The sequence below is a fragment of the Arachis hypogaea genome, chromosome 19, assembly GCF_003086295.3.
Source record: "Arachis hypogaea cultivar Tifrunner chromosome 19, arahy.Tifrunner.gnm2.J5K5, whole genome shotgun sequence".
Lineage (NCBI taxonomy): Eukaryota > Viridiplantae > Streptophyta > Magnoliopsida > Fabales > Fabaceae > Arachis > Arachis hypogaea.
The window spans coordinates 98,139,732-98,211,820 of NC_092054.1; the positions used below are offsets into that span (position 1 = coordinate 98,139,732).

At 39.0% G+C, this 72,089-nt stretch overlaps 1 protein-coding gene, 1 long non-coding RNA gene and 1 other non-coding gene across 3 annotated transcripts; 2 read left to right on the forward strand and 1 right to left on the reverse strand.

Annotated features, from left to right (window-relative positions):
* The first annotated feature begins 19,340 nt into the window (after window positions 1-19,340).
* On the forward strand, window positions 19,341-45,641 carry LOC112778544 (uncharacterized). The gene is made up of 3 exons (XM_025822851.1): window positions 19,341-19,560; window positions 44,827-44,900; window positions 44,988-45,641. The coding sequence occupies exons 1-3, from the start codon at window positions 19,341-19,343 to the stop codon at window positions 45,639-45,641; spliced, it is 948 nt and encodes a 315-aa protein (XP_025678636.1).
* Window positions 23,666-23,773, reverse strand: LOC112781075 (small nucleolar RNA R71). Its single transcript, XR_003191871.1, has one exon. It is a non-coding gene; the product is annotated as a small nucleolar RNA R71 (small nucleolar RNA).
* Window positions 45,642-55,532: 9,891 nt separating the features above from the next.
* Window positions 55,533-57,470, forward strand: LOC140182070 (uncharacterized). The gene is made up of 2 exons (XR_011877950.1): window positions 55,533-55,663; window positions 57,168-57,470. It is a non-coding gene; the product is annotated as an uncharacterized lncRNA (long non-coding RNA).
* The last annotated feature ends 14,619 nt before the right edge of the window (window positions 57,471-72,089 follow it).

Sequence of the window (72,089 nt, forward strand, 5' to 3'; positions counted from 1 at the left end):
AAGCCCAATAGAGGTCACTCAAGATGAGGATATGGTCGAGATAGAAGAAGTTGAAGAGGAGGATGAAGCTCAAGAGGAAGTTGAAGAGGTGATTGCTCAACCAAGGGGTGGAATGCCTAAGGATGGGGATGTCTTGCAAGATGCTACTCCAATCCCATTTCCCACAATGGCAAGGAAGATCAAGAAGCGAGTTAAGTTGGATCCTAAAATGGTGGAGATGTTCAAGAAAGTTGAGATAACCATTCCTCTCTTTGATGTTATCCGCCAAGTGCCTAAATATGCAAAGTTTCTAAAGGACTTATGTATGAACAAGGAGAAAATTTGTGAATTAGAAACTATCCCATTGGGGAGCTCCATTTCCACTTTAATGGATGATGTGCCGGAGAAGTGTGGTGACCCTAGCCTTTGCCTAGTAACTTGCACAATAGATGGGGTAGAATTTGTTGATTTCATGTGCGATCTTGGCGCTTGCGTGAGCATTATGCCCTTGTCTATCTATGAGGTCTTAAAGCTTTCACCGTTGAAACAGTCGCCCGCCCGGTTTGTTTTAGCAGACAAAAACATAATCTCCGTAGTTGGTTGACGTTAGGATTTTTGCTAGTAAAAAAATTTATAAAAATAGTCGCGCTGTAGATATAGTCTCTAAACCAACAGAAATCCCTTCGTACAAACGTTTTGGTTGTCACAAGTAACAAATCCCTAAATAAATTGATAACCGAAGTATTCAAACCTCGGGTCATCTTCTCAAGGAACTACAGGGAAGTATGTTCTTATTATTGGTTATGGAGATTGTAAATTGGGGTTTTGAGAATGAGAAGTGAATAGTTGAATTAGCAAATAGAGTAAATGAAGAACAAGCAATTTAAATGGCAAGTAAAATAAATAAATGATTGTAAATAAACTTTTGGCAAGGTATGAGAAATTGGAGGTCCTATCCTAGTTATCCTTATCAATGATGATGAGAATTGAATCTTAATTCCACTTTGTTAACCTTTACTAAGATAAAGGAAGGTCAAGGGATTAATTGGTTTGATCTTCGAATCCTATTTATTTCCTAAGAAAAGATTGGGATTATTGAAGTTCAATTTAACTAACAAGATAACAATTATCAATCATGTTTGAGTTTGATAACTCCTGAGTTACAGATTTCTTAACCAAGACCAAAAGGAGAAAAGTAAATCTACTGGAATAAAAATGTCTTCAGATGGGAATAACAATAATGTAAATAAAAGAAAGCAATAATAAACTGAAATACCTCAAATAACATTAATTCAAAAGAGTAATCTGTAACATGGAAGAATTCATAAATTAAATTGCAAAAGTAAATAAAAGGGAATATTGAACCTGATAAAGAGATAATCCTGAAAGCGAATAAAATCCTAATTCTAAATCCTAATCCTAAAGAGAGAAGAGAGAATCTCCCTCTCAAAACTAAATCTAAATCATGAAAACTAACTAAAGTGGAGACTCTCTCAATGAATGCATTCCCCCACTTCATAACCTCTGGTCTATGCCTTCTGGACTTGGATTTGGGCCAAAAAGGACTTCAAAATTCGCTATGAGCATTTTCTGTAATTTCTGGTGTGTGGCCTCTGTCACGCGTCCGCGTGGGTCACGCAGTCGCGTCATTCGGAGTTTTTCTTGTCACGTGGTCGCGTCACTCATGCAACCGCATCATATGTGTTCTGCTTAAGGCGCGCGGTCGCGTCAATCATGCGACCGCGTCGCTGCTTCTTCACGCTTGGCATGCGACCGCGTCGCTCATGCGATCGCGTGGCTGCCAGTTTCTTCAAAAACTCTGTTTTGTGCTTTCCTTCTATTTTTGTATGTTTCCTTTCCATCCTTTAAGTCATTCCTGCTTTAGAAGATCTGAAACTACTCAACACACTAATCACGGCATCAAATGGAAATAAAGGTAGTTAAAATAATTAATTTTAAAGCATAGGAAATATGTTTTTCACATACATCACATAATAAGGAAGGAAAAGTAAAACCATGCAATTAATATGAATAAGTGGGTGAAGGATTGAATAAATCACTCAGATTAAGCACAAAATATATCATAAAATATGGGTTTATCATTGGTATAGCGGAGAATGTTCTAGTGAGTATAAAAGGGCTGGTCTTCCCGATTGATTTTCATATTCTCAAGATGTCCCCTAGTAATTTCGGAAGGACTTCATCTATATTGCTTGGGAGGCCATTCTTGAAGACCTCCCGGTTCATGCTGGATGCATTTTCGGGTACCTACTCGTTTGAGATCGATGGAAGAGAAGTGAGCTTTAATCTTGATGAAGCCATGAGACATCCACCGGAGGATCACTTTATTTTCTGGTGTGATTTGATTGATAATGTTGTAGCCGAAGTTCATCAAGATGGTTTTGATGGAAAGAGTATGATTGAAGACCCAAGTGTGGGGAGTTCCCATGTATGTGAAGAAGAGGTCTTATCACCTCCAATGATACCGGAAGACAAAGTGCCAAGTCATGAACAAAATGCGGATTTGAAGCCACTCCCAACCCACCTAAGATATGCCTTTCTTGAGAAGGACCAAAAGTTTCCGGTAATAATAGCAAGGGAGCTCACCTCCCACCAAGAAGAGAAGTTGCTTCATGTCTTGAGGAGGAACAAGAAGGCCATAGGATGGAGCTTGGCGAACTTAGTTGGCATTAGCCCCCAAGTAGCTTGGCGAACTTAGTTGGCATTAGCCCCCAAGTATGTGAACATTGAATTTTCTTAGAAGAAGGAGCCAAACCGGTTAGACAACCTCAAAGGCGTCTAAATCCTACCATACTAGAGGATGTGAAGAGGGAGGTCACCCGGTTATTAGAGGCGGACATCATCTATCCAAATTTGGATAGTGAGTGGGGGAGCCCCATTCAAGTGGTCCCAAAAAAATCCGGTGTTACTACAATCAAGAATGAACAAGGGGAGCTTATAGCCACAAGATTCCAAAACTCATGGAGGGTATGTATTGACTATCGGTGCCTAAACTTGGCCACTAGGAAGGATCACTTTCCGTTGCCCTTTATCGATCAAATGCTTGATTACCTATGTGGTAAATTTCATTATTGTTTTTTAGATGGCTATTCCGGATACTTTCAAATTCACATTGCTCCAAATGACCAAGAAAAAACCACCTTCACATGCCCTTTCGGAACGTATGCATATAAGAGAATGCCATTTGGCTTGTGCAACGCACCGACAACATTCCAAAGGTGTATGATGAGTATATTTGCGGATCTTTTGGAGCAATGCCTAGAGGTGTTCATGGACGATTTATCTGTTTATGGGGACTCTTTTGACCTTTGCTTGGACAATCTAGCAAAAGTATTAGTGAGGTGTACTAAATCAAACCTTGTGTTAAATTTTGAAAAATGCCATTTTATGGTTAGACAAGGTATTGTTTTAGGGCACATTATTTCTAATGATGGGATCTCTGTGGATCTGGCAAAGGCCAATGTTATTTCTAGTATGCCTTACCCCTCTTCTGTGAGGGAAGTCCATGCGTTTCTTGGACATGCAGGTTTTTACCGGCGATTCATTAAGGACTTTAGTAAGGTGGCACTACCTCTCTCTAGGTTGTTGTAAAAGGATGTGTAATTTGATTTAAGTGAAGAGTGCATGGAGGCTTTTGACAAGCTCAAAATTGCTTTGACCCAAGCTCCCCTAGTGCGAGGACTGGATTGGACTAGACCTTTCGAAATCATGTGCGATGCCTCAAACTATGCGGTGGAAGCGGCGCTAGGTCAACGCGAGGATAAGATTCCTTATGTCATTGCCTATGCCTCTAAGACTCTAGATGGAGCGTAATCCAATTATACTACTACCGAGAAAGAATTGTTAGCTATTGTCTTTGCCTTGGATAAATTCCGGGCCTATCTACTTAGTTCTAAGGTGGTGGTATACTCGGATCATGCGGCACTGAAATATTTGTTGGCTAAAAAGGAATCCAAACCAAGGTTGATACGATGGGTGTTGCTATTGCAAGAATTTGACCTTGAAATCAAAGATAGGAGTGCTTCGCAAAACTTAGTAGCGGACCACCTAAGTCATCTTGAGCATACAAATGGCAATTCCACTCCTATTAATGATACATTCCCTATTGAGGGCTTGCTAGCAATCTCCGAAGTTATCCCTTGGTATGTACCTATTGCCAATTACTTGGTTGCTCGCACCTTTCCTCCTGGTTTTTCTCAACACCAAAAGGATAAGCTTAAAAGCGAATCCAAATATTATGTATGGGATGACCCATACTTATAGAGATATGGTGCTGATCAAGTATTTCGAAGGTGCATACCACAATCAAGCTATCTTGGAGGCTTGCCACTCTTCCGAGAGTGGTGGCCATTTTGGTCCTCAAAGGACGGCTCGGAAGGTTTTGGACTGTGGCTTTTAGTGGCCTACACTTTTCAAAGATGCATATCTCTTTTGTAGCTCTTGTTCACCATGCCTTAGGTTTGAAAATATCTCTAAGAAGAATGAGATGCCCCAACAAACATTGTTGTTTTGCAAAATTTTTTATGTTTGGGGTATTGACTTTATGGAGCCGTTTCCAAATTCTAATGGGTTCATGTATATCCTACTTGCCGTTGACTATGTTTCCAAGTGGGTGAAGGCAATCCCCACTAGAATCGATGATGCTAATGTAGTGCTTTCTTTTGTCCGGAATAACATTATTTGCTACTTTGGATTACCACGAGCAATCGTGAGTGATCAAGGCTCGCATTTTTGTAACAAAAGGATGGCAGGGTTAATGAAGAAGTATGGCATCATTCATAAGGTAGCCACAGCGTACCACCCACAAACGAACGGCCAAGCCGAAGTCTCCAATCGGGAAATCAAGCGCGTATTGGAAAAGGTTCTAAAGCCTCATAGGAAAGATTGGAGTTCTAAGCTCGGTGACGCGTTTTGGGCCTACTAGACGGCGTACAAAATGCCCAGAATGATACCCATTCTGGCGTTTAACGCCCAAAATGCTCCTTACTGGCGTTTTCTAGCCTGTGAGGTCCTTTTCTCTGCTTTTTATGCTGAATCTTTCTGTAACTCTATGAATTCCTTTAGCTGGACCTTGACTGAGCTTTATTCAAGCCTCAGTTTTGAGCATTCTTGCTCAAAATTGCTTTCAAGATAATGTTTGATTCTCTGTCCATTAACAATGAACTTTTTATCAGAATCAATATCCTGAAGCTCAACATATCCATACGGTGATACACTTGTGATCACATATGGTCCCCTCCACTGGGATTTCAATTTCCCAGGGAATAGTCTGAGCCTAGAGTTAAATAACAGAACCTTCTGTCCTGGTTCAAAGACTCTAGATGACAGTTTCTTGTCATGCCACTTTTTTGCTTTCTCCTTATAAATTTTAGCATTTTCAAAAGCATTGAGTCTGAATTCCTCTAGCTCATTCAGCTGGAGCAATCTTTTCTCTCCAGCTAACTTGGCGTCCAGGTTTAGGAATCTGGTTGTCCAGTAGGCCTTATGTTCCAGTTCCACGGGCAGATGACAGGCCTTGCCAAACACAAGCTGGTATGGAGAGGTTCCTATAGGAGTCATGAATGCTGTTCTCTATGCTCACAGAGCATCATCCAAGCTTTTTGCCCAATCCTTTCTACGGGCAATTACAGTCCGTTCCAGGACTCTTTTTAGTTCTCTATTAGAGACTTCAGCCTGCCCATTTGTCTGTGGGTGATATGGAGTTGCTACTTTATGGCTAATTTCATATCGGACCATAGCAGAGTAAAGTTGTTTATTGCAGAAATGAGTGCCTCCGTCACTGATTAGTACTCTGGGGACCCCAAATCTGCTGAAAATATGTTTCTGGAGGAATTTTAGTATGGTCTTAGTATCATTAGTGGGTGTGGCAATTGCCTCTACCCATTTAGATACATAGTCTACTGCCACCAGAATGTAAGTGTTTGAGTATGATGGTGGGAAGGGACCCATGAAGTCAATACCCCATACATCAAACAACTCAATCTCTAAGATCCCTTGTTGAGGCATGGCATAACCATGGGGCAAGTTGCCAGCTCTTTGGCAACTGTCACAATTACGCACAAACTCTCGGGCATCTCTATAGAGAGTATGCCAGTAGAAGCCACATTGGAGGACCTTAGTGGCTGTTTGCTCACCTCCGAAATGTCCTCCATACTGTGATCCGTGGCAGTGCCATATGATCTTCTGTGCCTCTTCTCTGGGTACGCATCTGCGGATCATTCCGTCTGCACATCTCTTAAAGAGATATGGTTCATCCCATAAGTAGTACTTTGCATTAGAAATTAGTTTTTTCGTTTGCACTCTGCTGTACTCTTTGGATATGAACCTCACAGCTTTATAATTCGCAATGTCTGCAAACCATGGTGCTTCCTGAATGGCGAAGAGTTGCTCATCCGGAAAGGTTTCAGAGATCTCAGTAGGAGGGAGGGATGCTCCTGCTACTGGTTCTATACGGGACAGGTGATCAGCTACCTGGTTCTCTGTCCCTTTTTTGTCTCTTATTTCTATATCAAACTCTTGCAGAAGCAATACCCATCTTATGAGCCTGGGTTTTGAATCCTGCTTTGTGAGTAGGTATTTAAGAGCAGCATGGTCAGTATACACAATCACTTTTGAACCTACTAAATAGGATCTAAACTTGTCAATGGCATAAACCACTGCAAGTAACTCTTTTTCTGTGGTTGTGTAATTCTTTTGTGCATTATTTAAAACATGGCTAGCATAGTAAATGACGTGCAGAAGCTTGTTATGCCTCTGTCCCAACACTGCACCAATGGCATGGTCACTGGCATCACACATTAGTTCGAATGGTAATGTCCAGTTTGGTGCAGAGATGACTGGTGCTATGACCAACATAGCTTTCAGGGTCTCAAACGCCTGTAGACACTCTGTGTCAAACACAAATGGCGTGTCAGCAGCTAGCAGATTGCTCAGAGGTTTTGTAATTTTTGAAAAAGCCTTTATAAACCTCCTGTAGAATCTTGCATGTCCTAGAAAGCTTCTGATTGCCTTTACATTGGCAGGTGGTGGTGATTTTTCAATTACCTCTACCTTAGCTTGATCCACCTCTATTCCTTTATTCAAAATTTTATGCCCAAGGACAATTTCTTCAGTCACCATAAAGTGACATTTTTCCCAGTTTAAAACTAGGTTGGTCTCTTGGCATCTTTTCAGAACAAGTGCTAAATGGTCAAGGCAGGAGCTGAATGAGTCTCCAAATACTGAAAAGTCATCCATGAAGACTTCCAAAAATTTCTCTACCATAACAGAGAAGATAGAGAGCATGCACCTCTGAAAGGTTGCAGGTGCATTACACAGACTAAAAGGCATTCTCTTGTAAGCAAATACTCCAGAAGGACATGTGAATGCTGTTTTCTCTTGGTCCTGAGGATCTACTATAATTTGGTTGTAACCTGAATAGCCATCCAAAAAGCAGTAATATTCATGACCTGCTAGTCTCTCTAGCATCTGGTCTATGAATGGTAAAGGAAAATGATCTTTTCTGGTGGTTGTATTGAGCTTTCTGTAGTCAATACACATATGCCACCCTGTAACTGTTCTTGTAGGGACCAGTTCATTCTTTTCATTATGAACCACTGTCATGCCTCCCTTCTTGGGGACAACGTGGACAGGGCTCACCCAGGGGCTGTCAGAAATAGGATAAATAATCCCAGCCTCTAGTAACTTAGTGACCTCTTTCTGCACCACCTCCTTCATGGCTGGATTTAGCCGCCTCTGTGGTTGAACCACTGGCTTAGCATCATCCTCCAATAGGATCTTGTGCATGCATCTTGCTGGGCTAATGCCCTTAAGATCACTTATGGACCACCCAAGAGCTGTCTTGTGTGTCCTTAGCACTTGAATTAGTGCTTTCTCTTCCTGTGGATTTAAAGTAGAGCTTATGATCACTGGAAAAGTGTCACCTTCTCCCAGAAATACATATTTCAGGGATGGTGGTAGTGGTTTGAGCTCGGGTTTAGGAGGTTTCTCCTCTTCCTAAGGGATTTTCAGAGGTTCTTTTATTTTCTCTGATTCCTCCAGATCAGGCTGAACATCTTTAAAGATGTCCTCTAGCTCTGATTCGAGACTTTCAATCATATTGATCTCTTCCACTAAAGAGTCAATAATATCAGTGCTCATGCAGTCATTTGATGTGTCTGGATGCTGCATAGCTTTGACAACATTTAACTTGAACTCATCCTCATTGACTCTCAGGGTCACTTCCCCTTTTGTACATCAATAAGAGTTCGTCCAGTTGCTAGGAAAGGTCTTCCTAGAATGAGAGTTGCACTCTTGTGCTCCTCTATTTCCAGCACTACAAAGTCAGTGGGAAAGGCAAATGGCCTAAACTTGACAATCATGTCCTCAATTATGCCTAATGGATATTTAATGGAGCCATCAGCAAGTTGAAGACATATCCGGGTTGGTTTGACTTCTTCAGTCAAGCCAAGCTTTCTGATAGTGGATGCAGGTATTAGGTTGATACTTGCTCCAAGGTCACATAGAGCTGTCTTGGTACAAACACCCTCTAATGTGCATGGTATCATAAAGCTTCTTGGATCTTTAAGCTTCTCTGGTAAGCTTTTCAGAATCACTGCACTGCATTCTTCAATGAGAAAAACTTTTTCAGTTTCTCTCCAATCCTTCTTATGACTTAAGATCTCTTTCATGAACTTAGCATAAGAGGGTATTTGCTCAAGTGCCTCTGCAAACGGGATCTTTATCTCAAGAGTCCTGAGATAGTCTGCAAAGCAGGCAAATTGTTTATCCTGTTCCGCTTGGCGGAGTTTCTGAGGATAAGGCATATTGGCTTTATATTCTTTAACCTTAATTGCTATAGGTTTATTCCCTACAGAGGTGGTTGGAGAAGCCTTCTTAGAGAGGTTATGATCAGCACTTGCAGGTGTCTGATCCCTCATTGGCATTTGAACACCAGGATAGGGTGCTGGATGGGCGTTTAACGCCAGCTTCCCACCCTTTTCTGGCATTTGAACGCCAGAACTGGGCAGGGAATGGGTGTTCAATGCCAACTTTTCTCTCTTTTCTGGCGTTTGAATGCCAGAAGTGGGCATCTACTGGGCGTTTGACGCCAATCTTTCACCCTTTTCTGGCGTTTGAACGCCAGAATTTTTCCTCTCTGGGTTCTTGCTATCCTCAGAGGGATTTTGGCTAGTGGTTTAGTCATCCTCTGTCAGTTGTTCCTTTCTTGGCTTTCTGCTACTTTGAGCTGATTTATTCAATGTCTTTCCGCTCCTTAATTGAATAGCTTGGCATTCTTCTATTATCTGTTTAGATAGTTGCTATCTTGTCTGATTCAATTGTGCTTCCATATTCTTGTTAGCATTTTTATTGTCTTGGAGCATCTCTTTAAATTCTGCTAATTGTTTTGTCATAAGGAGTAATTGCTGATTAAGTTTAATGATCTGTTCTTGAGGATTAGGATCAGTAGTTACTGCCCTGGCCTCTTCCTTTATGGAGGACTCACTGCTAGAGTACAAATATTGATTTCTAGCAACCGTATCTATGAGTTCTTGAGCCTCTTCAATCGTCTTCCTCATGTGTATAGATCCACCAGCTGAGTAGTCTAGAGACATCTGAGCTTTTTCTGTAAGCCCATAGTAGAAGATGTCTAACTGTACCCACTCTGAAAATATTTCAGAGGGGCATTTCCTTAGCATCCCTCTGTACCTCTCCCAGGCATTATAAAAGGATTCATGATCCTCTTGTTTAAACCCTTGGATGTCCAGCCTTAGCTGTGTCATCCTTTTTAGAGGGTAAAATTGATTCAGAAATTTGTCTGATAACTGTCTTCATGTTTTTATGCTTGCTGTGGGTTGGTTATTTAACCACCTCTTAGCTTGATCTTTTACAGTAAATGGAAATAGTAATAATCTGTAGACATCCTGATCCACTTCTTTATCACATACTGTGTCAGCAATTTGTAAGAACTATGCCAGAAACTCAGTAGGTTCTTCCTGTGGAAGACCATAATACTGGCAATTTTGCTGCACCATGATAATGAGCTGAGGATTTAACTCAAAACTGCTTGCTTTGATGGGAGGTATACAGATGCTACTCACATATGCAGCTGTAATGGGGTTAGCATATGACCCAGAGTCCTTCTGGACTGTTCATTTCCACTTATGTCCATGATGGAGAAAAGGGAATTGATGTGAATTGCAAATAAATTATATATTTAAAATTTTTTTATTTAATTAAAATTAACCGAATAAAATAAAACAAAATAAATGGAAGATAAAATAAAAGTTTCAAAAATTAGAAGAAAATGAAATAAAAACAAATTGAAAACTAAATTAATTAATTAATTAAAAATATTTTGGAAAAAGAATGCTTAGTTAATTTCGAAATATGAAAGAGGAAAGTAGTTTAAGTGATTTTTTTTTTGAAAAAGATTTTAAAATTAGCAATCAAAAAGATATGATTGAAAATTATTTTGAAAAAGATATGATTGAGAAGATATGATTGCAATTTATAAAAAAAAGATATGATTGAAAAGATATGATTGAAGAAATTAAAAAGATTAGATTTTTGGAAAAGATTTGAAAAGATCAATTTTTGAAATTAGAATTTTGACTTGACAAAAAAAAGATATGATTTTGAAAATCTTTGACTAATTTAATGCAAAATTTCGAAATTTATGAGTAAAATAAGGAAAAGATATTTTTTTGTTTTTGAATTTTAATGAGGAAAGAGAAAAACAACAAAATGACACTAGACTTAGAAATTTTAGATCAAAACAAAGAGAACAAACAAGAAAACTTTGAATGTCAAGATGAACACCAAGAACACTTTGAAGATCAAGATGAACACCAAGAACAAATTTTTGAAAAATTTTTAAGTAAATAAAAGCATGCAATTGACACCAAACTGAAAATATAAAACTAAACTCAAATAAAAGACTCAAATTTAGTGACTCTAAACCAAAAAAATAAATTATTCCTAATCTAAGCAACAAAATAAACCGTCAGTTGTCCAAACTCGAACAATCCCCGACAACGGTACCAAAAACTTGGTGCACGAAATTACAATCACACTTTTGCAACTCCGCACAACTAACCAGCAAGCGCACTGGGTCGTCCAAGTAATACCCTACGTGAGTAAGGGTCGATCCCACGGAGATTGTCGGCTTGAAGCAAGCTATGGTTATCTTGTAACTCTTAGTCAGGATATCAATAATTCTCAGATTTAATTGTAAAAAGTAAAAGAACATGAAATAAATACTTGTTATGCAGTAATGGAGAATAGGTTGAGGTTTTGGAGATGCTCTGTCCTCTGAATCTCTGTTTTCCTACTATCTTCTTCTTCACACACGCTAGGCTCCTTCCATGGCAAGCTGTATGTTGGTGGATCACCGTTGTCAATGGCTACCATCCGTCCTCTCAGTGAAAATGGTCCAAATATGCTGTCACCGCACGACTAATCATCTGTCGGTTCTCACTCATGTTGGAATAGGATCCATTGATCCTTTTGCGTCTGTCACTACACCCAGCACTTGCGAGTTTGAAGCTCGTCACAGTCATCCCTTCCCAGATCCTACTCGGAATACCACAGACAAGGTTTAGACTTTCCGGATCTCAAGAATGGCTGCCAATAATTCTAGCTTATACCACGAAGACTCTGATCTGAATCAGGAGGCTAAGAGATATGCACTCAGTCTAAGGTAGAACGGAGGTGGTTGTCAGGCACGCGTTCATAGGTGAGAATGATGATGAGTGTCACGGATCATCATATTCATCAAGTTGAAGAACAAGTGTATATCTTAGAGAAGAGACAAGCGTGATTGAATGGAAAACAGTAGTAATTGCATTAATTCATCAAAACACAGCAGAGCTCCTCACCCCCAACCATGGGGTTTAGAGACTCATGCCGTAGAAGATACAATATGAAACGTGTAGAGTGTCATGAGGTACAAGATGAATCACTAAAAGTAGTTTTTATAATAAACTAGTGACATAGGGTTACAGAAAATGAGTAAGCTAGAATAGTTAGTGTAAAAATCCACTTCCGGGGTCCACTTGGTGTGTGCTTGGGCTGAGCATTGAAGCTTTCATGTGTAGAGACCTTTCTTGGAGTTAAACGCCAGCTTTTGTGCCAGTTTAGGCGTTTAACTCCAGCTTTCATGCCAGTTCTAGCGTTTTGACGCCAGAATTTCTATGCTGACTTGGAAAGCAAGTTTGGGCCATCAAATCTCATGAAAAGTATGGACTATTATATATTTCTGGAAAGTCCAGGATGTCTACTTTCCAACAAAATTGAGAGCGCACCAATTGGGATTCTTTAGCTCCAGAAAATCCACTTCGAGTGCAGGGAGGTCAGAATCCAATAGCATCTGCAGTCCTTTTTCAGCCTCTGAATCAGATTTTTCTCAGGTCCCTCAATTTCAGCCAAAAAATACCTGAAATCACAGAAAAATACACACACTCATAGTAAAGTCCAGAAATATGATTTTTGAATAAAAACTAATAAAAACATAATAAAAACTAACAAAAATATACTAAAAACATACTAAAAACAATGCCAAAAAGCGTATAAATTATCCGCTCATCACTTATCCTCCCAACCAACATTGCTACCTTTGTTGAGTCGCAAATTGAACGAAGACAATGGGGATTCCTACGGAGACAGTCACGGCAGGTTAATGTCTCATGGGTAGTAGAATTCTACTCCAACTTTCACATGCCAACCTTGCTGTCCGTCTATGTCCGTCAGAAACAAGTCTCCATAACTGAAGAGGCCATTCAGCGAGCTTTAGATCTTTCCCCTACTCCAGAAGGATTGGACGCATTCTAAGAAGCCTCACTCAAGCGCCAGACATACCAATTTAACTGGGACGCCGTTCTCAGAGTTATCGCACAACCTGGCAGCAGATGGATCTACGGATACCATCGATCCCGACCCAAAGGGATATCGACTTCATCACTTACCTTGGAAGCTCGAGTATGGGCACAGATCATGTCCCATTATGTCTTTCCGAGCACCCACGAGTCCTCCTTCACTGCAGACATGGTTGTTCTACTTTGGTGTATTCTTACAGACCAGCACCTAAACTTACCAAGACACATCCGAAATGCAATGGGACACGTACAAATTGCGGGCAATCTATCTTTTTCCGCCTTGGTTTCAGATCTCGTCTCAGCAGCTGGAGTCTCCTACAGAGCTGGGGACACCAAAGTCATGCTTCCACGGGATGATCAGTACGTCCCTAACGGAAAGTATATCAGACCACTAGCAGCCACTACAAGCCAGCCTACAGAACTGGCTGAAGATATTCCTTCATCAGCACCACAAGCATCTACAACAAACCAACTGCTCCATCAGATACTCGAAAGGTTGGATCGGCAGGAACACAAAGCAGAGCTAAAAGAATGTCGAAACAAGCGCCGATTCACATACCTCAAGGAGCTACTTATGGGGAACTACAAAGACCCAGACACCTCAAACTCCACTTCATTTACCAGCACAGGGAGCCATGACGGTCCCGATGGTGGAGATACTGCTACCAGCCCCCCTCTGTTCCTGACAGATGGCACCAAGGACGGTGCAAAGCCTTAAGTGTGGGGAGGTCGGTCAGTACCTGACTTCTGGAGGTAATTTCTCTTCCTTAACACCAATAAAATAGGATAGTTAGATAGTTTTTCTTTTGTAGAATATGATAGATTGCATAGAAATAGGTTAATTACATGCATGTTTTACTTGATTGAAAATATAATAAGTTTCTTCTAAGACCCTATTTTTTGAAAAATTTCACTAATTTTAAATTTGCTTGAAGTTGTATTCGGAACATAGTTTAAAAAGCCAAGAACACACAACCCGTGAGATTTTGAGCCTAAGTACATGGTTACATTATTTAACCATAAATATTTTATTCTTGTGTGTTTACTTCTCTATGATTGTAATCTATATATTTTTTTCATCCTATATGTCCAATGTTTAATATATTTATATGCTTGCATATGATTGAGGCCATTATTTGTTTAGCTCACTTATCCCAAATAAGCCTACCCTTTAAATTACCTTTGTTAGCCACTTTGAGCCTTTTAAAATCCCATTTGTTCTATATTTTACCACATTACTAGCCTTAAGCAGAAAAATAATTATATATCCCAATTGAATCTTTGGTTAGTTTAAGATAGAAATTGTGTGTTAACTGGGTATGGGAAGATTGTGGGGACAGGGGTTAATAAGGGAATGTGTCATGATAAAATAATGGGAATTTGGGTACCTACTCATGTAAAACTATAAAAATTAAAAATCTATGTGCATTGAGAAGCTAGTTTATTTTCATATTCAAAAAAAAATTCAATAAATAAATAAGGGGACAAAATTACCCCAATGCTAAGTTGAAGTTCAAAGATCAATGCATATATGATAAAATTAAAATAAAGGTTGATGCATGAGTATGGAATGTGAAAGGGAAATTTTGGGTAGCTAGGTATGAAATTTGAAGTTGTATAGAATATATATATGTGTTAGGTGAAAGCTTAGGTTAATTAAAGATTCAATTTATAAGCTTACTTAGCCATATATGTACCCTTACCCTTACCTTAGCCCCATTACAACCTTGAAAAGACCTCATGATGTTTGCATTGGTATATTAAATGTTGTTGATTGGCTAGGTATAGAAAAAAATTTAGAAAGCATGATTAGAGAAGAGTTGAGTGATTACCCTATAGACTTGAGAGACTAGAGTGCACATACATCATCAGTGAGGGTTCAATGCTTAAATTCTATGTTCCCTGCTTTCATGAGCTACCTTCTTGCATTTTAATCTGTTCTTACTGTATAAGAATTGAATTAGTGGAATTTGATTTATGATTGTCTTGAAGAACTTACTTACTTTTAACCAAGTGGACAAGAATCATATAGTTGCATTCATATATATATATATATATATATATATAGGTTGCATTGCATTGCATGAGTTTTACATGTTCCTACTCATTTACTTTATCTCCTTCACCTAAACATGAGGACATGCTAATGTTTAAGTCTGGGGAGGTTGATAAACCGTTATTTTATGATTTATATTGTGTTTAATTGTGTGGTTTTATCAAGTCTTCACCCACTTATTCATATGATTTGCATGTATTTACAATTCTTCCCAAATTTGTTCTATGGTTGAAAACTTGCTTCTTAGAGATCTTTTAATTATGTATTTTAATTCTCATCTATATCATTCGATGCCGTGATCTGTGTGTTAAGTGTCTCAGGTTTCATAGGGCAGAAATAGCTTAGAGAATGGAGAGGAAGCTTGCAAAAATGGAAGGAACACAAGAAATTAAGGAGATGACCAGCGAGAAACGACGCGGATGCATAGCTCACACGACCGCGCGAAATGGAGAAATCGAAGTGACGCGCTCACGTGCCTGATGCGAACGCGTGGATTGGAAGATGCACGAGTGACGCGAACGCGTGGACGACGCGTACGCGTGGAAAGGAAAAACGCTAAACGACGCGCATGTGTGGATGACGCGTACGCGTGACATGCGCGATCTGCAGATTTAACAGAATTCACTGGGGGTGATTTTGGGCCGTGTTTTGACCCAGTTTTCGGCCCAGAAACACAGACTAGAGCCAGGGAACATGCAGAGACTCAAGGGAGAATGCATTAGGATAGTTTTCAGTTTTTTTAGATTTGATTTTACTCCTCATCTAGGTTTTCTCTCTACACATTCATAGTTCTTAGAATTTTGCTTTATTGCTTTTTGGATTGGGATATTGAGAAGAGTTATTACCTCCGCCAAGACTTCATCATTCTAGTTTGTTTCCTTACTTTTCACTTACTATTTCATATCCTTAATTTATCCAGAGTTACAATTGGATTATTTTTATAGTTTATTAATACAAGAACCATTTTTATTTTTAATTGATCTTTTTGATTATTGATTATCATGTCTTTTTTTATTTTCCTTTTTAATTTTGTGAAGTTTACATTTATGATAATGGAGTAATTCCCTAACTTGATTGGGAGTTGATTGAAAGGAGAACCTTGAGTTGGATTACTCAAGAGTTAAATTGTAATTGGGTTTATTGTTGATTGTCTCTCTAGTCATTAACGCTAATCCTTCCCAAGGGAGAGGATTAGAACTTGTGAATAGAAGTAGACTTCTAACTTACTTGACTTTCCTTTACTTGGTAAAGGATAACTAAGTAGAAGCAACCTTCAATTATCAATTGATCTTGAGAGAAATCCAACAAGGATAGAACTTCCAATTAATCTACTCCCGGTCAAGACCTTTATTTGAATTATATAAATTCTCTTATTTATTTTTTTATTTCTCAACATAAAAAAAAAAAGAAATTTTCTAGAAAACCTCTGACCAATAAGCTGCATTCTTTCCTGCAACTCGTTGGGAGACGACTTGTGATTCATACTCCCAGTATTTTTATTCTAATTTTGTGACAACCCTTTTAAATTGATAAGTGGACTTTTGCCGGTTAAGAACTGTACTTGCAACGTATTTCTTACATTAATTTCTTAATCTGCCAATTTCCGCCACGTCAAGTCCGCCCTCACTAAGATCTTAGGGGAGATGACCACCATTCTCAAGCAAATCCATCTTAATCAACAACAACCACCTCCACAACAACAATACCAACCGATAGCTCCACAAAGAGTTTCTGGAATTTGTTCTTGCAACTTTCATTATACCGATGAATGTCCACAACTCCAAGAGGATAATACCTTAGTGGCCACCAATTCTTACTTCAACCGTTCCAATCAAGGCCCTTATCAACAAGGAGGTAATTATAACCAAGGATGGCAAAACCAAGGTTGGCAAGAGAATTCAAACCAAGGGTGGAGAGACAACTATAACCAAGGATGGAGAGATAGTGCAAGTCAAAGGTGGAATAACAACAACCATCAACCATACCCCAACCAACAAAACCAATCCTTCTAACCAAATCACCCAACCACAAGTTACTCAAATCACCTACTCTTCTTCTTCCTCCAATCAAGCTCCAATGGATGACACCCTCCTCATTATTCTTCAAGAGCAAAGAGAATTTTGCTCCACCATTCAAGAGCTTATATCCCGCTTACCTCTACCAACCAACCAAACTCAAAGTCCCTCTCAACCCTCAATCTCAAGTGCACTTCCCTCTCAACCATTATCTAATCCCAAAGGTGGCCTCAATGCCATCACCTTGAGGTCTGGCACCATACTACAAGAGAGGAGTCCCAAAGAGTCAAGTACAAGGGAGGCTACTCAAGATGAAGATGTTGTTGAAGTGGAGGATGAAGAAGAAGTTCAAGAAGTTGTAGAAGAGGAAGTTTCTCAAGCAAGAGAGAGTGGCTCTAAGGAAAAAGATGTGATGAAAGATGCCATTCCAATCGCATTCCCAAGCTTGGCGAAGAGGACCAAAAAGCAATTGGAGTTGAATCCAAAGATGGTGGATATCTTTAAAAAATTTTAGGTAACCATTCCCTTTTTTGATGCCATTCGCGAAGTTCCTAAATATTTTAAATTTTTAAAGGATTTATGCATGAACAAGGAAAGGATTAATGAATTGGAAACTATTCCTTTGGGTAGTTCAATTTCTGCTTTAATGGGTGTTATTCCTGAAAAATGTGAGGATCCAAGACCCTGCTTGGTATCTTGCACTATAAGTATTATGCCCTTGTCTATTTATGATGAACTGAACCTTTCACCATTGAAATGGTCGGCGACATGCTTTGTTTTGGCCAATAAGAGCATTATTTCTGTGGTTGGTATTGCTGAGGATGTCTTAGTGAGCATCAAGGGGTTGACCTTTCTAATTGATTTCTACATCCTTGAGATGCCTCTTAACGACTCCGGGAAACCGTCATCTATCTTATTAGGGAGGCCCTTCTTGAAGACATATCAGTTTTAACTTCATGCATTCTCAAGCACCTACTCATTCGAGATTGACGGTAGAGCGGTAAGCTTTAATTTGGATGAGGCTATGAAGCATCCACCGGAAGACCACTCTATCTTCCAGTGTGACATTGTTGATGAAGTTGTGGACGAAGTCCACCATGAGACTTGATGAGCTGAATTTGAGCAAAAGGGCAAGTGTGAGGAAGCTAAATGAATATCATGAAGACACCTTTCCACCCCCAATATTGCCAGACAACAATGTACCAAGTCTTGATTTAAGTGTGGAATTAAAACCTCTATCTCCTCACCTTAAATATGCCTTTCTTGATAACAATCTAAAACTCCCAGTGATTATTGCAAGGGAGCTCACTTCCGATCAGGAGGAGAGATTACTTGATGTGTTGCAAAGGAATAAGAAGGCTATTGGGTGGAGCTTGGCAGATATAGTGGGTATAAGTCCCCATGTTTGTGAGCATTGCATTTTTCTAGAGGAAGGATCTAAATTGGTCTGCCCACCACAACAGAGGTTAAATGCCACTATCATGGAAGTTGTTAAGAAAAAGGTGACTAGACTTCTAGAGGCCGACATTATCTACCCTATATTGGATAGAGAATGGGTTAACCCGATACAAGTTGTGCCCAAGAAGTCGGGTGTCACCATGGTCAAGAGCAAAAGTGGAAAACTCATGGCAACTAGGATGCAAAACTCTTGGAGGGTATGCATTGACTATAGGCGCTTGAACTTGGAAACCTGAAAGGACCACTACCCACTTCCATTTATTGATCAAATGCTTGACCGGTTGTCAGGTAAATCACACTATTATTTCTTAGATGGCTATACTGGTTATTTCCAAATTCATATAGCTCCGGAAGATCAAGAAAAGACTACTTTTACATGTCCATTTAGAACATATGCTTACAAGAGGATGCCTTTTGGCTTATGTAATGCACCTGCGACGTTCAAAGGGTGCATAACTAGCATCTTTTCTGATTTTCTTGAGCATTGCATGAAAATTTTTATGGATGACTTTAGTGTTTATGGAGATTCATTTGATGATTGCTTGGGTAGTTTGGCCAAAGTACTAGAAAGATGTACTAGCTCAAACCTTGTTCTCAATTTTGAAAAGTGTCATTTTGTGGTTAAACAAGGTATTGTGCTAGGCCACAACGTTTCTAGTGATGGTATCTCTGTGGATCCTGCAAAAGTTGAAGTTGTTTCTGAATTACCTTACTCCTCTTCTGTGAGGGAAGTCTGTACTTTTCTTAGTCACACAGGTTTTTACCAGCGGTTCATAAAGGACTTTAGTTAGGTGGCTTTGCCTCTTTCCCGTTTGCTCCAAAAAGATATAGAATTTGATTTCAATGAGGTGTGCATGGAAGCATTTGATACATTGAAGGAAGCCTTGACCAAAGCACCCATAGTGAGAGGGCCAAATTGGAATAGCCCGTTTGAGATCATGTGTGATGCATCTAACCATGCCGTGGTGGCCGCGCTTGTCACAGCGCGATGGTAAGGATCCTTACGTTATAGCTTATGCCTTTAAGACTCTAGATGGTGCCCAATCCAATTATACTACCACCAAAAAAGAATTGTTGGCAATTGTTTTCTCCTTGGATAAATTTCGGGCCTATTTACCTAGTTCTAAGGTGGTAGTTGTTGCACGAATCCCCGCGCTTCGTACAGCTGAACCAGCAAGTGCACTGGGTCATCCAAGTAATACCTGAGCGAGTCAGGGTCGATCCCACGAGGATTGTGGTTTGAAGCAAGCTATGGTTATCTTACAGATCTTAGTCAAGCGAATAAAAGAGTTATTGATTTGAATTTGGTTAAAAGCATAAAAGGAATGAAAAAGGGTAATCAGAACTCAGAAGTCGTGTGAACTATGATAAGAAGGTGGTTAAGGCTTGGAGATACTTTTTCCATCTGGATTAACTCTGGTATTACTGTCTTCTTCAATTGTGAATGATTTCTTCTATGGCAGGCTGTATGTGATTGACGTTGGTTTGAGCAGCTGCCAATACTCCTCCAGATTTGGACCCCAGGGTTAGTGCGGATCCATTCTGATTGAGGGTGAAGTTCCTATAGTTCATTCTCTTTGGTGATCCTACTCAAAATGACACAGACAAGGTCGAATCTTCCGAATCAGAGGATGTTGCGCCTTGGTTCTAGCCTCTACCACAGAGTCCCTAATCTCCCCATACCTCAGCTGAACTAGTCTCTCGAGAAGTCTCCAACGAAGTCGTGGATTAGCCGTCTAAGAGATGTATAGTCAAGCTGGCGGTTCAATGCTTTCCACTTAAGTATTCACACGAACCCAAGAAGAACACGGGTGGTTGTCAGGCATGCAGTCTTAGTATGAAGAACGAAGATGATTGTCACGGGTCATCCCGTTCATCATGTTGAAGAAGGAAAATACATCTTAGAATTAAATCAAACACAGATTAAAGAAAAACAGTAATACTTTTATTAATCCATAAAACTCAACAAGGCTCCTCCCCTCAACCGAGGAGGTTTAGAAACTCATACTGATAGAAAACACAATTATATCCTCATACTGATAGAAAACACAACCGAGGAGGGCATTTTGGCCAGTTTCACTGACCTTTTCTTTATTGTTTTAGGGTAGTTTCATGCATTTTCTTAGGAAATAAGCAAGTTTTGGGTAGAATTTCACTTACATCTTGATTTAAGCATACATTGAGCACTTTACATGATTTCATGAGAATTTTGCATGAATTAGATGAAAAATTGGATGATGCATGTCTCATGATGTGGATTAGAACTTTGATGCACTGTATTGCTTGATTTCAGGACAAAGGAAGAAAGAAAGAGCCACGTTGGCAGCCACGTTAGTCTAACTAAAGTAACCACCAACGTGGAATGGGAGCTAGCTTGCAACGTTAATGAGAAAAGTAATCGCCAATAACGTCCTCGAAGCCATCATAGCCCACGTTAAGAGTCACGTTAACTAAGTTAACGTGAACTCTAACGTGGAAGAAAGAAAGTGGAGCCAACGTTAGTGACACTCACCTTTGTCACTAACGTTGGACCAAGCTCATAAGTGGCCACGTTAAGAGCCACATTAACTCAGTTAATGTGGACTCTAACGTTGGGAAGCAAAAGAGAAGCCAACATTAGTGACACTCACCTTTGTCACTAACGTTGGCCAAGCTACAATGAGCCACGTTAGTTGCCACATGAACTTAGTTAACGTGGAAGCTAACGTGGAGAAAGCAAGTGATCGCCAATGTTAGTGACACTTACCTTTGTCACTAACATTGGAATGAGCCACAATGAGCCACTATGAGCCACGTTAACTCCCACGTTAACTTAGTTAACGTGGAAGCTAACGTTGAGGATAGGATGATGAGCCAACGTTAGTGACACTCACCTTTGTCGCTAACGTTGGAGATGGCTATCATTACCACGTTAGAAGCCACGTTAACTTAGTTAACGTGGACTCTAACGTGGGAAGTAGGGGCACCTTGGAATGTTAGTGACAAAGGTAAGTGTCACTAATGTTCTTGAAGAATTAGCAAGCCTACGTTAAGAGCCACGTTAACTAAGCTAACGTAGACTCTAACGTAAGGGGAAGGGAGGACTCTCAACGTTATTGGAAAAGGTGAGCCCCAATAACGTGTGCGAAGGACCAAGAGGCAACGTTAGTGGTCACGTTGGTGCCACTAACGTTGAAGTTAACGTGGATTATCCCTGGGTGAGGAACGTTAGTGGAAAAGGTGATTGCCACTAACGTTCTCGAACCCACACTCTCACTTAACGTTAACGCCACTAACATCCTGAGCTAAGCATCCTGCGTACTCCACACTTTCTCTCTGCAAGTAAAGCTAAGCCCACTGCGGAAGATAACTGCTTCAAACTCAAGATCCAAAGGCCCATATCCAAGACTTGAAGAACCAACTAGAAGATCAGAAGAGTATTATATATAGAGGTAGTTTTGAATCAGAAAGAAGCTTTTGGGGGATGGGAAATTGAGAACTACTCTCTGTATAATTTACTTTCTCTGCACTTCTAGTTCTAGTTTTCATGATGTATTCTCCATCTTTGTTTACCATTTCCAGAGCTATGAACAACTAAACCCCTTTCATTGGGTTAGGGAGCTCTGTAGTAATTTGATAGATCAATACTAATTTTCGTTACTCTTCTTCTATCTTTTCTCTTGATTTTACTAGAAAGTTTTCAATCTTCATCCCATTGGGTAATTATCTTGGAAAAGAAGCTATTCATACTTGGATCTCTTCTGAACCTTGGAAGAGAAATGAAGAGATCATGCTAGAAATACTTTCTCATGTTGGACCAAATTGGGTTTGGTTGGGTATGGTGACTATAATCCTACCAAAACTTGATTTGGGAATGCATGTGGTATAATTAGTGACCATACTTCATCTCTTCTCATGAGCAATTGACGAAGGAATTGGCTATTGATCAAGATTTGAGAGATTGAATTACCAAGGAATTGGAATTCGATCACTTAAGATTGCCAAGGAGATCAATGAATGCATTGATTGAGGAAGAGATAAAAATGAACTTGATCCGGAGAATGCAACATCTCCTAAGCCCAATGAATCCCCATTTCTGATCTTACCCATTCTCTTTAATTTCTGCAATTTACTTTCATGAGCATCTTCCCCATTCCCATTTACAATTCTGCAATTTACTTTCCGTCATTTACTTTTAGCTCTTTACTTCCAGCATTTACATTTTCTGCTATTTACTTTCCCGCCATTTAATTTCCTGCAACTCTCAAACCAAAATCTGCTTCGCTCAACTAGAACATTCCTCTAATTAAAGTTGCTTGACCAATCAATCCCTGTGGGATTCGACCTCACTCTATTGTGAGTTTTTACTTGACGACAATTCGGTATACTTGCCGAAGGAAAATTATTGAGAGACAAGTTTCTGTGATATCAAGTTTATGGCGCCGTTGTCGGGGATTGATTTTGAATCAACAATGACTAAATTGGAGGATAACTAGATTTAGCATTTTTCTTTTGTTTGATTTAAATTTCTATTTGAGTTAATTACTTTCAGTTTTAGTTATTTTCCTCCCTTCCCCCTACTCCTTTTTCTTAGTTATTTACTATTCAGTTCACTAACCCACTAACTGTTTGATATATTGCATCACTCACACTAACAACAATTTTAACAAGAGTACTATCTGCAATTATTTCCTTGCTTGTGCCTTGTTGGTTGTATGACAGGGAGAAGAAGCGGGGCTTCAACTTCCTTTGATTCTGAACCTGAGAGGACCTTCCTTAGATTAAGGAGGGAAGCAAGAGGAAAGAGAGTAGTTGGTGCTGAGGAAGAGGAGGAGTACTTTGAACCAGATATGGATGAAAACATGGAGAACCATCATGAAGAAAAGGCTCACAACCATGGCAGAGAAGGTCTAGCAAATCATGCTGGGCAAGAGAGAAGAGTTCTAGGCTCTTACATCAACCCAAACCCAGGAAACTGTGGGAGTAGCATCCAAAGGCCAACCATACATGCCAACAACTTTGAACTAAAGCCACAGCTCATCACCCTTGTTCAGAACAACTGTTCATTCGGAGGAGGTGTCCAAGAAGACCCCAATCAACATCTAACCACCTTCCTGAGGATATGTGATACTGTGAAGTCTAATGGTGTTCATCCTGACACCTATAGACTACTTCTGTTCCCTTTCTCACTTAAGGACAAGGCATCTAAATGGCTAGAATCCTTCCCAAAGGAGAGTTTAGCAACCTGGAAAGATGTGGTGAACAAATTCTTGGCAAGATTCTATCCTCCTCAATGGATCAACAGGCTGAGAGCTGAGGTGCAAACATTCAGGCAGCAGGATGGTGAGACTATATATGAAGCATGGGAGAGGTTCAAGGACCTGACAAGAAGGTGTCCACCAGATATGTTTAATGAATGGGTGCAGCTACACATTTTCTATGAAGGCCTTTCTTATGAATCAAAGAAGGCAGTAGACCATTCATCCGGGGGATCTCTGAACAAGAAGAAGACCATTGAGGAGGCCATAGATGTCATTGAAACTGTAGCAGAGAATGACTATTTCTATGCTTCTGAAAGAGGCAACACTAGAGGAGTGATGGAACTAAACAATATGGATGCACTGCTGGCCCAAAACAAGCTTATTACCAAGCAACTGGCTGACCTCACCAAGAAGATGGAGAGGAACCAAGTGGCAGCAATCACCACCTCATCAACAACCCAAGAGGGAGTGAATGCTGAGGCAGAGGAGGAGCAAGAACAAGCCAACTACATTGGAAACTCACCCAGGCAGACCCATGATCCTTACTCCAAAACGTACAACCCTGGTTGGAGGAATCACCCAAACTTTGGGTGGGGAAATCAACAAGATCAAAGCCAAGATCAGAGACGTCACAACCCCAACAACCATGCAGCTCACCAACATTCCACACAGAGATCATATCAGCACCACCCTAACAACACCTCTCCACATCCATACCAAAACCAAAATGACCCAACTCACCCATCTACTCTCAACTCACCATCATCTGAAGAAAGACTCTCCAAAATTGAGACTCTACTTGAAGGCATATGCAAAGAGATTCAAGATAATAAGGTATTCAAAGAGGAGGTGCGAGCTAGTATCAAGAACCAGGGGGACACCATCAAGAGGCTAGAATTTCAAGTGGGATACTTATCTGAAAAGATTCCCAAACCTACTGATAGCTTCCCAAGTGACACAGAAAAAAATCTGAGAGGTGAAGCAAAGAAAGTCAGATGGGAAGATTGCAAGATGGTTACTATAAGCAATAAGGAGACTGAGGAAAAGAAAAACAAGCCATTAGAACAACTTGGAGAGACATCAGCAGAGAAACAGGAAAAAGATCACCAAAAACCCAAAATTTCACAAAAAGAGCTGACACAGAAGGAGCTGCTGAAACTCTATGCACCGTTTCCCCAATTACTCAATGGTGCTGTAGAGAAGAGAATATACTCAAGATTTCTTGACCTGTTTGCATCCCTCCATGTAAACATACCATTCATCAAGGCCCTCCAACAAATGCCCTCATATATTAAGTATATGAAGGAGCTGCTGACCAGGAAAAGCTCACTCAATGGAGGACAAACAATAGTGATGAATAAGGAGTGCAGTGCTCTCATTCAACCAGAGTTGCCTATAAAAAGGAAGGACCCAGGGAGTTTTCACATCCCCTGTGCCATAGGAGAAACAATGTTTGATAAAGCACTCTGCGATTTGGGAGCAAGCATCAACTTAATGCCTTTATCCCTTATGAAAAGGTTGCAGATCAATGAGATAATACCCACAGATGTAGTTATCAGGCTGGCTGACAAAACTCAAAAACAAGCAGTAGGAGTGGTTGAAAATATGCTGGTGAAGGTGGAAAAATACTTCCTTCGCACAGACTTTGTCATCTTAGACATGGAAGAAAGTCACACTCATCCAATCATATTGGGAAGACCGTTCTTAGCTACAGCCAGAGCACTCATAGATGTGGAGTGAGGGGAGCTAATTTTGAGGATCCATGATGAACAACTCAGCTTCAATGTCTTCAAACTCTCACAAGAAACAGATCATAATGAGATACAGAGGGAGGAGGCAAGCACTGAAGCACAACCAACACCTCTGGGAAACCACTTGGTTGAAGAACAAGGCAATCAACAGCTGTCACAGCTCAAGGAAAATAAGGAGGAACCTAAACCCCCAGAGTCATATGAGACCAGTAACAAAATTCCCTTAGAAGAGGTGGTCACAAAAAGCTAGGCAACATCAAAAGGGACAAAGAAGAAGGCACCAAGGAGGTGGAGGAACAAGAAGATCCCTACAGAGGACTTTTCTCCGGGGGATAAAGTGATCTCAGCCTACTTCCCAGATATTCCACCTTATCTCCCCACTATTCCATCTCAGTTACCTAAGGTCTTCACCATCAATAGAGTTCTTTCCTTAGAACATGTGGAGATCCTTGATGAAGCCAATGGGTATAGGTCTACTGCAAGAGGGGAAGATCTGAAGCATTACCAACCACCATGACAAAGGCAAAACGTCAAGCTAGTGACGCTAAAGAAGCGCTTCATGGGAGGCAACCCATGTTTTACATGCTTTTAAAAGTAGTTAATAATGCAAGGTTTAGGGATTTCAAATCAACTTGACATGGACTTGAATGAATCCTTGTGAGCAACATATAGTGAAGAACAAGTTTGGTGTTCAAGGCACACTAAGAGAACATCAATGTAACCCATATCATGTTACTCTTAGGGGGCCTTAAACAAATCTTTTACACCACACGGCACTAAACTAAGTTTGGTGTTGCCAATGTTGCACACATGGATGTTGAGTTAGTCAGTTAGTTTACTCTATTGAATGGCAGTTAGTTAGTTAAAACAAAAACTTTAAAAAATAGTTATTCTTTTAATTTTGCCGCCACTTTCCACACATATTTTTTTAATCAAAATTCTTTTATTTTGTAGGAGAGAAGAAAGGGGTATTGAAGTGGATTGAGTGGACAATTAAATGAAGAAGTTTCGGCCACTTCATGAATGGAGAATACACACGTGTCTCAAGGGAAAATGCATTAGGAAATGTGCCATGCAACATTGAAAAAATGAGACCCTTGAAGACCGAACCAATCTCCCTCACAAAGATGATGATCCTTGTGCTCATCCCCTGCAGAGCCCCATCCGTTCATCATACACTAACCCATTCAATCCACACCTTTCATCCACACACCACTTCCCTATATAAGTGATTCGCACTAAGTACACCCTTAACATTCCAATTTCACTCCCCACACTTCTCATTTTCGAAACTAAACACTCTTCCCCTTCATCACACCTTGTCCTAACCAACCAAATTCCTCATCTATCCGTACCTTCCGCCCTCTTCACACATCAACTCAAACTCATGGCATCATCAAGCTCCAAGAGGCAAAAGAGGAAGGAACCAGTGGAGAGCATTCCTTTCGCTGAGAAGAGATTCAAAACAGCATTCCATGAACTCGAATTTGGACGGATAAAGCTCAAGAAGATACTGCCTGAGTTAACGTTCCAAATTGACGAGGATGAGTACCCACAGATTCGAGAGAAGATTGAATAAAGGGGTTGGCAAAGGCTTACGAACCCGGAGGGGAAGATAAATGCAAACCTCATCAAAGAGTTCTATGCAAATGTGGTTAGAGAAGACAAAACCAAGGCCCCAACCTTCAAAAGTTACGTAAGAGGAAGAGAGGTGGACTTTAGCCCAAATGCTATAACAAGAACTCTTCAGCTGAAATCACCACATTTTGATGAGCTTAGTTATCATGCAAGGATAAGTAAGAGCCCTGACAATGATAAACTCGAAGAAATAGTGACTGACATATGTGTCATAGGAGCTGACTGGGAAAGGTATACGGATAAGAGATCCCGGTTCATCAAGAGGCGAGACCTTAGCCCGGAAGCCAAGGGATGGTTTGAAATCGTGAGGAAGTCTATCCTCCCAGCTGCAAATAATTCAGAGGTCAATATTAATCGAGCGACTATGGTACATTGCCTAGTATAGGGTAGAGAAATCAATGTGCATGAATTCATAGCTGAGGGGATTCAAGAGTCAGCTGAGAAGGTTGATTCGGGTGCCAGGCTTTGGTACCCCAGCACCATTCTCAGATTGTGTACAAAGGCCAAGGTAGTCTTCGAGGATAGCAATCCAGAATGGGTGAACCCTGGGAGGCTAGTTACACTTCAGCGTCTGATCTATACTACGCCCGCCCAACAACAAAGGAGACCTTAAATAGGAAAGCGAAAACCAAAAGAAGGAACCCACCAAGAAGAATCTCATCAGGAAGAACACCAACAAAGAGAATATTATGACCCAACCAACATAAACCTGAAACACATTCATGGAGCCATTGAGGAACTAGCAAGGAGTTATATGGAGGGACAAGAACAACAACTGCATGTTCAAGCTCAAAGGATGGATCGTCAAGAAGAGCTCCTTTCTAATTGGATGAATCAACAAGGGGAGTGGCAGAAACAGCAAATGGAACATTATTCCCAGCTCACTCAAGCCATCAATCAAGTGTCTGAAAGGCAAGAGCATCAAGATAAGCACCTTCAAGAACTCAACCAACACCAGCTAGCTCAGACAAAGGCATTCAATGAGTTCAGTGTACTTAATGAAGGACGACAACTACATAGGGAGGAGTTCAACATAAACACTCAAGCCAAATTGAACTACATGTCTAGTCATATGCATAATCTACACTATGCCATCCCTACATATGATGAGGTCCAAAAAGATTTTGTGGAACAAGAAGAAAGCAAGGTGAAACAGCAGAAGGAAACATTGAAAAAGAAGATGGAAGATGCTGGTTTTTGGAAGAAGTTGATTGGAAAAGGCAAGGGAAGTGGGAGTACAAGCACTCAAGAGAAAAACAAAGAGGACAAGCAAGAGGAAGAGCATGGGAAACCCCATGAGTAAAAGGTGGTGGAGTTCCCTCTTTGTTCCATCTTTTTCAAGCTTTAAATAAGGAAAATCATGTATGAAATAGAACATGTTCCATGGTAGTTTAGAAATTTTCAATTCTGTCTTTAAGTTTTTCATTGCCTAGGTCTATGATTACTAGTCAAGTTGCCTGTTTTCAATTCCATCCTGCTTATTGTGTTGCTTGTCTCCTTTTGAATCAAATAAAAAGAGAATGTGTGTTATCAAAGACCAAAGTGGAGTTCACATTGTGAAGTAAGTTCCTTAGTGTGTGATGTGGTCATAAGTTAGCTAAGTTGGTTCACCAACAAGGGTGGGAAGACAACTATCTGTCCTGAATCATATGCTTGAAACACACTCCATGAGACTAGCTAAATAACAAGATCCTAATAAGAAAAAAGGGGAAAAGAACAATAAGAGTTGAAAAAGAAAGAAAAGTTAATAAAGAATAAGGCTAGGCACCAAGGGTTTGAAACTTGAGAGATGTGTCTGTGGTGCTCCTGTACCAAGGACCTGCTTGGATGAATAAGTTCGTAGGAGTGCTTCATCACTTGGTAACTTGGGTTAACTAACCCGGGATTATCAAATGAAAATCCACTATCAAGAGCAACCTTACTACAGAACATTTAGTAACCCAAAGAGGTGCTGGACACCAAGGTCTCAAGAAAGGAAATAACAAACCATGTGCCTGTGGTGTATATGTATGGGGGAAAGAGACTTGAGGGAGTAAGTCCTTAGGGGTGTCTTAAAACCTAGCACCTTGAACTAACTGGTTCGGGAGTGCTGGCTGAAAGCTTATCTTAAAGAGTCGCCCCCTCACAGAGCACTTAGCCTAAGAACACAAATAAGCCCAGAAAACAATAAAAGGATCAATGAATAAGAGTCTCATAGGGTGCAATCAAGTGAGTATTCCAGGACATGATAAAGGTCTGAAAGCCAGTAAAGGAATGAACCTAAGTTGCTATGCATGAAACCAGCATAAAACCAAGGACATGACTTCCACAATAATGACTCATTCCTTGGCATTTCATTCATCATTCTCTTGTTCCAGTACTTGCTTAGGGACAAGCAAGCTTTAAGTTTGGTGTTGTGATGTCAGGGCATTTTGGCCAGTTTCACTGACCTTTTCTTTACTGTTTTAGGGTAGTTTCATGCATTTTCTTAGGAAATAAGCAAGTTTTGGGTAGAATTTCACTTACATCTTGATTTAAGCATACATTGAGCACTTTACATGATTTCATGAGAATTTTGCATGAATTAGATGACAAATTGGATGATGCATGTCTCATGATGTGGATTAGAACTTTGATGCACTGTATTGCTTGATTTCAGGACAAAGGAAGCAAGAAAGAGCCACGTTGGCAGCCACGTTAGTCTAACTAACGTAACCACCAACGTGGAATGGGAGCTAGCTTACAACGTTAATGAGAAAAGTAATCACCAATAACGTCCTCGAAGCCATCATAACCCACGTTAAGAGTCACGTTAACTAAGTTAACGTGAACTCTTAACGTGACTCTTAACGTGGAAGAAAGAAAGTGGAGCCAACGTTAGTGACACTCACCTTTATCACTAACGTTGGACCAAGCTCATAAGTGGCCACGTTAAGAGCCACGTTAACTCAGTTAACGTGGACTCTAACGTTAGGAAGCAAATAAGAAGCCAACGTTAGTGACACTCACCTTTGTCACTAACGTTGGCCAAGTTACAATGAGCCACGTTAGTTGCCACGTTAACTTAGTTAACGTGGAAGCTAACGTGGAGAAAGAAAGTGATCGCCAACGTTAGTGACACTTACCTTTGTCACTAACATTGGAATGAGCCACAATTAGCCACTATGAGCCATGTTAACTACCACGTTAACTTAGTTAACGTGGAAGCTAACGTTGAGGATAGGATGATGAGCCAACGTTAGTGACACTCACCTTTGTCACTAACGTTGGAAATGGCTATCATTACCACGTTAGAAGCCACGTTAACTTAGTTAACATGGATTCTAATGTGGGAAGTAGGGGCACCTTGGAACGTTAGTGACAAAGGTAAATGTCACTAACGTTCTCGAAGAATTGGCAAGCCTACGTTAAGAGCCACGTTAACTAAGCTAACGTAGACTCTAACGTAAGGGGAAGGGAGGACTCTCAACGTTATTGGAAAAGGTGAGCCCCAATAATGTGTGCGAAGGACCAAGAGGCAACGTTAGTAGTCACGTTGGTGCCACTAACGTTGAAGTTAACGTGTATCATCCCTGGGTGAGGAACGTTAGTGGAAAAGGTGATTGCCACTAACTTTCTCGAACCCACACTCTCACTTAACGTTAACGCCACTAACGTCCTGAGCTAAACACCCTGCCTACTCCACACTTTCTCTCTGCAAGTAAAGCTAAGCCCACTGCGGAAGATAACTGCTTCAAACTCAAGATCCAAAGGCCCATATCCAAGACTTGAAGAACCAACTAGAAGATCAGAAGAGTAATATATATAGGGGTAGTTTTGAATCAGAAAGAAGCTTTTGGGGGATGGGAAATTGAGAACTACTCTCTGTATAATTTACTTTCTCTGCACTTCTAGTTCTAGTTTTCATAATGTATTCTCCATCTTTGTTTTTCATTTCCAGAGCTATGAACAACTAAACCCCTTTCATTGGGTTAGGGAGCTCTGTTGTAATTTTATGGATCAATACTAATTTTCGTTACTCTTCTTCTATCTTTTCTCTTGATTTTACTAGAAAGCTTTCAATCTTCATCCCATTGGGTAGTTATCTTGGAAAAGAAGCTATTCATACTTGGATCTCTTCTGAACCTTGGAAGAGGAATGAAGAGATCATGCTAGAAATGCTTTCTCATGTTGGACCAAATTGGGTTTGGTTGGGTATGGTGACTATAATCCTACCAACACTTGATTTGGGAATGCATGTGGTATAATCAGTGACCATACTTCATCTCTTCTCATGAGCAATTGACCAAGGAATTGGCTATTAATCAAGATTTGAGAGATTGAATTACCAAGGAATTGGAATTCGATCACTTAAGATTGCCAAGGAGATCAATGAATGCATTGATTGAGGAAGAGACGAAAATGAACTTGATCCGGAGAATGCAACATCTCCTAAGCCCAATGAATCCCCATTTCTGATCTTACCCATTCTCTTTAATTTTTGCAATTTACTTTCATGAGCATCTTCCCCATTCCCATTTACAATTCTGCAATTTACTTTCCGTCATTTACTTTCAGCTCTTTACTTCCAGCATTTACATTTTCTGCTATTTACTTTTCCGCCATTTAATTTCCTACAACTCTCAAACCAAATTCTACTTCGCTCAACTAGAACATTCCCCTAATTAAAATTGCTTGACCAATCAATCCCTGTGGGATTCGACCTCACTCTATTGTGAGTTTTTACTTGACGACAATTCGGTATACTTGCCGAAGGAAAATTATTGAGAGACAAGTTTCTGTGCTATCAAGAAACTCATACTGATAGAAAATACAATTATAAACGAAAATATGGCCTAATAGTCTTTTTTGATTATATAAAATATCCCTTAAATACTAAACTAATGACTAAGGATTACATAAGAAGGGTAAAACAGTCTTTTAGTGATAAAATCCACTTTTAGGGCCCACTTGGTGAGTGTTTGGGATGAGCTTAGATGAGATCCACGTGTTATGAGGCCTCTAGGGCGTTGAACGCTGGCTAGGGGGTCCTCTCTAGGCGTTTTGATGCTGGTCTCCTCCTTTGAGCGCTGGACGCCTGGAATAGGGCAGGAGGCTGAAGTTGGACGCCAGTTTTGGGCCTTTTAATCTGAAGCAAAGTATGGACTATTATACATTGTTGGAAAGCTCTGGAAGTCGGCTTTCCATATCCATTGAGAACGCGTGATTTGGACTTCTGTGGCACTAGAAAAGCTCTTTTGAGTGCAAGGAGGTCAGATTCGGACAACATCTGCAGTGCTTTCTCTATCTCTGAATTAGACTTTTGCTAACGTTTTCTCCAACTCCTCAATTTCAGCCAGATAATACCTAAAATTGCACAAAAACATACAAACTCAAAGTAGAATCCAAAAAATTTGATTTTTGCACTAAAACCTATGAAAACTTAATAAAAATTAAACAAAACATGCTAAAAACTATATGAAAATGATGCTAAAAAGCGTATAAAATATCCGCTCATCACAACACCAGACTTAAACTGTTGCTTGTCCCCAAGCAACTAAAAACACGGTAGGATACAAAGAAGAGTAAGATACAATAAATCTCAGAGTTTCCAATGAAGCTCAGTTTCAATTATATGAGCAGGACTTAGTAGCTTTTTGCTTCTGAATAGTTTTGGCATCCCACTATCCATTGAAATTCAGAATGGTTGGCATCTTTAGGAACTTAAAATCCAGATGATATTATTGACTTTCCTAGTTCAATTCTTTTTTATTCTTAAACACAACTTTTAGAGGCTTGGCCGTGACCCTAAGCACTTTGTTTTCCAATATTATCACCGGATACATAAATGCCACAGACACTTTAACTGGGTGAACCCATTCGGATTGTGATTCAGCTTTGCTAGAATCCCCAGATAGAGGTGTCCAGATTTCTTAAGCACACTCTTTTTGCTTTGGACCACGACTTTAACTGCTCAGCCTCAGGCTTTTCACTTGACACCTTCACACCACAAGCATATGGTTAGGGACAGCTTGGTTGAGCCGCTTAGGCCAAGATTTTATTCCTTATAGGCCCTCCTACCCATTGATGCTCAAGGCCTTGGATCCTTTTACCCTTGCCTTTTGGTTTAAAGGGTTATTAGTTTTTTGCTCTTGCCTTTTATTTTAAAGAGCTATTGGCTTTTTCTGATTTTTTCTATTTATTTTTTTCGCCATTTTATTATTTTTTCGCACGCATATATTATTTTTTTTCTTTTTCTTTTGCAACATGCTTTTTCTTTTTCTTTTTGCTGCTTTTTCTTGCTTCAAGAATCAATTTATTTAGATTTTTCAGATTATCAATAATACTTTTTCTTTTTCATCATTCTTTCAAGAGCCAACATTCTTAATTTCAACTTCAAATATGCACTGTTTACTGATACATTCAGAAAACAAAAGCAATTCCACCACATCAAGATAATTGAACTATTCTTATTATAAACTTGAAATTCATGTATCTCTCAATTCTTTCCAAATAAAATTTTCTTTGAAGCAATGTGAGAGATATATGGAACATTTTACAACTTTAAGACATAAATGGAAATGATCATGTAATAAGAACAAGAGAACAGACAATACAACATAACAGAAAACAGAAAAATAACATAAGAAAAAGAAGATTAAGAGAACGAATCCACCTTTAATGGTGGCGGCTAGTACTCCTTCTTGAGGACCCAATGTAGTGCTTGATCTCTTTAATGTCACTTTTTGTCTCTATTGTTCTTCCCTCATAGCCCTTTGGTCTTCTCTGATTTCATTGAGGATGGTGGAATGCTCTTGATGCTCCATCCTCTTTTTAGTGATGGACTTGTCTTCCCCAATAGAGATATCTCCTTCTATGACAATTCCAGCTGAATTGCATAGATGACAGATGAGGTGTGGGAATGCCAACCTTGCTTAGGTGGAAGGCTTCTCAGCTATCTTGTACAATTCTTGAGGAATCACCTCATGTACTTCCACCTCACTTCTAATCATGATGCAATGGATCATGATATCCCTTTCAATAGTCACTTCTGACCGATTGTTAGTATGGATGATAGAGCGTTGGATACATTCCAACCATCCTCTAGCCATGGGCTTTAGGTCAAGCCTTCTTAGTTGAATGAGATTGCCTTGGGAATCCCTCTTCCACTGTGCTCTTTCCACACAGATGTCTGAGAGCACTTGATCTAGTCTCTGATCAAAGTTGACTCTTCTAGTGTAAGGATGTAGGTCTCCTTGCATCAGAGGCAAGTTGAATGCCAATCTCACACTTTCTGGGCTGAAATCTAAGATTCTCCCTCGGACCATGGTGCTCCAATTCTTTGGATTTGGGTTCACACTAGTGTCATGGTTTTTACTAACCCATGCATTAGCATAGAACTTTTGCACCATTAAAATCCTAAGATCTTGAATGGGATTAGTTAGGACTTCCCAACCTCTTCTTTGGATCTCTCTTCGAATTTCCGAATACTCATTCTTCTTGAGCTTGAAAGGGACCTAAGGGATCACTTTCTTCTCTGCCACTACTTTATAAAAGTGTTGTTGGTAGGCTTTGGTAATGAATTTCTCCATCTCCTAAGATTCAGAGGTAGCGGCTACTGCCTTTTCTTTCCTCTTGCTAGATGATTCTCCAACCTTGGGTAGCATAAGTGGTAATGGAAAGCAAAAAGCAATGCTTTTCCCACACCAAACTTAAAAGTTTTGCTTGTCCTCGAGCAAAAATAAAGAAAAGAGAAGAATGGAGTAGAAGAAGAAGAAAATAGAAGGAGAGAGAGGGCTTGGCCGAATGGGGCTTATGAGTATATGAAGTGTGTGTGTATGAAGGGTTAGAAGGAGGGTTATTTATAGGAGGGGGTAGGGTTGGGTTCAGCCATGGGTGGGTAATTAGGAGGAAAATTTAATTTTGAAGTGGGTGGGAGTTGGTGGGAGTTATGATGGTTTTGGGGAAGTGATATAGATGTGATTGGGCTAGGATTTATAGGGAAGAGTGTATAGAGAAGTGTGAAAGAGAGAGGGAAAAAGTGGGGTAGGTAAAGATGATGTGGGACCCACTAGTCCTGAGAGGCTAGGAAATTCAGATTCCCTGCCCTCTGCACTAGCCTTTAAACGCCCAGGGTCTACTCCCTGGCTGGTGTTCAATGCCAGCTATGCTGCCCATTGGGGGCGTTGAACGCCCAGGGTTTGCTCCCTGGCTGGCGTTCAACGCCAGCAACACTCTATCCAGAGTGTTCTATTTTCACTACTGAATATTTCTGTCTATGCTCTGACTGCTGCACATGATCATGAACCTAAAATCTTACTGAAAAGCAAAATAAAAGAGAATAAAAATAATTAATTAAGGTTGGTTTGCCTCCGAACAAGCACTTCTTTAACGTCACTAGCTTGACGGTTAGCTCCTTACGGAGGTGAGTATGGGCTCAGAATTTTACCCCTTACAGTGAACTTTCTTCCTGTCTTTTCATGAATGAGCTCCACATGCTCTAGAAACAGGATACGACTCACTGTATATGGTATGACTTCCTTCTTAGTGAAGATAATTCTCATGTCAGGCGAGAGGCCTTTAGTGGAGACTTTCTTGTCCCTCCAACCTTTAGGTACTTTCTTCCTAGTACCTTTGTTCTCAGTGCTTGTTAATGGCTTCCCAACACCAAATTTAGAATTGATATTTGGGGACTCAGTAAAGCTCTGCACAGAAAGAGATGGTTAGAACACTAAGTGTTACACAGTCATCTCAGAGGGAGAGTTGGGGTGAGGCATCTTAAACAAGATGTGATCCTCCCCTAGTTGTAGGATCTGTTCTCCCTTAGCTACATCAATGATAGCATTGGTAGTAGCTAGAAAAGGTCTTCTAAGGATGATTCATCTTCCCTAGTATCCAAGACTATAAAGTTTGTAGGGATGTAGTAGTCTTCAACCTTCACCAAGACATCCTCTGCTAAGCCATATGGCTTCTTCATTGACTTGTCTGCCATCTCTAGTGAGATGTTTGCAGCTTGTATCTCAAAGATGCCCAACTTCTCCATTACAGAGAGTGGCATGAGGTTTATACTTGACTGTTGGTCACACAGAGCCTTCTCAAAGGTCATGGTGTCTATGGTGCAAGGAATTAGGAAGCATCTAGGATCTGGAAGCTTCTGAGGTAGCTTCTGCTGAACCAAAGCATTGGGCTCTTTGGTAATTAGTGGAGGTTCTTCCTCCAAAGGCTTTATACCAAATAGCTTGGCATTCAGCTTCATGAGAGCTCCTAGGTACCAAGCAACTTGCTCTTCCCTAGTGTCTTCATCCTCATCAGAGGATGAGTATTCATCAGAACTCATGCATTACAGGAGTGCATACAAAGGAACCTCTATGGTCTCTATATGAACCTTGGCTTCCTTTAGTTCTTGGATAGGGATTTCTTGAGTGGGTATTGAGCACTCAGAGGGTGTGCCTTTACTAGCGTTCAATGCCAGCTCTGATGGCTCTTTGGGCATTTAACGCCCATGCTGTATACCCTTACTAGCATTAAACGCTAGTTTCCTTACCATTTTGGGTGTTGAACGCCCAACAGGGATATCCAAGTTGGCGTTCAACGCCAGCTCCCCTATCTGTTGGAGCATTGAACGCCCTGTGAGGGGTTCCTCACTGGTGTTCAGCGCCAGCTTTGCTGTCTGGTTAGGCGTTAAACGCCCAGTGAGGGCTTCCTCACTGGCGTTCAGCGCCAGGCTCTTAGCCATTTTGGGCGTTGAGCACCCAATGAGATCTTCCTTACTGGCATTCAATTCCTTTCCAGTCTCTCCAGATTCGGCCTCTGCCTCAGTGGTGATGGCCTTGCACTCTTTTCTTGGGTTTACTTCAGTGTAACCAGGAAGAGTATCAAGAGAAGTCTTAGGGATCCTCTTGCTCAATTGACCAATCTGTACCTCCAAATTTCTGATGGAAGACCTTGTTTCAGTTATGAAACTATGAGTGGTCTTGGAGAGGCTGGAGACTAGAGTGACTAAGTCAGAAAGGCTCTACTTAGGAGTCTCCATATTCCCTATTCTGGTTCCTTCCACCTTGATTATTATTGAAGCCTTACTGAGGCTTCTGTTGATCCTTCCATGAAAGGTTAGGATGATTCCTCCATGAGGTGTTGTAGGTGTTTCCATAGGGTTTTTCCATGTAATTCACCTCTTCCATGGTGGGTTGATTAGGATCATAAGCTTCTACTTCAGAAGAAGCTTCCTGAGTGCTGCCAGCTGCGGCTTACATTTCAGTCAAATACTGAGAGATCATATTGACCTGCTGGGTCAAGATCTTATTCTGAGCCAATATGGCATTCAGAGTATCAACTTCAAGAACTTCTTTCTTCTGAGGGACCCCATTGTTCACAGAATTTCTCTCAGAGGTGTACATGAATCGGTTGTTTGCAACCATCTCAATGAGTTCTCTTGCTTCTGCAGGTGTTTTCTTCAGGTGGAGTGATCCACCTGCAGAGTTGTCCAACGATATTTTGGACATCTCAGATAGACCATCATAGAAAATTCCTAGGATAGACCATTCTGAGAGCATGTTAGGAGGACATCTCCTGATCAATTGCTTGTATCTTTGCTAAGCTTCATAGAGGGATTCACCTTCTTTTTGTCTGAAGGTTTGAACTTCCACTCTAATTTTCCTCATCCTTTGAGGAGGAAAGAATTTAGCCAAGAAAGCATTGACCAGCTTTTTCCAAGAGTCTAGGCTCTCTTTTAGTTGAGAATTGATAAACCATTATTTTATGATTTATATTGTGTTTAATTGAGTGGTTTTATCAAGTCTTTACCTACTTATTCATAGAGATTGCCTGAATTTTATAACTCCTTCCTAGTATTGTTTATGGTTGAAAACTTGCTTCCTAGAAACCTTTAATTAGTACATTATAACTCTCCTTTATCCCATCCGATGCCGTGATCCGTGTGTTAAGTGTTTCAGACTTCATAGGGTAGGAATGGCTCAGAAAACGGAGAGGAAGCTTGCAAAAATAGAAGGAACACAAGAAACTAAGGAGATGACCAGCAAACACTGACGCGATCGCATGGCTCACGCGAGCGCGCGAAATGAAAAAATCGCAGCTACGCGAATGCGTGCCTGACACAAACGCGTGGAGTAGAGTCTGCACGAATGAAGCAAACGCGTGGACGACGCGTACGCGTGACCTGCGCGATCTGCAGAAATAACAGAATACGCTGGGGGTGATTTTGGGCCGCCTTTTGACCCAGTTTTTGGCCCAGAAACACAGACTAAAGCTAGGAAACATTCAGAGACTCAATGCGCATCCACACACATTCAGATACATCGATATTAGGATTACATTCAGTTTTAGATCTGAATCTAGATTAGCTTTACATTGATAGTTTATGCTTTTGCTTTGGATTTTGGATGCTGAAGAGTCATTACCTCCGCAAAGACATTACTTTAGTTTGTTCCCTTATTCCTTTACTCTCATTAGTTGCTCATTGACCCTATTCAATTAAGTATGTTGCATTTTAAATTTATTAATATATAGAGTTACTTTTAATTTTAATTAATTTTAATTCTCTATTTTATTTTGTTTTAATTTATTATGTCTTCTCATATTTTTATGAATATTAATTCTATGTTAATGGAGTAGATTTCCTACTTGACATGGGGGTTGATTAAGAGGAGACGCTTGAGTTGGAATGCTCAAGTGCTTAGTTAAATTGGACGTTGTTGGCTAATTCTGTACCTACTAACGCTAGACCTTCCCAAGGGAGAGGACTAGGAATTGCGGGTAAGAGTCAGCTCAATCACTTGACTTTCCTTTATTTAGTAAGGGTTAACTAAGTGAAAACAATAACCTCTTTACACTACACTTGAGAAGATTCCAACAAGGATAGAACTTCCAATTAATCATTCCCCCAGTCAAGGCCTTTTAATATTACTAATAACTCTTAGTTATATTGCTTTAATTTACAATTATTTTTACTCATTATCAAAACTCAACTTTTCTGGAAAACTTCTAGTTAATAAAATAGCACCCTTTCCTGCAACTCGTTGGGAGACGACCTGGAACTCATACTCCCAGTATTTTTATTTCTAAAATTTGTGACAACCCCATTTTAAATTGGTGAGGCAGACTTTAGCTGGTTGAGAGCTATACTTGCAACGCATTTCTTTTATTAAGACTCTCTTAATTAGTCTAACTTCTGCCACACACCAAGAATCCAACCATATCTTAGCTCTGTCTCGTACAGCAAAGGGAAAGAGCATAAGTTTGTAGACCTCAGGATTCACTCCATTGGTCTTAATAGTATCACAGATCTGCAAGAATTCCGACAGAAATTAATGTGGATCTTCTAGTGGAAGTCCATAAAACTTGCAATTCTGTTGTAGTAGAGAGACTAACTGAGGCTTTAGCTCAAAGTTGTTAGCTCCAATGGCAGGTACAGAGATACTTCTGCCATAAAAGTCAGAGGTAGGCATGGTGAAGTCACCAAGAACCTTTCTTGCTTCTCCTCCATGTTTGGCCATGTCTTCAACTTCTTGTTCAAAATTTTCTGAAAGGTTTCTTCTGGAGTGTTGTGCTTTAACTTGTTGTAAGCTCCTCCTTAAAGTCCTTTCAGGTTCATGATCAAGATTAAAGAGAGGTTCTTTATCCATGTTCTTGGTCATAAACAAGAAAAGAATAAACCAAGGACAGAAGAGAATGGGAGCTCTATGTTCAAGAACAGAGGACTCCCTGTGAGATGTGAAGAAAGAAGAAGGGGAAGAAGAATTCGAATAAATAGAAGTAGAGAGGAGAAGAATTAGAAATAGAAAAGAGAAATAAGAATTAAAATATTTTTATTTTTATTTTATTTATTTATTAAATTCGAAAAAGAAGAGAGAGAAATAAAAGGATTTTCGAAAATTAGGAGAGAGAAAAATTAGTTAGGAAGTTTTGAAAAAGAAGAGAGAGAAGATAAGTAACTAATAAGAAAATATTTGAAAACAAGATAAGATAGAAGATTAGAAAAGATTTGAATTTAAAATTTAAAATTTGAAAATTAAATTTTAAATTTTGAATTTTGAAATTAAAATTTGAATTTTGAAGTTTGAATTTTAAAGTTTAAATTTTGAAGTTTTTAAATTTTGAATTTTGAAAAAGTCAACAAGATAAGATAAAGATTTGAAAGAGATTTGATTTTTTAAAAGGTTTGGTTTTAAAATTTAATTTTGAAATGAGATAAGATATGATTTTCGAATTTTGAATTTTAAATTTTTGAATTTTAAAGAAAGATAAAAAGATAAGATAAGATTTTGAAAAAGATATGATTTTGAAAAGATTTGATTTTGAAATTTAAAACTAAGATAAAATAAGATAAAAATTTAAAATTAAAATCTGAATTTTTAATGTAATTTTTTAAAATTTAATTAAAATAAAGATAGAAAAGATAATTTTTTTTATTTTTGAATTTAATGAGGAAAGAGAAAAACAACAAAAAGACACCAAACTTAAAATTTTAAGATCTAAAAGGACCTAGTGTGTAAAAATTAACAAGAAAAACACAAAGAGACACCAAACTTAAAAATTTTAAGATCAAAACAAAAAAGAAAACAAGAACACTTTGAAGATCAAGAAGAACACCAAGAACAAAACTCAAAGAATTCAAAGAACACAAGAACATGCAAAGACACCAAACTTAAAATTTTTGAAAACCAAAGACAAAATTTTTGAAAATTTCAAAGAAAAGACACAAGAAAATACCAAACTTAAAGATTGACACAAGATTAAGCAAAAGAAACTATTTTTGAAAAGTTTTAGAAAGAAAGACTCAAAGAATTCGAAAATTTCAACAAGAACAAAAACAAAAGACTCAAACCAAAAACAAAGATTAAACAAAGAAAAGAAAAATTTTTTTGAAAAAGGTTTTTGATTTTTCGAAAAAAAAAAAAGAAAAATAAAATAAAAGACTCTTAAAAAAATTAAAGACAATACCTCATCTAGGAAACAAGATAATCCGTCAGATGTCCAAACTCGAACAATCCCCGGTAACGGCGCCAAAAACATGGTGCACGAATTCCCACGCTTCGTACAACTGAACTGGCAAGTGCACTGGATCGTCCAAGTAATACCTGAGCGAGTCAAGGTCGACCCCACGAGGATTGTGATTTGAACCCAGCTATGGTTATCTTGCAAATCTTAGTTAGGCGGATAAAAGAGTTATTGGTTTGAATTTGGTTAAAAGCATAAAAGGAATGAAAAAGGGTAATCAGAACTCAGAAGTCGTGTAAACTATGATAAGAAGGTGGTTAAGGCTTGGAGATGCTTTGTCCGTCTGGATTAACTCTGGTATTAATGTCTTCTTCAATTGTGAATGATTTCTTCTATGGCAGGCTGTATGTGATTGACGCTGGTTTGAGCAGCTGCAATACTCCTCCAGATCTGAACCCCAGGGTTAGTGTGGATCCATTCTGATTGAAGGTGAAGTTCCTGCAGTTCATTCTCTTTGGTGATCCTAATCAAAACCCCACATACAAGGTCGAATCTTCCGGATCAGAGGATGCTGCCCTTGGTTCTAGCCTCTACCACAGAGACCCTAATCTCCCCATACCTCGGTTGAACTAGTCTCTCGAGATGTCCCCAACGAAGTCGTGGATTAGCCGTCTAAGAAATGTATAGTCAAGCTAGCGGTTCAATGCTTTCCACTTAAGTATTCACACGAACCCAAGAAGAACACGAGTGGTTGTCAGGCACACGGTCTTAGTATGAAGAATGAAGATGATTGTCACGGGTCATCCCGTTCATCATGTTGAAGAACGAAAATACATCTTAGAATTAAATCCAACACAGATTGAAGAGAAACAGTAACACTTTTATTAATCCATAAAATTCAGCAGGGCTCTTCCCCTCAACCTAAGAGGTTTAGAAACTCATATTGATAGAACACACAATGATAAATGAAAATATAGCCTAAAAGTCTTTCTTTGATTATGTAAAATATCCCTTAAATACTAAACTAATGACTAAAGATTACATAAGAAGGGTAAAATAGTCTTTTAGTGCTAAAATCCACTTTTGGAGCCCACTTGTTGAGTGTTTAGGCCAAGATTTGATGAGATCCACGTGCTATTAGGCCTCTAGGGCATTGAACGCTGGCTAGGGGTCCTCTCTGGGCGTTTGGACGCCGGTCTCCTCCTTTGGGCGCTGGACGCCTGGAATAGGGCAGGAGACTGGCATTGGACGCCAGTTTTGGGCCTTCTAATCTGAAGCAAAGTATGGACTATTATACAGTGCTGGAAAGCTCTAGAAGTCAGATTTTCATAGCTGTTGAGAATGCTCCATTTGGACTTCTGTAGCTCCAGAAAAGCTCTTTCGAGTGTAAGGAGGTCAGATCCAGACAGCATTTGCAGTGCTTTCTCTATCTCTGAATCAGATTTTTGCTAACTTTTGCTCTAGCTCCTTAATTTCAGTCAGAAAATACCTGAAATTGCACAAAAACACACAAACTCAATGTAGAATCCAAAAAATGTGATTTTGCACTAAAACCTATGAAAACTTAATAAAAATTAAATAAAATATGCTAAAAACTATATGAAAATGATGCCAAAAAGCGTATAAAATATCCGCTCATTAGTAGTATATTCGAATCATGCGGCATTGAAATATTTGTTGGCAAAGAAAGAGTGTAAGCCGAGATTGATCCGATGGCTATTACTCTTGCAAGAATTTGATTTAGAGATCAAGGATAGGAGTGGATCACAAAATTTAGTGGCGGACCACTTGAGCTGCTATAAAAATTTGCCATGTGATTCCACCCTGATGAGTCCATATTTTATGCTAAAGTTTGGCTTGAATTGGGTGGATTTCATCACATAAACTCACACTTATTCACCAAAATAGCATACTTTTGTGTTTTATCCCTAAATTGAACCTAAATGTGAAAACATGCATTTTTGTGCTTAAATTGAGTAATTTAATTCCACTTTTATTCCATTCGATACCGTGATATGTTTTGTGAGTGATTTTGGGTCAATTAGGCAAGAATGGTTTGGTAGAAGTGGAAGGAAGCATGCAAAAATGGAGAATACATGAAGAAAACAAAGGAGAAGCACACAGTCAAGTGTGCGTATACACAATCTTCTGTGCGTACGCACAAGAGCGGAATTAGCAAGTGTGCGTGCGCACAACATCTCGTGCGTATGCACAAGTAGAAAAATGAGTAAGTGTGTGTACGCACACATCTGTGCGTACGCACAGGTACCAGCATGTGACTTCATTAATGAGGCACGTGGCTCACGATTTTGGGGGCCTCTTGGCCCAGTTTTGGAAGGCTGAAGGCTAGTTTGAAGTGCTATATGAAGAGGACAACATCACATATGAAGGCATTAGCTTACATTACGTTAGATTAGATAGAAAATGCATTAGGAGTAGGAGTAGTGTAGTATAGAAATTCTCTCTTAGGGTTTACTTTAATTTTCATTGTAGCATTTTATAGTTTCAAGTTTGATCTTGGATTTTTCTTATCTCATTGTAAGTACTCTTTAATTTCCTCTTTAATTTTACTACTCTTGTTACATTTTCCTCTTGTCAAGTTACTTTGTTAATATATGCAATTTTGGTTTCTTGAAGTTTTGGTTGATGAATTTAATGTCTTATGATTTCTCTTTGCTTGATTGCATGTTTAGTGTTGATTTTGTGAATAGTTTGGTTATAGTTTTCATTTCCTTTGCAATTTTCCATGTTTTATTTTTATGCCCACAAGGTGTTTGTGAAAATGCCAACTTTAGATTTTGAGTAGATTTTCACACCTTGGCTTGGGAAATGAATTCCCAGGATACTAGAGTCATAATATCCGACATTTAGTGATTCTTGGGTAGTTAGTTGGCTCTTGTTTCCATTGACGCTAACTTTTTACTAAGAAATTAGTAAGTTAGCTAGGATTTATGAATTAAGGTCAATTATGCTTGCTTGACTAACTCCTCGATGTTAGGGGTTGACAAAGCGAGATTGACTCATCATAGTTGCCATAGTTGTTGTTATGACGATGATAGGATTCCTTAATTCTCATTCCCAAGTCAAGGCTCTTTTATGCATTTATAGCACTTTTACTAGTTTTGACCTTATTTCCCTTTTAATTGCATTAATTCTCTTTTTGATCATTTCTTAGTTCTTTTATTTCTTAGTTCCTTTAATTTTCCGTTTCTTACTTGAAAATCCCCTTTTCCAAACAACCAAGAAAGTGACATCTTAATTGCATTCCTAGGGAGAATGACCCGAGGTTTAATTACTCTCAGTTATATTTGTATTTGGAAATTAAACTTTGATCATGGGAGTTGATTGGCGGTTTAGTCTATACTTGCAACGGAAGTTATATTTTAAGTGGAATGATGCTTTTCCCTTAGATGCCTCGCAAGCAATCTCGGAAGTCACTCCTTGGTTTACATCTATTGCCAATTTACTTGGTAGGCCATACCTTTCCTCCACACTTTTCTAAGCACCAAAGGGACAAGCTTAAAAACGAGTCCAAGTATTACATATGGGATGATCCCTACTTGTGGAGATGTGGTGCTGACCAAGTAATTAGAAAGTGTGTGCCTCAAACGGAATTTTGGTCTATCTTAGAAGTGTGCCACTCTTCCGAAAGTGGTGGACACTTTGGTCATCAAAGGACAGCAAGAAAAGTGTTAGACTGTGGATTTTGGTGGCCTAGCCTATTCAAAGATGCAACCTCATTTCGTAATTCTTTCCACCAATGCCAAAGATTTGGAAATATATCCAAGAGGGATGAAATGCCCCAACAATTTATGTTTTTCTGTGAAATTTTTTATGTTTGGGGTATTGACTTTATGTGTTCGTTTCCAAACTCTAATGATTTTCTCTACATTTTGTTAGCGGTTGATTATGTCTCTAAATGGGTGGAAGCAATTTCAACCCATACCGATTATGCTAACACTGTTGCTTTCTTTGTAAGAAATCATCTTATTTGCCATTTTGGATCGCCACGAGCAATCGTGAGCGATCAAGGCTCACACTTTGATGACATTATCCATAAGGTAGCTACGGCTTATCATTCCCAAACCAATGGTCAAGCGGAGGTTTCCAACCGGGAAATCAAGAGAATTTTAGAGAAGATGGTGAAACCCCATTGGAAGAATTGGAGTACTAGGCTCGGAGATGCACTGTGGGCCAACTGGACGGCTTATAAGACACCAATTGGCATGAGTCCGTTCCGGTTGGTCTATGGAAATGCATGTCACCTTCTAGTGGAAAATGAGCATAAGGTGTATTGGGCCATCAAGGAATGTAATTTGGGATTAGGGAATGCCAGAATTGAAAGAAAATTACAATTGGAGGAGTTAGAGTGCATACAGTTGGAGGCATATGAGAATTCAAGAATCTACAAGGAAAAGGTGAAGCCAGTACATAACCGGAATATCAAAAGAAGAGAATTTAGGGTTGGAGATCAAGTGCTTCTCTATAGTTCAAGATTGAGGTTGATGCCGGGTAAATTGAGGTCGAGATGGGATAGTCCCTATGTGGTAGAAAACGTTGAACCATATGGCGTAATCCACTTGAGCCATCTCTCAAGCCCTACTTTCTTCAAGGTGAATGGCCACCGGCTCAAATTGTACCATGGTGTGAAGGCCAAGAACAACAAAGAATTGGAGATCTTCCTCTTGGAGGATCCTCCCAGGGAAGAGAATTGAGCCATTGACCGTCCAACTTAAGGCGTTAAAGAAAAGTGCTAGGTGGGAGACACACCACCATGGTATGATCTTCCTTGTTTATAGTTCTTTCACCTTGTTTTCATCTCTTTAATTAGATATGTTTGATTAGATAGGATATGAGTTTATTGAGTTTGATTAGATATGTTTGAATGATGGTTGTTTCATGAAGTTTTCATTTATGGTAGTTTGTGTATTTTGGTCATTTTGGTTGTTGCCTTGAAATTCTAGGTGTCTTTGTGCCATTTTGCTTGAAATGGTGCAAAAATTATGATATCTTTGTTGTTCATGTCACGCGTACGTGTGATCCACGCGTACGCGTGGACCATGATTTTTGCTCATACGTTAACTGTGCTGTCGCTTGGTCTGGACAGTGAGTTGTGCCAGAACCATGCGGCTAGGGTGCTACTGGCATCAATGCTTGTCATGCGTACACGTGACCCACGCGTACGCGTGACTTCCTGTGATTTGATCGCGCTAAGATTGTGCTACAGCACAGCCTGGACAGAGATTTATGCCAAGACCGTGATGGTGGGGTGCGACGCACACAGTGCTCCTCATGCGTACACGTGATCGACGTGTACGTGTCGTCTCGAAATTCCTAAATCATGATTTTGTTGTATTGGGGCTGTGCGACCACATTGTCTGGACAGAGAGTTTTGTCGCGACCATGTGGGTACTGTGCAGAGGGCACAATCATCCCTCACGCGGACGCATGACTGATGCGTACGCATCACCCTCGTTTTCTGCTTCCCACACTTATGCGTGGATGACGGGCTCGCATCACCTTACAGATTCAACTTACAGGTGCGCGCTGCCCTGTCTCTTTTCTTTTTTTTTTTTTCTTCTTTTCTGTCTTTCTTCTTCTTACTTCTTTCAATACATTTCTTCCCCCTTGATGATCGGATAATTTATACGCTTTTTGGCAGTGTTTTTACATAGTTTTTAGTATGATTTGATTAGTTTTTAGTATATTTTTATTAATTTTTAAATAAAAATCACATTTCTGGACTTTACTATGAGTTTGTGTATTTTTCTGTGATTTCAGGTAATTTCTGGCTGAAATTGAGGGACCTGAGCAAAATCTGATTCAGAGGCTGAAAAAGGACTGCAGATGTTGTTTGATTCTGACCTCCCTGCACTCGAAATGGATTTTCTGGAGCTACAAGAGTCCAAATGGCGCGCTCTTAATTGCGTTGGAAAGTAGACATCCAGGGCTTTCCAGCAATATATAATAGTCTATACTTTGCCCGAGTTTAGACGACGCAAACTGGCGTTCAACGCCAGTTCTCTGCCCTATTGTGGCATTAAACGCCAGAAATAGGTCACAAGTTGGAGTTAAACGCCTAAAACAGGTTACAACCTGGCGTTTAACTCCAGAAATAGCCTAGGCACGTGTAAAGCTCAAGTCTCAGCCCCAGCACACACCAAGTTGGCCCCGAAAGTGGATTTCTGCAATATCTATCATAGTTTACTCATTTTCTGTAAACCTAGGTTACTAGTTTAGTATTTAAACAACTTTTAGAGATTTATTTTGTACCTCATGACATTTTCACGTTTTACATTGTATCCCTATGACATGAGTCTCTAAACTCCATTGTTGGGGGTGAGGAGCTCTGCTGTGTCTCGATGAATTAATGCAATTATTTCTGTTTTCTATTCAAACACGCTTGTTTCTATCTAAGATATTCATTCGCACTTCAATATGATGAATGTGATGATCCATGACACTCATCATCATTCTCAACCTATGAACGCGTGCCTGACAACCACTTCCGTTCTACTTTATATTGAATGAGTATCTCTTGGATTCCTTAATCAGAGTCTTCGTGGTATAAGCTAGAATCCATTGGCAGCATCCTTGAGAATCCGGAAAGTCTAAACCTTGTCTGTGGTATTCCAAGTAGGATTCAGGGATTGGATGACTGTGACAAGCTTCAAACTCACAAGGGTTGGGCGTAGTGACAGACGCAAAAGGATCAATGGATCCTATTCCAACATGAGTGAGAACCGACAGATGATTAGCCGTGCGGTAACAGCGCACCTGGACCATTTTCCCTGAGAGGACGGATGGTAGCCATTGACAATGGTAATCCACCAACATACAGCTTGCCAAAGAAAAAAAAGCGTGCGTGTGTGAAGAAGATGACAGTAGAAAAGCAGAGATTCAGAGGACAAAGCATCTCCAAAACTCCAACATATTCACCGTTACTGCATAACAAGTACTATTTAATTTTTGCTTTTTACTCTTCATAAATATAATCACTCTTATTATTGATTTCTTGACTAAGAATTACAAAATAACCATAGCTTGCTTCAAGCCAACAATCTCCGTGGGATCGACCCTTACTCACGTAAGGTATTACTTGGACGACCCATTGCACTTGCTGGTTAGTGGTACGAGTTGTGAAAAGTGTGATTTACAATTCGTGCACCACCCCTCTCCAGTCCGGCAGACACCTCTGGTGACAACCAACCTCTGGCGATCTCACCTTCTCTCACATCTCCCTTTTTCACTTCCATTTCCCTTTCTTCTTCTCCTTCTTGTCAAGGTTTTACTTCTCAACTTCTCTTGCCTTCTAATTTTCTTTTGCTTGTGGTACTTGATTATCTTTGTTTTTGTTAAGTGCAATTTAATTTTGTTATTTGTAGTTAGTTCATCTTTCTTTATTTCTTAGGTTGTTATTATGACATTGGTGTTGGATTCCCACATCCAATTTTTGTGAATTTAATGGATTGTTTTGGTTCCTCTTACTTTGTTTTGTCTTGTTTGACCATGCTATGGTGTTTGCTTTTCATTTTGATGGTGCTACATACTTTGTTTGTCAAGCTGCTTGTTGATTCTTACTATGCACACCAAGTGTTTGTGAAAAAGAATCAATGAAACTTTGCCTCAATTTTGGCTTTATTCTTGCAAATCTTTGCTACTTTTTTACAACACTTTCACTCTTTGTGCATTACTACATCAAGTGCTAGTGATATGCCTCAATTCTTTAGTTAATCTCTCACTTACATGTTGTAGCTACCATGTATTTGAGACACCTTACTTTTAGTAGGCATTATTTCTAGCTTGCATTCTCTTGCTTTCGGTGTCTTTCTCTCTAGAATTAATATTTCTTCTTTTCCCTCCTTTTTAGGATGAGGACTACAAAAGGAAAGGAAAAAGCCTCTAGAAAGACACCTACCAAAGTACGATCTCCCAAGCCATCCATCAATCTGCCGCCTTCTAAGTGATTGAAAACAGCTAGCCACATTGATGAGTCGGAGAAGGAAGTTTCCGCTAAGGATCCCGCAAGATTCGCCAACCGCTATTGTGAGCGGATGTACCCCAAGATTCTTAATCGGAGTCTCCACCGTGAGCATCTCCTCCTTATTCTGGAACACTTATTTCAATTTGTGGAGGATCACATTAAGAGGCGACGTTGGGGTTTCTTGAACTGGGATGTGATTGAAGTCAACTTGTCTTTGGTGAATGAATTTTCTGCTAATTATCATACGCCGACCCTTGACTCAATCTATTTGCGTCGAAAGCAAGTTCTGATATCGGAGGCCGCTCTTCATCAAGTACTTGGCATTCCACTAAGCCCAGATGGGTTGGATGCTTTTCAAGAAGTAAAAATTGATCGCAAGGGATATACTTTTGACTGGGATCCAGTCCTTAAGGTCATTACTGAGACCGGAAGCATATGGATCTATGGGCAAAGCAAGGTTAGAGCCAAGTGCATATCAGTGCACGCATTGATTATGGAGGCTAGATTGTCGCAGCAAATCATGTCCCATTATGTAATGCCAAGCACTCATGAGTCAACCATCACTAGGGATATGGTCGTGCTTGTCTGGTGTATTCTGACAGAGAAGCCACTCAACATCCCAAGACTCCTCTGACGAGCTATGAGCCAGGTTTAGAGAGTTGGTAACATTCCACTTCCCGCCTTGGATTCACAGTTAAGATCTTTCGCTGGCATTCCGCATGAGGCCAATGATATAAAAAGAAGAATTCCGATGGACGATGAGTTTGTTCCACATGGGAAGTGGATTGTGCCTCAAGTGCTGACCAAGAGCCGGGATGAGGTCACATCCTTAGATGCTCCATCAACATCCGCTCCACCATCCGCATCACCACATGCACCACAACAATCCATCCACCAATTATTGATTGAGCTCACTGAGAAGGTAGACCGGCAAGGCTGGAGGATTGAGCAAATTGAACGCCGCAACAAGCGCCACTATGACTACTTGAAGAAGCTTATTGGTTGTGCCAACCCGCTTATGGAGGAACCCGACACCCCGGAGTCCACTTCGAAGCATGGCAAAGAAAGCAATCAAGAGGTGGACATGGAGGCGCCCCTGTCCCACCATCCTATGGCCATTGGAAGTGGTAATTCCATACCCATTTTGCTCATCACTGATGGCACAGAGGACCGTGCCAAGATTTTAAGTGTGGGGTGGTCGGTGACCGACTTTCGTAGGTAACAACCCCTCTTTCCAACACCTATACTTTAATTTTCTTTATTGGTTAGTATAATTTGCTTTTTGTAGTTAGTTGTTGCATGACAAATTGCATGATAGTTAGAGTTTGTACATATTATACCCATCTTTGTGCTAGGACTACTTAGTTGAAGTGATGACTTCTTTCCCAAGAAAACTATTTTAGGGCATCCCACTAATTTGAATCAAAATTTTTTATTGAACTTGCTTGAAAGAATTAATTTTGGAACATGGTTTTAGAGCTAGAACATACAAGCCTAGTGAGATTTTGAACCTATTTGATTGGTCACATCTTATCAACCAATATTTTGTTTTGGTGTGTGTTGTTCTCTCTAAGATTGTGATCTTTGTCTTGCTTGATTCTATATGTCCATTGTTCAATATATGAATGCATTTATGTGATTGAGGCCTTTGTTTCACTAAAGCTCACATACCCAAATGGCCTTACCCTTTCATCATCCTTTGCAAACTAATGTTCAGCCTATTTAACCCCATTTGTTCTTTATTTTAGCACATTACTAACTCTAAGCAAAAAAAATGATTATCCTTAATTTGAATTCTTGGTTAGCTTAGACTAGTGAGAGTGTGCATAATTTAAGTGTAGGAAAATTGGGTTTAGGAACATTTGGTTTGGAAATTGGGTATTTTATACTTTTTTGTTAAAATGCAAAAAAAAATTTGGGCGCATATTCATGCATTCAATACTTTAATCATATGCATTAATCTCTTGTGTGTGTGTCTATATATATATATATTCTCTACCATATACATATAAAAAAAAGAAAAAAAAAGAGAAAAAGAAAAAGAAATCAATAAAAAGGGGACAAAATGCCCCAAGATAAATAGTGATAGCAATGCATATGAATTGTGTTTAAAATTGGGATGCATGAATATGTAGAAAAGATAGTTAGTGAGTAGTTAGGCTTGCATTTTGATTACATTGATTGTTTTAGGTTGGGTGTGAAGTTTAGGTTAATCAAGGATCCAAATTCTAATCCACTTGACCAAAGACAATCCTACCTTGACCCTAACCCCATTACAACCCTTGAAAAGACCTCTTGATATGTGTATCCATGTATTGAATATATGTCGATTGGTAGAAGAAGATCAAGTCTTAGAAAGGAAGATTAGTAGAGAATTGAGAGAATCGACCCCCAAACACTAGAGAGATTAGAGTGTAATCACTTCCGCTGAGGGTTCGATGCTCAATCCCTTATTCCTTGCTTTCACGAGCTTTCTTTTTGCAAGTTTATTTATACTTCATGTTGATATTTGAATTGGTGGAAGTCATGAATCATCATACTATCTTAGCCCTACGTGTTCATATATGTTCTTGGAGATCGATTCATTTTTAACCAAGTTGGTAGAAGCATTTTGCATATAGTTGAATGCATGAAGATAGGTCGCATTTCATAAGTCCTACCATCCTCCTTCACCCCTTTGTAGTTTTCTTGAGCTAAGCACGAGGACATGCTAATGTGTAAGTGTGGGGAGATTGATAAACCACAATTTTATGGTTTATTTTGGATTGAATTGAGTGGATTTTGTCAACTCTTGTCACACTTATTCATATAAATTGCATGTTTTTAAGATTTTTTCCTAATTGTGTGTTATGGTTCAAAATATGCTTCTTTGACCTTAAAAATGCTAATTCTTAATCTTCTCTTATTGTCAATTGATGTCGTGATGCGTGCGCTAAGTGATTCAGGATTTATAGGGCAGGAATGGCTTAGAGGATGGAAAAGAAGCATGCAAAAGTGGAAGGAACACAAGAAATAGGGGAATTGAGAAGCTGGTATCAACACGTACGCGTGACCAAGTGCAGCAGTCAACCGACGCATACGTGTGGTTGACGTGTACGCATGACAATGTAAACGGCACGTGCCTCACTAAAAGGAACATGCTGGGGGCGATTTCAGAGCTCCTTCTGGCCCAGTTCAAGCCCATTCTGCATATTAGAGGCTGGGAGTGAGGAGGATGGGACATACATACCATTAGTCTAGTTTTTACATAGTTTTTGAATTCTAGAGAGAGAAACTCCCAATTTTCTCTAGGTTTTAGTGTTCTTTATTCATTTTTACTTGAATCTTTGGATTGGATCCTTGTTAATTTCAGTCCTTGTTGTTTTAATTGTAGTTTCTACTCTTTAATTTTACCTAGCACTCTTACAACTTTAGTAATTTTGAGTTTTGAATTTGGATCTTGTTGGAATTAATTTCTCTTAATGCATTGAGTTTTCTTTCATGTTGATTGGTGTTATTTGGTTTATTATTAGCAATTAGTGTTAGTGGGTAGCTTTGATTTGGATTTATTTCTCAATTTTATAATCTTATTTTAGTGCACACAAGGTGTTTGTGAAAAATGCATCTTAAAACACTACAAAAAAAAAAGGCCTATGGTCACGGTAAAAAACCATGACCATAGCTAGTAAAAAGGGTGACCATAGATCTATGGTCACGGTTTTAGACCTATGGTCACAGTTTTTTACCGTGGCCTATTCTCTTGTGGCCATAGGTCGATGGTCACGGTTTTTTTATCTATGGTCACAGTTTCTATGGTCACGGTTACAATTTTCAAATTCTGACACTTTAGGCCACGTTTTTTCACCGTGACCATAGGTTAATCTATGGTCACGCGTAAAAATAGTGACCATAGCCTTATCTATGGTCACAGTTTTTACCGTGACCATAGCCTCTATGGTCATCCCTCCTGAAAACTAGGCTAAGGTCACCCTTCTTTAAAATCGTGGCCATAGCTCTATGGTCACCCCTCCTTAAACCGTGACCATAGCTTTATCTATGGTCACGATTTTCACCGTGACCATAGCCTTTATGGTCACCCCTCCTTAAAACTGTGACCATAGCCTCTATGGTCACCCCTCTTTAAAACCGTGACCATAGCCTCTATGGTCACCCCCTCTTTAAAATCGTGACCATAGCCTTATCTATGGTCACCCCTTCTTAAACTGTGACCATAGCTTTATTTATGGTCACGGTTTTCACCGTGACCATAGCCTCTATGGTCACCCCTCTTTAAAACCGTGACCATAGCCTTATCTATGGTCACCCTCAACATTGTAGCTTCATCATTTTACCTAAACCAGCATTGGTGGTAGCAATAACCTACTACAGAACCAGCTGTAGCTTCAACAGCCCCAAGGCAGCACCAACGTAAATACTTGACCTAATTATAGCAGAAAATAGAAGCTAAAAGGGCTGAGATAAAATGAAGACATAGACTACCATGATTAGAACAAGTACATGGTGGAGAAACGAAATAGAATCTGAGCAAGGATGAGAGTGTTACGATTTCAAAATTGGGGAAATTGGAATCAGAAAAAAGAGGATGATACTGGCCAAGTTGAAATATGGTGGCGGCAACTTGATTTCTCTGATGGCAAACTGACAATTCCAACAAATACAGTAGAGCCAGGAACATCAGAAACAAACAGAGGAGAGTTACAAAGCAAATAAGGTTCAGAGGTGGTGATTGTGGTAGCTAGGCATGATTAACTCACCAAGAACAACGGCGGCGCCCAAGAATTCCGACGGCGACGACAACCCACTTCTCTCCCTCAGTCGTGTTCTGTCTTATCGCTCCTCTTCCTCTCGCGTACAGTGGCAGTAGCATCGACCAAGGTTCAGTGGTGGAGACACCCTCAACGGCAGTGAAACGCGGTGGCTATGGAAGCTCGGCAACGGTGGTAGGGCGCGGCGTAGGCGGCGGAACAACTCCATCGTGACCTGTGTCTCCCTTTCATGCGTCGTCCTCTCTTCGCATCAGGTTCTCTCTCGACTCCTCCACTGCGAGCCTCTCCCTTCTCTCGTGCAATGATGGCAACGGCGACGGCGGCGAAGTCTCAACCGATGCCGTTCCTTCCTCCTCCCTCTCTTCCTTTCTCTCTCATCCCTTTTAAGCTTCCCCTGTTTCCTTTCTTTCTCGTTTTGAATGTGTTTTGCGCGTGTGTTTTATCAATTTAGGGTAAAATTAGGGTTTTAATTAGGAATTTAGGATTAAGTTAAAATATATACGAGTAATATAACAACTTTTATAAAATATTTGAGATAGAATAACAATTTAAGATTCAAATATAATACTATAAAGATTACTTTCAAAATGCACAAGATTTTATCTATCAATTTATTAATGAACTCAAATAAGTATTTCTAATTTAAATTATAAAGTAAACATACTAATCACATTATATAAAATACGGTTAAACTCGAAATATCAATTACCTAAATCAAATTATATAACCTTTCATTATATTTCTATCATAACTTTAATTTCAAAGTATATAAAATAACCAACTATAAAATTTACACAAGAATATTAATTGAATTAATTTCAAACATTAGTAAAACTAATTTAATTACTCTTAATAGATTAGTTTATAAAATAAAGAGTTCAAATTAATAATAACTCATAACTTTTCATAATAAAAGTTACTTAAATTAAATTGTACAATACTTTCTTATTTTTCAATTACTAAAATTATACAAAATATTTCAATTATAATAAAATTACTCAAGAATCTTATTTGATTTAAAATGAAATTATCTCTGAATCTATTTAATTATTTCTAATAGAATAATTTCTAAAATTATAAAGTTTAAACTTAATAAGATAAAATCACAATTTATTTATATTTATATTTTCAAAAATGCGGATGTTACATGTTGCATGAATGGTTCAACTGGTAGCTCGGCCCGGCTAGGTGATCGAGTGTGTAAACCCTGATTAAATTAGTAGATAATTAGTCAATAAATTAGTTTTTAATAAGGAGGATTAGAAATGTGAATATTATATTAAATTAGGGTAGAGCTCAACGAAACGAGAATTTTGACACTAATTTTGAAGAAAACTGTCCAAAATTGGACCGAAAGGACCGAACCGGTTGAACCGGACCCAAACCGGGCTATCGGTCCAACCGGACCAGCCCTTTTAAGTGAACCCAAGCCCTTCATCCCCATCATTCCAACAGAAATGAAGCTTTCAGCTTCCAGGGGAGGGAAGGACGAGAAACATTCCCGTAACCCTCACGTAAATTTCCAATCACCGTAACTTCTCCGTCCGAGCTCCAATCACCGCACCGTTTGCGGCCACGCGTCCACCGTGTCGAGCTCTACATTTCTACCAGAACAATTTCAATGGTAACTTGTTTAATCACTCTTATCTCTCTTTTCCCCTAATTTTCGAATTTTAAGTGGGAATGTTGAATTTCTTTGATTTCTGATGTTTTAGGATCCAATTAGCTTGAGAAAAATGTTCACATTTGCTTATGTGAAGCTTGGGTAAGGTGAGGATACGATAATTCTATTTTATTTTCATTGAATTTGAGCTTTGAGTATTAAATTGGATATATATGTGTTATGAATGTGTATTAGGTTGTGAATAGATAATTGGAGCTTGAAATTGTGAATACTGGAACTTGGAGGAAGCAGATTAGTTGAGATTTTGAGGGCTTTGTTCTTTTAGAAAAATTGTCTTGGAATAATACTTGGAAATCGGCTAAGGTATGGTTTAGGTTTCTTGCATTTGATATATAATGTTCTGTGAAAACTTAGGCTAGATGACCATTGGATAAGTTGGAATGCACGTGTATGTTTAATGTTTAGTAATTTGTCGATGAATATATTTGGTTGAAGTTTATTGGATAATTAGTTTTTAATTTTGGATGGTGAATGTTGTTATGTTAATTTGGAGAGAATTATGGTTGAATGTTATTGTTGATGAACATGGTTAGTTTGGTGCTTATTGATTAACTAATGATTTGGTGAATTATTGATTTGAGGTATAATTATTGTGGAGGTTGTTGTGATAATGAGATATTTTGTGTTAAAAGCCTAGGATTTGTGAACTATGATTCTTAGTTGAATTTTGGTTGTTGGATTTGAATATTGTATGAATTTAATTGTTGATCTGAAGTAGATTTATTGTGGTGATTGTTATGATGATGAGGAAGGGTATGTTGAATTGAAAAGAAAGCACGTTTGGAACCGAAAAGGGTGGCAAAGTCCGAGTTTTAGAGGAGATGCTGCCGAAATTTTATAAAAATTAGAGATTTTGTTTATATGATTATTTAAAAAGATTTAGATTTAAAGGTTATATGGTTTGATTTTGAGTTATTAAGAAAATGAGCATGTTTTAAGTTTGATTCATTTAGAAAAGAATGGATTATGTTCTGAATTGGAACTATTGATGGACGGAATGGGAGGTGTGATAATGAAGGATAAGGATTGAATATGATTGATGTATGATGATGAATGAAATGCGATTGAGAATGATGTGGATGTTGATGAATTATAATTGAATTATTTATATGGCTTATGAATTTGAATAATCTGAGATACAAGATTCCCTGGATTAAGTGTCGTGGCTTGCCACCACGTGTACCAGATTGAAAACTCAATACTCTGTTGACCCTACGACGTAAGTATGACCGGGCACTATATAAATTCCCGGGAATGTTACCCCCCACTGAGCAATATTGATTATTTGAGAAAAATCTATGCATAGACTCTTGGGGATGCACGTCGGGGGACCGTCTAAGGACAATTCAGACTTGTCGGGTTGGCTGGATAACCGACAGATGAGCCTCATCAGCCATAGGACAGGCACGCATCATATGCATATTACTTGAATTACTTGCTTGTGCTCTAATTGGGTGTGCCTATCTGTATTTGCCATGCTAAATGTGTATTTGTTACCTGCAGTAGTTGTAACCTTCTTATGTTTGCCTTTATCTATTTATTTGTCTGTGAAAATGCATGATGGAGTTGGAGGTATGGAGGAATGGCAGTATAGGACTTAGATTTAAGGTTAAGTTAAGTTAGGATTAAATATTTTTAGGAAACCACCTTTTATGGCTTCTGTTTAATACTTTAAGCTCTATAATCTGAGTGTCGGCGTTCTAGGACTGCCTCTGGCATTCCCAGGACCTTATATATTATGTGTGTGGCACCTTTACCATACTGAGAACCTCCGGTTCTCATTCCATACTATGTTGTTGTTTTTCAGATGCAGGTCGAGAGGCATCTCGTTAGGCGTCTGGACTCTTGAAGCGGAGTGGTTACTGGGATATTTTGTTATGCTATGATGTATATATATGTACTTAGCTTTCTTTCCACATGACTTATTCTTTTTGATCCTCTTAGAGGTTTATGGAGAGGCAGGATTGTGTATGTGTTCTTTTGGGTTTTGGATATGTATGTATATATGTGTAAATATTCTCCGGCCAGTCTTGACTTCGCAGGCTGAGTTAGGAGCTTGTTATTTTGTATCTTTGGCACTCTATTTCCACTTCTGTTATCTTATGTTTAATAGTTATGGTTTTCTTAGTACGCAAGTTAACTCGTTCCTTGAGCGTTGCGCTTTTATTTCGCGATTTTTGTTTCCTCTATTCTTCAAGGCTCCTAGCATATTATAAATCTTCTGCTATTATATGTACTCATTTTTTATTAGAGGTCGTAATACCACACCACCTCTGTTTTACGACTTAAGCATAAAACTTAGTGTAGCAGGGTGTTACAGAGTGACCGGGTTTTCGATCGAACCGGCCAGGTCGAGCCGGGTTTGATAACTATCGGATTAGGGTTATTGGGTTACCTTAGTGAATGAAACGGCGCCGTTTAGTGTACAAAATTAATTTTTATATTGTTCCAATTATCTTATACTGTACCATGGCTAAAACTTAAACTATAATTAAAACGAATTTGGCATTATAAGTGGTCACTCATGATTGGTTAGTTTTTCATCCGTTATTAAGTTATTAAATTATTTTTTATATTATTAAGTTCTAAATTATTTTTTAATTTAAAATTAATAGTATTCAACTTAATTTTTTATTTATAAAATTAGATTTAGAATTTTAATATTTAAAGTAAATTATATAAAATTATTATTAGTTTTTAATTATAAAATTTTTAAATTTTAAAAAGATAAAATATTTAAAATTATAAAAAAAACATAAAAGTTTTAATTAATTAAAACTCAAATGATTAAAACTGTGACCATAGACCCTTTTAGGTCACCCCCAAAACTATGACTATAGATTCCTTTAGGTCACCCCCCAAAATCGTTACCATAGACCCCTTTAGGTCACCCCCCAAAACCGTGACCATAGACCCTTTTAGGTCACCCTTCCGAAAAACCGTAACCATAGACCCTTTTAGGCCACTCCCAAAACCGTGACCATAGACTCCTTTAAGTCACCCCCTAAAACCGTGACCATAGATCCTTTTAGGTCACCCTTTTTTGAAAAACCGTGACCATAGCCACTTTTTGGTCACTGTAAAAAACCGTGACCATAGACCCCTTTAAGTCACCCCCTAAAACCGTGACCATAGACCCCTTTAGGTCACCCCACAAAATCGTGACCATAGACTCCGTTAGGTCACCCCCCAAAACCGTGACCATAGACCCTTTTAGGTCACCCTTCCAAAAAACCGTGACCATAGACCATTTTTGGTCATTGTAAAAAACCGTGACCATAGACACCTTTAGGTGACCCCCAAAACCGTGATCATAGACCCTTTTAGGCCACCTCCAAAATCGTGACCATAGACCCCTTTAGGTCACCCCCAAAACCGTGACCATAGACCCTTTTAGGTCACCCTTTTTTGAAAACCTGTTATCATAGACCCTTTTTGGTCACTGTAAAAAATTGTGACCATAGACCCTTTTAGGTCACCCCCAAAACCGTGACCATAGACCCTTTTAGGCCACCCCAAAACTGTGACCATAGACCCCTTTAGGTCACCCCCAAAACCGTGACCATAGACCCTTTTAGGCCACCTTTTTTGAAAAACCGTGACCATAGACCCTTTTTGGTCACTGTAAAAAACCGTGACCATAGACCCCTTTTGGTCACCCCTCAAAACCGTGACCATAGACCCTTTTAGGCCATCCTTTTTTAAAAAATCGTGGCCATAGACCCAAAATGTTGTAGTGTATGATTATGGAGTAGATTTCTACTCTTGGCTTTAGGGTTGAGTATTGGAAACTCTTGAATTGTCAAATCCTAATGTGGATTTGTAATTGAAGATTTCTAGTTAGCTTGAACTTCACTAAATCTAGTCTTTCATTGGGAGTTGACTAGGATTTGTGAACTCAAGTTAATTGTATTCAGTTGACTTTCCTTCATTTGTTAGAGGATAACTAAGTGGAAGCAATAGACAATTTCCATCACAATTGATGATGACAATGATGATAGGAATTCCAAGTCTCTCCCTTAGCCAAAACTTTTATATTGATTGATTGTCATTCACTTTTACTAGCTTTGAATTCCTAGTTGTCTCATTTTAATTTCATATCTCTTATTCATATATGCTTTTAGTTGTAGTTATCTTGATGCATGCTTGTTAGTTAGGAAATGCTTGATTGATATTTCTAGTTATTTCAATTTAAATGTTAGTTGGTTGTTGCTTTGATTTACTTGTCATTTTACTTCTTCCGTAAGCAACCTAAACCCCCTCTACCCCAAAATTCCTAACCAATGATGTGCATCATGTTGCAAGTCCTAGGAAAGACGACCCAGGATTCTACTCCCGGTTATTGATTTGATTGTTGTGACATTCTTGTAAACTTTGACTTGAGAATAATTTGTCGGTTGGGACTATACTTTGTGACATTGAATTGGAACATCCTTTGATCATTTTTTAACCGACATTTATCCTCTATCAGGTATGCCTTTCTCCACTCTCCGGCAAGCAATATAGATTGTATATATATGATGTTTATGTATATATATGTACTTAGCTTTCTCTCTGCATGACTTATTCTTTTTGATCCTCTTAGAGGTTTATGGAGAGGCAGGATTGTGTATGTGTTCTTTTGGGTTTTGGATATGTATGTATATATGTGTAAATATTCTCCGGCCAGTCTTGACTTCGCATGCGGAGTTAGGAGCTTGTTATTTTGTATCTTTGGCACTCTATTTCCACTTCTGTTATCTTATGTTTAATAGTTATGGTTTTCTTAGTATGCAAGTTAACTCGTTCCTTGAGCGTTGCGCTTTTATTTCGCGATTTTTGTTTCCTCTATTCTTCAAGGCTCCTAGCATATTATAAATCTTCTGCTATTATATGTACTCATTTTTTATTAGAGGTCGTAACACCACACCACCTCTGTTTTACGACTTAAGCGTAAACTTAGTGTGGCAGGGTGTTACATTATGGTATCAGAGCAGTTCGTTCCTATAGAGCCTGAAAGACAGACTGATTGTACTTCTGTGCATTCTCTGTATATGTGTGTATGTGCTATTAGGATATCTGATTGATATATATGGCATAAACGTTTGTGAGCATGCATTTGGAACTTAAAGCATTAGACCTGTGATATTGAGACTGATCAACTTAATATCACTTGTTTGGTGTGTATAGGGACCAGATGTCGACTCACGGACGCGGTCGCGGGCGAGGTAGAGGTAGGACAGGCACCGTTACTCCTGCTTCCATAGGGACTGATCCAGTAGATTTTATGGCTGCCCTGGGAAATATGGCTGTAGCTATGCAGGCAACAGCTGAGGCACTGGGTAATCAGATAAACCAGGGTAATCATGGAAACAATAATGATGAGGACGGTCCTATGACACTTGCTACATTTCTGAAAGTTCGCCCTCCGACCTTTAGGGGAACCTCAAATCCCACTGATGCAGATAATTGGATTCAGGCTATGGAAAGGGCGTTGCAGGCCCAACAGGTTCCTGAAGAGCAATGGGTTGAATTTGGAACTTATCAGTTGCAAGGTGAAGCTCAGTATTGGTGGCAGGGAACACGACGTATCCTGCAGCCTGATGGTGCTGCGATTCTTTGGGAGGTTTTTCGGACAGAGTTCTATAAGAAATACTTTCCTAATTCAGCTAGAAATGCCAAGGAACTTGAATTAATGCAGTTAAAGTAGGGACAGATGACTGTTGCTGAGTATACCAGTAAATTTGAAGAGTTATGTCGCTTTTCTCGTATCTGTCAAGGTGCGCCTGAAGATTTTGCTGAATGGAAGTGTATTAAATATGAGGGAGGTCTTCGGAGCGATATTCTGAGCTTCGTTGCCCCAATGGAGATCAGGGTGTTTTCTGAATTGGTGAATAAGAGTAGGGTGGCTGAGGATTGTGTGAGGAAGGCGGCAGCAGAGAAAGGAAGTTTGAGGGTGCCTTTTCAGAGGCCTTCAGGGAGGAACTTTGCTCCGAGAGGTAGGAATTTCAAACGTGGAGGTTTTGTTCCTCAGCAGACTCAGGGTCAAGGTAATTACAGAAGGCCGAATATTACTGCTAATCAAGGGAAAAGGTTTGGAAAGCAGCCACAGCAGGATCTGAATTGTCAGAAGTGCGGAAAGTATCATCCTGGAGTTCCGTGCAGATTAGGACTTGGAGTATGCTATTCCTGTGGACAGCCCGGCCATATAGCCAGTAGTTGCCCAGAGAAGAAAAACTATGAGACTGGTAGGGTGCAGCAGCCGGGAAGAGTATACACCACTTCTACCATAGGTGCTGAGGGATCTGAGATACTTATTAGAGGTAATTGTGAAATGGCTGGTAAAGTCTTAAATGCTTTATTTGATTCAGGAGCAAGTCATTCATTTATTGCATTTGAAAAGGCCCATGAATTAGGATTGAGAATGGTGGTCTTAGGTTATGATTTGAAAGTATATAATGCTACTCATGAAGCTATGGTGACTAGGATAGGATGTCCACAAGTTCCTTTTCGAGTACAACAGCGTGAATTTGTACATGATCTGATTTGTTTGCCTATGACTGGTCTTGATCTCATCTTGGGATTGGATTGGTTATCCAAGAATCACTTTTTGCTTGATTGTTCTGAGAAGTCAGTACAGTTTATGCCGGAAGGGTCGGAAGCACCAGTTGTAGTGAATAGTTACTATTTGAATTATATGATAGTAAATTGTTTTGGAACTGAATGTTAGGGTATTATGTTATTAACTGCGGGAGTATCAGGTGATGATCAGAGTTTAGAGCAGATTCCGGTTGTATGTGAATTTCCAGATGTGTTTCTGGATGATATTAATGAATTCCCACCTAACCGAGAGGTTGAATTTGCAATTGAGTTGGTACCTGGATCCGGTCCAATTTCAATTACTCCTTATAGGATGTCGCCTTTAGAAATGGCTGAACTGAAGGCTCAGCTGGAAGATCTGTTGGGTAAGCATTTTATCCGACTAAGTGTTTCTCCGTGGGGAGCGCCAGTGTTACTGGTAAAGAAGAAGGATGGGAGTATGCGGCTGTGTGTCGATTATCGGCAATTGAATAAGATCACTGTGAAGAATAAATATCCTGCCTAGAATCGATGATCTAATGGATCAGTTACAGGATGCTGGTGTATTTTCTAAGATTGACCTGCGATCCGGATATCATCAGATAAGGGTTAGAGACGAGGATATTCCGAAAACTGCTTTCAGAACCCGTTATGGTCATTATGAGTATACAGTGATGTCTTTCGGGTTAACTAATACCCCGGCAGTATTTATGGATTATATGAACAGGATTTTCCGACCGTATCTGGACAAGTTTGTTATTGTCTTCATTGATGACATTCTTGTTTATTCTAAGACTGAAGAGGAGCATGCTGATCACTTGCAAACTGTGCTGCAAATTCTGAGAGATAGGAAGTTATATGCTAAGTTATCTAAATGTGAGTTCTGGAAGAGTGAAGTGAAGTTTCTCGGCCACGTGGTGAGTAAGCAGGGGATAGCTGTGGATCCTGCTAAGGTGGAAGCAGTGATGAATTGGGAGCGACCAACTTCAGTGACAGAGATCAGGAGTTTCTTAGGTTTGGAGGGGTATTATCATAGATTCATTAAGGGATTTTCACAGTTCGCCTTACCTTTAACTAAATTGACTAGGAAGGATACACCTTTTATCTGGACTCCGGAATGTGAAGAGAGTTTCCAGGCATTGAAGCACAGGTTGACTACTGCACCTGTATTGGTATTACCTGAACCAAGTGAACCATTTGAAGTGTATTGTGATGCATCTCTGAAAGGTTTGGGGTGTGTTCTGATGCAGCACCAGAATGTTGTAGCATACGCCTCACGGCAGTTAAGGCCGCATGAAATGAACTACCCGACACATGATTTAGAACTTGCTGCTGTTGTGTTTGCTTTAAAGATTTGGAGGCACTATCTCTATGGCGTTAAGTTTCTTGTTTTCTCAGACCATAAGAGTTTGAAGTATCTTTTTGAGCAGAAAGAGTTGAATATGCGTCAGAGGAGGTGGATGGAGCTTCTGAAAGATTATGATTTTGAATTGAATTATCATCCAGGAAAAGCGAACGTTGTGGCGGACGCTTTGAGTCGGAAGTCTTTATATGCAGCTTGGATGATGCTACGGGAGGAAGAGTTACTGAAGGCATTCCAAGGTTTGAATTTGGGAGTTAGAAAAGAATCTGGAATCCTGTGTTTGAGTCAGTTGCAAATTTCTAGTGATTTTAAATCAGAACTTCTAAAGGCTCATCAAGATAGTGAAGCGTTACGTAAGGTATTACCAGCAGTTGAACAGGGAAAACAGTGGAGAGTGTCAGAAGGTCAGGATAGTTTATGGAGGTTCAAGAACCGGATTATTGTGCCTGATGTTGGAGACCTACGACAAAGTATCTTGAAGGAAGCTCATAAGAGCGGGTTTTCAATTCACCCAGGGAGCACTAAAATGTATCAGGATCTGAAAGCGATGTTCTGGTGGCTAGGTATGAAGAATGATGTGGCATTGCATGTATCTAAATGTTTAACGTGTCAGAAGGTTAAGATTGAGCATCAGAGACCATCAGGGACCCTTCAGCCTTTGGAGATTCCACAATGGAAATGGGAGAGTATCGCAATGGATTTTGTGATAGGTTTGCCTAGAACCCGATCTAGTTGTGACGCTATTTGGGTGGTTGTGGATCGACTAACAAAATCAGCTCACTTTCTTCCTATCCGAATAAGTTGCACAATGGAGGAATTGGCTCGAATGTATATTAAAGAGATTGTCAGGTTGCATGGCGTGCCTTCTACCATTATATCTGATAGGGATCCTCACTTCACATCAAGATTCTGGGGAGCTTTTCAGCGTGCATTTGGGACTCAGTTAAGCTTGAGTACTGCGTATCACCCTCAGATAGATGGTCAATCAGAGAGAACTATTCAGACCTTGGAAGATATGCTAAGGGCTTATGTTTTAGACCAGCCGGCGAGCTGGGATCGGTATATGCCATTAGTAGAGTTTGCTTATAATAATAGCTATCATGCAAGCATCGGAATGGCTCCATATGAGGCTCTGTATGGCAGGAAATGTCAGTCTCCGTTGTGTTGGTATGAAACTGGAGAAAGGAGTTTATTAGGGCCTGAGATGATAGCTGAAACTACTGAACAGATAAAGAAGATTCGTAGTCGAATGCTTATAGCCCAAAGCCGCCAAAAGAGCTATGCTGACCAGAGGCAAAAGCCTTTGGAATTTGAAGAAGGAGAACATGTCTTTTTGAAAGTTACACTAACCACTGGAGCGGGAAGAGCTATTAAGACCAAGAAACTAAATCCCCGTTATATTGGACCGTTTAAGATTCTGAAGAGAATTAGACCAGTGGCTTATAGAATTTCCTTACCGCCGTATCTTTCGAATTTGCATGATGTGTTCCATGTGTCACAGCTTCGGAAGTATACTCCTGACGCAAGTCGTGTTCTGGAACCAGAACCAATCCAAGTAAGAGCAGATCTAACACTTCCGGTAATTCCGGTAAGAATTGATGACACCAGCGTTAAACGATTACGAGGAAGGGAAGTATCATTGGTAAAAGTAGCTTGGAGTCGAGCTGGTATCGAGGAACATACCTGGGAGCTCGAATCAGATATGCGAAAGGACTATCCACATCTCTTTTCAGGTAACTAGATTTGAATTTTGAGTGCAAAATTCTTTGTTAGGTGGGTAGAATGTAAACCCCGATTAAATTAGTAGATAATTAGTCAATAAATTAGTTTTTAATAAGGAGGATTAGAAATGTGAATATTATATTAAATTAGGGTAGAGATCATCGAAACGAGAATTTTGACACTAATTTCGAAGAAAACGGTCTAAAATTGGACCGAAAGAACCGAACCGGTTGAACCGGACCCGAACCGGGCTATCGGTCCAACCGGACCAGCCCTTTTAAGTGAACCCAAGCCCTTCGTCCCCATCATTCCAACAGAAATGAAGCTTTCAGCTTCCAGGGGAGGGAAGGACGAGAAACATTCCCGTAACCCTCACGTAAATTTCCGATCCCCGTAACTTCTCCGTCCGAGCTCCAATTGCCGCACCGTTTGCGGCCACGCGTCCACTGCATCGAGCTCTACATTTCTACCGGAACAATTTCACTGGTAACTTGTTTAATCACTCTCAGCTCTCTTTTCCCCCAATTTTCGAATTTTAAGTGGGAATGTTGAATTTCTTTGATTTCTGATGTTTTAGGATCCAATTAGCTTGAGAAAAATGTTCACTTTTGCTTATGTGAAGCTTGGGTAAGGTGAGGATACGATAATTCTATTTTATTTTCATTGAATTTGAGCTTTGAGTATTAAATTGGATATATATGTGTTATGAATGTGTATTAGGTTGTGAATAGATAATTGGAGCTTAAAATTGTGAATACTGGAACTTGGAGGAAGCGGATTAGTTGAGATTTTGAGGGCTTTGTTCTTTTAGAAAAATTGTCTTGGAATAATACTTGAAAATCGGCTAAGGTATGGTTTAGGTTTCTTGCATTTAATATATAATGTTTTGTGAAAACTTAGGCTAGATGACCATTGGATAAGTTGGAATGCAGGTGTATGTTTAATGTTTAGTAATTTGTCGATGAATATATTTGATTGAAGTTTATTGGATAATTAATTTTTTATTTTGGATGATGAATGTTGTTATGTTAATTTGGAGAGAATTATGGTTGAATGTTATTGTTGATGAACATGGTTAGTTTGGTGCTTATTGATTAACTAATGATTTGGTGAATTATTGATTTGAGGTATAATTATTGTGGAGGTTGTTGTGATAATGAGATATTTTGTGTTAAAAGCCTAGGATTTGTGAACTATGATTCTTAGTTGAATTTTGGTTGTTGGATTTGAATATTGTATGAATTTAATTGTTGATCTGAAGTAGATTTATTATGGTGATTGTTATGATGATGAGGAAGGGTATGTTGAATTGAAAAGAAAGCAGGTTTGGACCCGAAAAGGGTGGCAAAGTCCAAGTTTTAGAGGAGATGCTGTCGAAATTTTATAAAAATTAGAGATTTTGTTTATATGATTATTTAAAAAGATTTAGATTTAAAGGTTATATGGTTTGATTTTGAGTTATTAAGAAAATGAGCATGTTTTAAGTTTGATTCATTTAGAAAAGAATGGATTATGTTCTGAATTGGAACTATTGATGGACGGAATGGGAGGTGTGATAATGAAGGATAAGGATTGAATATGATTGATGTATGATGATGAATGAAATGCGATTGAGAATGATGTGGATGTTGATGAATTATAATTGAATTATTTATATGGCTTATGAATTTGAATAATCTGAGATACAAGATTCCCTGGATTAAGTGTCGTGGCTTGCCACCACGTGTACCAGATTGAAAACTCGATACTCTGTTGACCCTACGACGTAAGTGTGACCGGGCACTATATAAATTCCCGGGAATGTTACCCCCCACTGAGCAATATTGATTATTTGAGAAAAATCTATGCATAGACTCTTGGGGATGCACGTCGGGGGACCGTCTAAGGACAATTCAGACTTGTCGGGTTGGCTGGATAACCGACAGATGAGCCTCATCAGCCATAGGATAGGCATGCATCATATGCATATTACTTGAATTACTTGCTTGTGCTCTAATTGGGTGTGCCTATCTGTATTTGCCATGCTAAATGTGTATTTGTTACCTGCAGTAATTGTAACCTTCTTGTGTTTGCCTTTATCTGTTTATTTGTCTGTGAAAATGCATGATGGAGTTGGAGGTATGGAGGAATGGCAGTATAGGACTTAGATTTAAGGTTAAGTTAAGTTAGGATTAAATATTTTTAGGAAACCACCTTTTATGGCTTCTGTTTAATACTTTAAGCTCTATAATCTGAGTGTCGGCATTCTAGGACTGCCTCTGGCATTCCCAGGACCTTATATATTATGTGTGTGGCACCTTTACCATACTGAGAACCTCCGGTTCTCATTCCATACTATGTTGTTGTTTTTCAGATGCAGGTCGAGAGGCATCTCGTTAGGCGTCTGGACTCTTGAAGCGGAGTGGTTACTGGGATATTTTGTTATGCTATGATGTATATATATGTACTTAGCTTTCTCTCCACATGACTTATTCTTTTTTATCCTCTTAGAGGTTTATGGAGAGGCAGGATTGTGTATGTGTTCTTTTGGGTTTTGGATATGTATGTATATATGTGTAAATATTCTCCGGCCAGTCTTAACTTCGCAGGCTGAGTTAGGAGCTTGTTATTTTGTATCTTTGGCACTCTATTTCCACTTCTGTTATCTTATGTTTAATAGTTATGGTTTTCTTAGTACGCAAGTTAACTCGTTCCTTGAGCGTTGCGCTTTTATTTCGTGATTTTTGTTTCCTCTATTCTTCAAGGCTCCTAGCATATTATAAATCTTCTGCTATTATATGTACTCATTTTTTATTAGAGGTCGTAATACCACACCACCTCTGTTTTACGACTTAAGCATAAAACTTAGTGTGGCAGGGTGTTACAGAGTAACCGGGTTTTCGATCGAACCGGCCAGGTCGAGCCGGGTTTGATAACTATGGGATTATGGTTATTGGGTTACCTTAGTGAATGAAACGGCGCCGTTTAGTGTACAAAATTAATTTTTATATTGTTCCAATTATCTTATACTGTACCATGGCTAAAACTTAAACTATAATTAAAACGAATTTGGCATTATAAGTGGTCACTCATGATGAGTTAGTTTTTCATCCGTTATTAAGTTATTAAATTATTTTTTATATTATTAAGTTCTAAATTATTTTTTAATTTAAAATTAATAGTATTCAACTTAATTTTTTATTTATAAAATTAGATTTAGAATTTTAATATTTAAAGTAAATTATATAAAATTATTATTAGTTTTTTATTATAAAATTTTTAAATTTTAAAAAGTTAAAATATTTAAAATTATAAAAAAACATAAAAGTTTTAATTAATTAAAACTCAAATGATTAAAACTGTGACCATAGACCCTTTTAGGTCACCCCCAAAACTATGACTATAGATTCCTTTAGGTCACCCCCCAAAACCGTTACCATAGACCCTTTTAGGTCACCCTTCCGAAAAACCGTAACCATAGACCCTTTTAGGCCACTCCCAAAACCGTGACCATAGACTCCTTTAAGTCACCCCCTAAAACCGTGACCATAGACCCTTTTAGGTCACCCTTTTTTGAAAAACCGTGACCATAGCCACTTTTTGGTCACTGTAAAAAACCGTGACCATAGACCCCTTTAAGTCACCCCCTAAAACCGTGACCATAGACCCATTTAGGTCACCCCACAAAATCGTGACCATAGACTCCATTAGGTCACCCCCCAAAACCGTGACCATAGACCCTTTTAGGTCACCCTTCCAAAAAACCGTGACCATAGACCATTTTTGGTCATTGTAAAAAACCGTGACCATAAACACCTTTAGGTCACCCCCAAAACCGTGATCATAGACCCTTTTAGGCCACCTCCAAAATCGTGACCATAGACCCCTTTAGGTCACCCCCAAAACCGTGACCATAGACCCTTTTAGGTCACCCTTTTTTGAAAACCTGTTATCATAGACCCTTTTTGGTCACTGTAAAAAATTGTGACCATAGACCCTTTTAGGTCACCCCCAAAACCGTGACCATAGACCCTTTTAGGCCACCCCAAAACTGTGACCTTAGACCCCTTTAGGTCACCCCCAAAACCGTGACCATAGACCCTTTTAGGCCACCTTTTTTGAAAAACCGTGACCATAGACCCTTTTTGGTCACTGTAAAAAACCGTGACCATAGACCCCTTTGGGTCACCCCTCAAAACCGTGACCATAGACCCTTTTTGGCCATCCTTTTTTAAAAAATCGTGGTCATAGACCCAAAATGTTGTAGTGTATGATTATGGAGTAGATTTCTACTCTTGGCTTTAGGGTTGAGTATTGGAAACTCTTGAATTGTCAAATCCTAATGTGGATTTGTAATTGAAGATTTCTAGTTAGCTTGAACTTCACTAAATCTAGTCTTTCATTGGGAGTTGACTAGGATTTGTGAACTCAAGTTAATTGTATTCAGTTGACTTTCCTTCATTTGTTAGAGGATAACTAAGTGGAAGCAATAGACAATTTCCATCACAATTGATGATGACAATGATGATAGGAATTCCAAGTCTCTCCCTTAGCCAAAACCTTTATATTGATTGATTGTCATTCACTTTTACTAGCTTTGAATTCCTAGTTGTCTCATTTTAATTTCATATCTCTTATTCATATATGCTTTTAGTTGTAGTTATCTTGATGCATGCTTGTTAGTTAGGAAATGCTTGATTGATATTTCTAGTTATTTCAATTTAAATGTTAGTTGGTTGTTGCTTTGATTTACTTGTCATTTTACTTCTTCCGTAAGCAACCTAAACCCCCTCTCCCCCAAAATTCCTAACCAATGATGTGCATCATGTTGCAAGTCCTAGGAAAGACGACCCAGGATTCTACTCCCGGTTATTGATTTGATTGTTGTGACATTCTTGTAAACTTTGACTTGAGAATAATTTGTCGGTTGGGACTATACTTTGTGACATTGAATTGGAACATCCTTTGATCATTTTTTAACCGACATTTATCCTCTATCAAGTATGTCTTTCTCCACTCTCCGGCAAGCAATATAGATTGTTGGACATTAGGACATCGTGAGAAGATTCTCCTTCGATATCATATGCAAATTCTCATTTGGAATGGACCCTGAGTGCTTCATTCTTTCTTTTCCGGAGTCCAAGTTGGCATATAAAAACTAAAGCGGTTATTGAACTTTGGTTCGGAGAAGAAGCTGAAAGAAGCGATTGGAGTGGTGGATAATTTGGCCATGAAGATGATAGGGCAGAGGAGGCCAGGAGGGACATGGCGACGATGACGACAGGTCTTAACAAATCAGACTTGCTGTCTAGATTTATGGGATCCGTCGAAGATGACAAGTACTTGAGAGACATAGCCATTAGTTTTCAGAGTATGAATTGGTTGAGAACAAGTTGAGAATTTTTTTTCTTGTGAATATTGAAATTGCAGAATGTGCATTGTGTAGCTTGAAGTTAAAGTGTTAGACTGCCAGGGTTATGCGAGATATGATGGAAATTGGGGGAGAACAATGCTGTTTTCGAACAGAGGGGTCAATGACCATTTTGTCCCCAGTTAGAGTTGTTAGAGACTATTTTGTTCTCCATTATAGTTGACGGAGTAAAGGACTTAAGTGACTGACAAAGTTAATTATTAGAAACTAATCGAATAATTAATTTTAGTTAAAAACTAAAGTGTATGATCCAAAATTCTCTGAGTACCAAAATAAGTAAATATTTATTATTTTATTATAATTCAATTATTCTAATTGAACCATCAAAATAATAAATTAGTAATTAGAGTGGTTCGATGCGTTTTCGATATTTTGGATATAATAAATAGATACAATGTATCAAATTGATGCCCTGATGTTAGTCCACAACATGGGTGAACCATCAAATCCTTACCGATCGAATCCTTTTGATTAATTAGCTTAAATTTAAAATAAAATAAAATTTACAAACGAATAATTCAACGACTGTGCTTGGATTTTGTGTGTTTCCTCCTCCACCGTTAATCATTCCAGTGGGTCCTTTTCCCTTGCAATAATACGGTTGCAATGCGTTATGCATGTCCTTCACATAAATAATAATGTATTCAAGGTTCCGGAGCTTTCCGACCAAATAAAAAAGAGGCTTTACATTTGCTAAACCAAAGAAAAGGAGGATGATTTGCTTTTAAGAATTAAGAATATAAAGTGTTTTTTCCCTTGTATCGTAGGCACATTTTTAGTAACTTTTTTATGTTTTATTTTTCACATGCAGTATTTCTACACGACAATGAATAATGGATTTTCCTAATGAGTACCTTTAAGACGATGGTCAAGTATATTTAACACATTACAAGTTTAAACATTCACCTTTTTTTCATTTATTTTTTTAAGGCACAGAGATGGAAAATATTTATATATATTATATATAATAATATCAAATCCATGCATAATTATTTTAACACAAAAGGAGTCAGATGCATGTATCATCACGTTAGAATATTTTATAACTGTGATATAAATATTAAAAAATTATAATTTTTTTATTTATGATCGCCATTTTAATTTTTAGTAGAAGTCACGGTTTCTAACCGCGGTTAATATAGTTTAATAGTCACAGTTTTTTAAACAAAACTTATATTTAAAATTGTGACCTTTGATGATTATTATTTACTTTTTATAAATTCTGTGGATTTTTTTTAAATGTCACGGTTTTATAGATTAAAAATCGTCACAATTTTTAAATGTGAGATGAACAACTGTGATTTAAAGAAAAAAAATGTTGCAATACATAGCAATCACTCCGTTAGAATCTTTACTACATCAGGTAAAACACATACATAAATCAAACACATAGTAATATTACACAAAAATTCTAAAACAAATAATGTTATATGTATATTTTCATTCATATATCTATGTAAATCGAATTTATTGAATTCGAATTAGATCTTCTAAAACTAAATCGAATTAAACATATTCGAATTAATAGTATTTTATATATCCACATAAATCGAATTCATTGAATTCGATTTATCCATTATAGTGCTAAATTGAATCTAGTTGATTCGATTTATTAGTACATTAAATATATATAAATCGAATCTAGTTTATTCGATTTACTACTGCATAGCACATAT

What these genes read in the sequence shown, in the direction of transcription:
- LOC112778544 (XM_025822851.1), top strand. Translation starts at nt 19,341, where the DNA reads ATGCCGTGGTGGCCGCGCTTGTCACAGCGCGATGGTAAGGATCCTTAC. An exon ending in TCGTACAGCTGAACCAGCAA is followed by an intron (nt 19,561 to 44,826) that starts GTGCACTGGGTC and finishes ACATTTTGTTAG; the next exon opens with CGGTTGATTATGTCTCTAAA. An exon ending in CTAACACTGTTGCTTTCTTT is followed by an intron (nt 44,901 to 44,987) that starts GTAAGAAATCAT and finishes ATTATCCATAAG; the next exon opens with GTAGCTACGGCTTATCATTC.